Source organism: Choloepus didactylus, chromosome 12, assembly GCF_015220235.1.
Source record: "Choloepus didactylus isolate mChoDid1 chromosome 12, mChoDid1.pri, whole genome shotgun sequence".
Lineage (NCBI taxonomy): Eukaryota > Metazoa > Chordata > Mammalia > Pilosa > Megalonychidae > Choloepus > Choloepus didactylus.
Genome location: NC_051318.1, coordinates 12,388,866 through 12,460,366, shown reverse-complemented (window position 1 = coordinate 12,460,366; position 71,501 = coordinate 12,388,866). Strand labels below are relative to the sequence as shown.

Here is a 71,501-nt window from a genome sequence, read left to right as displayed (position 1 = left end):
AGGACAGACGCCCGCCTGGATGTCCCCCTGCCACCGGGCCGCTGTGGTGGAGGTGAGAGCGGCCCAGCACAGCACATCTGGAAACAGACTCCACGTTCCCAAGATCCACTTTTAAATCCCGACCCCCCAGTGGGGCACATGCTGCATACTTTGGGAGAACCACTGGATTAAAACAGGGGTCCTGAGATGTTAGCTGCCCTACAGACTTGCCCAGAGCCCAAACTCTGTCTGCACACATGATTTCTAATGTATGTGCCCAAACGTTTGGATGCACGGTGAAACTGAAAGATGGCAAGTCTGATTGAGTTTGATCGTTGAAGTTTCTGATTTTATTCCTGTCTCTTGGCCCCGAGACTCCTGAGTGATCTTGGACCCTGCTTCAGATTCTACATCTCGAGTGTGATATATTCATTTGGTTAGTGTTGGTCTTCTCCCAGTAGAAGAGAAACTTCTAGCGAGCAGGGACTCTGTTTTGTCCGTTGCTGTCTCCCACTGCTCAGAACAGGGCCTGATATACAGTAGACACTCACTAAATATTTGCTGAATGAATGAATGAATCCAACATGCCCAGTACTTTTTTCCCACTTGCCTTCATGGCACATGCAGTCTTGCTGGGGAGATGTGGATGCTACTTATGAGGCACACCTGAAACAATTAGACAAAAGGCCAAAGCAAGCAGAACACGTGTTAAGACATGTGCAAGGCCAGCAGCCTTGGCAGGAAGTCGGTGGGCTCAGGGGTCCCGAGGGGCCAAGGACTGGAGCTGGGCAGGTGCCTCCGAGTCTGCTTGGTTGGTGTGGAGTGGGGATGGACAAGTGTGGAGGTGGGGAACATACAAGGCTGGCGAAGGACATGTAGAAATTACCTTTTGAAAAATGAAACTGAATTCTGTTCTAGCAGACTCCAGGGGCACACCCAAAGCCATCCATAGCAGAATACAACCCTGCGCTGGATTTGGGGCTGTCACTTAGGGCCTGGAAATGTCCCCACCAGGCTGAGACTCATCATTACATTGTTTGAGGCCTTGGGTTTGGCTTTCATTAATATAGCCCGGCGAAGGGTTCATTCTTGAGATGCTAGAGGCTGCAGAGACATGGCCCAAATCGGTGGATGCTTCTAGAGGATGCAGATGTGTCTCTAGGCAGAGTGGGGGAAAAACCTTATAAGCCAACACATTTTTGACAAATATCTCTTATAATGAGGGTTCAAAAGGGAAGGTTCTGCTGAGTTTAGGTAGAAGGCGATTTGTTTATCCGAAGGCTGAAGTTCGTATCCAGAAAATCAGTTAAAACTGATGCAGCCCAGCAGCTTTTCATTGCTGCTAAAGCTGTTTATAACAGTCCTGGGTAACACAGGTGACAACAGCACTTGGACTGGCAGACAACCCACGCTAAGGTGGTGGCTCTTTGCAATCATGCTCGGAGAGCCTCTCCTTGAAGCCCTGGTAGTGTGGTTCTACAGGGTCTTTTGGACCTCAGCTACCATAGCTGCCACTTGCAATGTGATAAAAGGCTCAAGTGAAATGACTGATTTTTCTGCAAGAAGCCACATGAATAGTGTAAGTGTGCACGATGCTATCCCAAGCCCTTGCTTTATCTCAATGAATTACTTTTCACCTTGATATACAGAGCATGGCCACACACCAATCGACAATATCTGAGTGCACTCGGGCTCATTTCTTATTATTCTCTGACAATATACAAGCCCAAACCAAATACTTGAGGCAAATAGTAAACCCTTTCCAGATCATGATTATCCAATTTGGCTGTTTACTTTAATCAAGTCAGAGGTTGATGATCAAATTTAGATATGATTACATGCCTATAAAGATAATCGAGAAGCCAATGTCACTGTCAGTCCAAGTATTTTCACACAATAGCTCGCCTTACAACACGCCAATTACATTTTTATCAGGCAGTTAAGTTAATTACCTGTGGTAAATGTGCTAGTGGAACAAGCATAGATTGCTGTAAACATTTGCTGACCACTTTAGAATGCTTCCCTGCCATATGGGAGGAAGCAAGGGTACAAGAGTATGCAGATGTATTTACACCTGCCAGTGATGTCATATAAAATCCAATTTAGGTTGGAAGCTGTGTGTCTTTTTTTCCACCACAAGGTGGCTCTGTGTGGTTGCTTTTCAAATGCAACATGGGCTCCAGGGCAGGTTCACATCTGGGAGGCGGAGCAACCTCGCGCAACGGTGCTGTCAAAACTGGATGGTCGACTTGTAGCAGTGGCTCCAGCCTCCCTGGATATCCGCTGGATATCATTGTGAAATTCCAGAACACCAAGGAGAAGGAGAGGACTCTCAAAGTTCCAGAGAGAGGGAAAACACAATGAATCGAGTCATACAAAGGATCAAGAATAAAATGTCTTCGGACTTTGCAGCAACAATGCTAGAAGCTAGAAGGCAAGGAAGCAGGGTCCTCAAAATCTTGAAGAAGAAAATATTTCAACTTAAGAATTCAATAGTCAGCCAAACAATTACATATGAGGGGAGACAGAAAGCATTTCTGATACAATCCCCCTCCAATTTCCATCCTTTGTTCTCTTTCTCAGAAAGCTACAGAGGATCTGTTCCAGGGAGACAAAAAAGTAACCCAAGAATGGAGAAGATGGGCTCCAGGACACAGGAGAAGGGCCAAGGAAACCCCGTGGGCGAGGATAGGGGAATCCCAGGATGACGTTCCTGTAGCAGGTTCTGGGAAAAGCCTTGCCCAGATTAGAACAGGTCAGAAGTGCCCCGGGAGAAATTTCTCCAAGGAGGTGCAACTGATTGAATACCTGATGTGTTTGAGCACACTGAGAGGAGATTTAGATAATGCCTGTGTGGGGCAGGGGCTGGGCGGGGATGGGGGCCTGTCAGGTTAAAGTAGTATAATCCCAGAAGACAATCACAGTAAACAATTTTTAAGTCTGGGTAAAATAAAAAGTTTTGCAAGAAAGAAGGAGAAACCACAGTTTACCAAACGGATCATCTCTGAATACATTACTGTGGTCTTATTAGTATAATGCTGACGGCTGGTCTACCTAAAATTGTAATTCCAATCCTAAAATGTGGTGATAAAGATCAGGGACTCTGAAACCAGTTTGTCTAGGTTCAAACCTATATCTACTACTAATTAACTGCATGACTGGGCAATTTTCTTAACTACTCTTGACTCGATTTCCTCATCTGTAAAATGGGGATCATAACAAAATCTGTTGCATAGGGGAGTGTGAAATGAATGAATACATGTAAAATGCTTAGGGCAAGGCCTAGCATGTAGTAAGTTCTATATAAGAGTAAGTTCTATATAAGTATTATTTATAACCTTATTAGGAGGGTGGAAGGAGAGAAGTCTGTACAGGTGTGTGTTTGTGTGTGCATGTTTGTATGTGTGTTTGTGAGAGAGTGCTGAATTTTCCTATTGCACAATGGAAAATGAATAGAAAATGCCTAAAACTGAAATATCAGAAGCAGCATTAGAAGAACGTAATTTAGAAATGTAAAGAAAAATACCAAAAGAAATTGGAAGGGGCTGGGAGAGGCAGGGGAATGTTGGTTTTCATAATAAACCTTATTAAATGATTTGACCCTGGATTCTCCAGGAAGAGACTCTGAGACTTGGATTTGTGTGCAGGTGATTTATTAAGGAAGTGCTCCCTGGGGGGTACTGGTCAGGGAGTTGGGGTAGCAGGACAGGGAGAGGGGAGCAAAACTCCAGGCCAGGCTGGGAGGCTCCCCTTCTGCGCCTCTGGCTGAGGTCCACGGGGGAGGCCAACCCACGCCAAGGCCCCCTCACCTGCCCCTGAGGAGGTGCCTGTAGCCCGAGGGGGCACCTCTGGGAGTCACAGGTGCAGGCCACAAAGCCAGGGCACTCAGAAGCTGATAGACCTCAGAAATGTACAGGGGTCTGAGGAGAGCTGGGCCGTGCCTTTAAATATCACCTATAGCTCCAAACTCTCAAATTTGTGTCTCTAACCAGACTCTTCTAGACTGGTACATCGAATGCAGTGGGTAAAAGCCCACCTTGTGCAACCACAGGTGGGCTCCTGGAGGTCTGTGGAAGGAGGGTGCTGGCAATCCTTTCTGGGAATATTTGCCTCCTATCTCCCCAGATACCAACACAGCACCGTGTGAACCTTCCAGCACCCACTGAGGAATCCTTGTGGGGCAGAGTTGTTTCCTGAACCCCTGAAATCATTCCAAGTAGTCAGCCTCTCCTTCCAGGTGGGTCTTGAGACCATGAGTGGGCTACAACCGAAGAAATTTATCCTAATTACCCATTGCCACCCACCCACCCCCATGCAATTTAAGTAAAACAATCGTAAAGCATGTTTTAGTACAACTGTAATATTCGAGGCATACTTTCTGTAAATACAACCAACAACAAAGGATTCTTTACTGCTCAAAAAAAAAAAAAAAGTTCTTTAATTTTCTCCAGAGAACACTGCCCTAAATTTCTCCTAGATTTACAAACTTTCATTTACTGCTAAATAGAAGCTTAATAAAAATTGGTGCATGATGACATGATGAAAGCTTATGCAGAGCCTTTCTTCACTAGTGCTACTGCAAAGGTTGTGTTCACTGGAAGGTTTTTTGTTTGTTTTTTTAAACACTTTATCACTAAGTGGTGCTGGCCAGGGTCCTAGGAAAGCAGGCTCTGTGTCACATACCCCTCGGGGTCACGGCGGACCTGCACAGCTCCTGGCACACAGCTTCTCAATAAAGATTTGCGAGAACCTACATCAAACCATTATCTGCAAGTTCACCCCAGTTACTGCTGATACCACAAATAAACCCCTCTCTGCGGCAGTCATGGAGAGTATCATAAATGGCAAGTCCCTGTGAGAGGCGAAGCAACCAGTGAGCCCCTTGTTTATGCGCGAGCTTTATTGTAAATCAGCCCAGCGGGGAATTCGCTGCCGTCTAAACTGCAGCACTGCTTCTCCTGGGATCCCCCCGAAGCTTTGGGGGTGCTGGCATTGAGGAAGCCTTCAAGCTGGTGACAAGCCCCAGTGGAAACAGTCACTAACTCCAGACCTGAAATGATGACAACGAAGAACAACCCAAAGATCTAAAATTCCAGAACAAATTGCTGGCTCCATTTAGCCTCAGCTGCCCTAGTGTTACTTTGGAAAAACCCTTTTCTCCTCACCTTTTGAATTCTTAAGCTGGGACCCAAACTCCTGGACACCAGGTGCTCTATTTTTTGCTGAAGATGTGTGTGGGTATTTTGGGGGGAGAGGATCCTGGGGTCACCCCCAATTTTAGGGACAAAGGAAAAGCTTTTGATGTGCAGGGTAGTATTTTTCTTCCACATTTGGTAAAGACCCGCAGCAATCTGTTTCTTTAACCATATTTCCATTGGAAAAAAGCATGAGAAAAAGTCCAGAGAAGAGAAAAGCCTACCAGAAACGTTTCATTCCATCCCAGCTGCACGTGGGGGAAGGCACTTTGTCTTCTCAGATCCCTTTCTCCGTCTGGAAGGGGAGGGGGCAGGATGCCTAGGCAGGGGAGCCAGTAGCTGCTTCCCCATCTGCTCAAACCCCCACTCTCAGAGACTAACACCTGAGACCAGCCATGTTCTCCCTCCATGGGTAAGGACCTTTTTTTGAGACCCTGGAGCAAGTTTGTTTCATGACATAAATTAGAACGATGTTTTCCAGGATATGTCCTAGAAGGTCTCGAACCCTGCCCCAAGTGTCACGAGGAGCACAGAGACCCTTCCGCTCCCCGTCCCCTTTCCACACAGCTCTCCACCCTGAAGGGAGGTGGTCCCAAGGACCCTCAGAAATGATGAATGGAATGGACCTTGCATTTCTATCAACTCCTTTGTCTCTATCATCAGATCAACATGGAAGCCGGCAAGCTCCTGAACCTGGGCTTTGGGCTAAGACAAACCCAATACTTGGGAAAGATCCAAGGGGGAAGAGAACCTACCTCAAGTTTAAAACTTTACTCCTTCAGGGGCTGGCGGCTCCAGTCCCCCTTGTAGTCCTGGCTGGGGGCCCGGCCTTTCCCATCGATCCCTGAAACAGGGCTGGTTTGAAAAGACATTCTTGTCATATCATCTCTGTCCCTGAGGGAACCCTGGAGATGCCATATGCTTGCAGATTATGAGCTAGGGCAGGTAAAGCACATCCAGTCAGCTGACTTTGTCCATCTGTCGTCCATCCCTCCTTTCCCCATTAATTAACCCAGTCATTTAGCAGTTATTTATAACAGGCTTATTTACATAGCAGGCCCTGCTCTGAGTTTTTAAGTAATTGGATTACAGAATTTCCCTTTGCCAATGTCTGACCATGTGATAGTTCATTTCATGTATCAACTTGGCCAAGTTATGGTGTCCAGTTGTTTGGTCAAGCAAATACTGGCCTAATTGTGTTTTGTGGATTTAAATCATTAGTCAGTTGATTGCATCAATGGCTGATGACATCTACAATCAACAACAAACCACTTCGATCTATTGCCTAGTGTCCTTTCCTTTCAACCTGAAAACTCCCTTGAGCATTTCTTGTAGGGCTGGTCTAGAGGTGGTGAACTCCCTAGTTTTTGTTTATCTAGGAGTGGCTTAATCCCTCCCTCATTTTTGAAAACAGTTTTGTCAGAGATAGAATTCTTGGGTGGTAATTTTTTCCTTTCAGCACTTTTATATGTCATCACACTGCTTTCTTGCCTCCATGGTTTCTAGTGAGAAGTCAGCACTTAATCTTATTGGAGGCCCCCTTGTATGTGACATATTGCTTCCCTCTCACGACTCTCAGAATTCTCTCTTTATTTGACAGTTTGATTATAATGTGGGTCTATTTGGATTTATCACCTTTGAAGTTCATTGAGCATCTTGGATGTGTATTTTCATGGCTTTTGTTAAATTTGGGAAAAGTTCAGCCATTATTTCTTTGAATATTCTCTCTGCACCTTTCTCTCTTTCTTTTCCTTTTTTTTGGACTCCCACATGGTGTGTATTGCTATGCTTGTTTGTGTCCCACAGGTTCCCCAGGAACCTGTTTTTCTTCATTATTTTTTCTTTTTACTCCTCAGACTGAATGATTTCAATTGCCTTTTCTTCAAGTTCACTGATTCTTTTTTCCAAACAGTCTGCTACTGAACCCCTCTAGAGAATTTTTTATTTCTGTTAGCTGTGGTCTTCAGCTCTGTTTGGTTCCTTTTTGAGATTTCCATCTCTCTGTTGATATTCTCTTTGCGTTCATCTATCATTTTCCTAAAGTCCTTTAGTTCTTTGTCCATGTTTTTCCTTTAGCATATTTAGGACCATTTAAAAAAGTCTGTGTCTGGTATATCCCAGGTGTCCCTCACTGATGGTTTCTGTTGCTTTAATCTTCTCATTATTGCATGGGCAATTGTTTCCTGTTCCTTGGTATGTTTTGTAGTCTTTTGTCAAAACCTGGGCATTTTGATACTTTAATGTGTTATTACTGGAATTTAGACTCCGAGATGTCTGTTCCTTAAGCTTTCACCCAGCTAGTGTTATGACAGAGATTACCTGGAATGCTAGGAGTTGACAAAAACAAAAGAAAATGGGGTGGGGGGTGTGTGAGAATCCCTTTTCCAGTCTTTGCTAAATTGGCCTGTGCGAGTGCTCTCCTTCAGAGCTTAATTATACGGTGAGTTTAGAGAATGGCTCGAGGCAAAAGCACAAGGTCCACCCTGGTCCTATCTGCACAGGCCTCTTGTCCTGGGCATGCACACAGTGTTTTCCTATGGTCCCAGGCACTATACTGTATGTCCCACAGCCAGCAGTCCTTTGCCCCAGGCAGCTGCAATTTGACTGTTGTCCTACTATGTTCTGGAGGGAGCTCTATGAGCTGCCTCTACACACTGGGCAAGTTCTGGAGCAGTGAGCCCATGACAAGTGTGTTGGTTTGGTCCCTCAGGCTGTCACCAAATAGACTGGCCCAGACATCCATGCACCCTAGTAGGTGCACAATTTACTCTGGTGCCTCCAGGACTGGGAGCTGGGACTTGCACTGGGACAGAAGGCTGGCTCCACACCCAGCTAGTGGAAAGATGGGGGTGGGACAGCAAGGGCATCATGAACTCTTACTGCTTTTTTAAGTTGTTTTTCCTTGGTTCAGCCCTCATCTTACTGCAATCCTTTAATTGAGAAAGACATTTCTGCCAATTCTTGGCGGTTGTTCAAAGCTTCTGTGGAGTGATGGACCCCAGGGACATCTCACTCCACCATCTTGATCAGGGTGGTCAGAGCTTCATCCCTTTTAATTAAGGCTGAATAATATTCCATTGTATGGATAGACCACATTTTGTTTATCCATTCATCTGTTGATGGCCACTTGGGTTGTTTCCACCTTTGGCTACTGTGAATAATACTGCTATGAACATTGGTGTTCAAATATCTGTCTGAGTCCCTGTTTTCAATCCTTTGGGCTATCTACCTAGAAGCAGGATTGCTGGGTCATACGATAGTCCCATGTTTAATCTTCTGAGGGATAAATGTTTTTCAAGTGAATGGATGTCATGAAGATTAAGAAAACTGACATGCCCCTGCTCTGTGCTATAAACTAAGCAGTACAGATGATCCTCTAACCTCCAGAAGGGTTGAGATTTCACTCTAAAATGAGATGATGTCATTGAGAAATAAACACCTCCACTCACATCAGTTAGGGAAGCACTAAACAGGACCACATAAAACCCACACATGTGGAGACAGGATGCCATCGGAAGAGCGCTGGGGGCTCGGGGGTGCTGGGCATGCAGTGAGGTCCCTTAGGCAGAGTCAGTAGAAGTACAAGCCCCTGTCCAGACACGAGACAGCAGCCAGCCTGTGGAAGGCTCTGCCTCCTCGTCTGTGAGTAGGGATAGTAATATCCACCTTGTGAACTTTGAGGGAGGACTAAATGAGAGGACATATTTAAAGTACTTAGTTACTTAGTATAGAAATTGGCCAGAAATTGATCAAAATTGATTGGGAAGAAAAGGGGGTTCTTGTACTTCAAGGCTGAGTCACACAATACAGGGGACTTGTGAACCATATGAAAGAAACAAAAAAAGAAAAGAAAAAAAATCCACTGATATGCTAGAAAACAATAAAGTCTTTTGTTGAATTCAAAGATTGATGTTTCATAAAATATGTTATCAGGACCAATAAATGTTTGACCAAGGAAAACGCCCCCAAACTGCCAGCAGCTGCTTCCCAGCAGTGGTGAGAGATTTTATTGATTCAGTCAAGGACCATTTCTTGTCACCATCCACACATGAGGTGCTATGCTAGATGCTGGGGATACAGTGGTGAAGAAGGTACATGGTCCTGCCTTCAGAGTTTGGGTGCTCTCAGGAAAGAGTAAGTCAACCATGGCAGTAAAGTGCCTTTAGGGCTGTGAGGAGAGAAGTGCAGTGTGTCATGGGTGTAGAGCAGGGCACCTGGCCTGCTGGGAGGTGGTGAGGGGCTTCCAGCAAAGGGGAACCCCTGAGCTGTCCCCCTCGGACAGGAGGGGCAAGAAGGAGGGAGTAACACAAACCAAGAGACTCCTACAGATAGTCTGAAGGAAAGTGAGAGGCAGGCCAGGCTGAGTAACTGAAAGAGCTCAGCATGGTCAGACAGAATGGAGTGGGCTTGGCCGGAAACAAGGAGAAATAGAGCAGGAAGTGGTGAGAAATGAGACAGGAAGTGGTGAGAAATGGAGTAGGAAGTGGTGAGAAATGGAGCAGGAATAGGTGAGAAATGGGGCAGGAAGTGGTGAGAAATGGAGCAGGAAGAGGTGAGAAATGGGGCAGGAAGTGGTGAGAAATGGAGCAGGAAGAGGTGAGAAATGGGGCAGGAAGTGGTGAGAAATGGAGCAGGAAGAGGTGAGAAATGGGGCAGGAAGTGGTGAGAAATGGAGCAGGAAGAGGTGAGAAATGGGGCAGGAAGTGGTGAGAAATGGAGCAGGAAGAGGTGAGAAATGAGGCAGGAAGTGGTGAGAAATGGAGCAGGAAGAGGTGAGAAATGGGGCAGGAAGTGGTGAGAAATGGAGCAGGAAGAGGTGAGAAATGGAGCAGGAAGAGGTGAGAAATGAGGCAGGAAGTGGTGAGAAATGGAGCAGGAAGAGGTGAGAAATGGAGTAGGAAGTGGTGAGAAATGGAGCAGGAAGAAGTGAGAAATGGGGCAGGAAGTGGTGAGAAATGGAGCAGGAAGAGGTGAGAAATGGGGCAGGAAGTGGTGAGAAATGGAGCAGGAAGAGGTGAGAAATGGAGTAGGAAGTGGTGAGAAATGGAGCAGGAAGAAGTGAGAAATGGAGCAGGAAGAGGTGAGAAATGGAGCAGGAAGAGGTGAGAAATGAGGCAGGAAGTGGTGAGAAATGGAGCAGGAAGAGGCGAGAAATGGGGCAGGAAGTGGTGAGAAATGGAGCAGGAAGAGGCGAGAAATGGGGCAGGAAGTGGTGAGAAATGGAGCAGGAAGAGGTGAGAAATGGGGCAGGAAGTGGTAAGGAACGAGGCTGGGAGTGATACCGGGTCCTCTGAGACCTTGCACGAGCAAGGAGCTGGGACCCTCTGGGAAAGGCCACGGATGCCAGAAACCACTGACAGTTGGAAAGATCCCTTAGTCGTAATGTGGGGAAGGAATTGGAAGTGAGTGAGCCTGGATGAGCCGCACCAGGCAGACCTGGTAGGATGGCTGACGGGAACGAGACAGTGGCAGCAGAGGGGGAGAGAAATGGATGGATTCTACTGGTAAAGTGAACCAAGACGCCCTTGAGAAACAGGGCAAGGACTCCATAAAGTGTCCCCCTCCCTCTCCCCCCAACCTGGGGAATCTCTCACGGCTTGGTGAGAAAAGCTGGCAGGAGGAAATTAACAAAAAGAAAAATCTTGCTGTTCTGTAGACGGAAACGCTGTGCACATTCCAGCGCCTGACCCTGTGGGTAATCAGAGAGCAATTAGGCCGTGCTTACTAGATGGAATCTGGCGAATCCAGACCGAAATGGACTTGAAGTGGATGGGAGTGATTATGCACAGGCCCCGGGCGGTACCCTGGCCGGGCAATTACAGCTGCAGGGAAATGAGATGATCAGACCCAGTCAGAGCAGGGCTAATTAGAGAATCCAGGCTGGAATTGCATGACAAGCTGCAAACCAAGACGGCAGGTGGTAACCGTGTCTAAACACCGTCCAGATAAGTGAACGTTCAAAGAACAGATGCTGAGAGAGGATGGGGAGTCTGCTGACAAAGTACTGCTAGGAGTGAGGACAGGGACACAGGTGCTAGTCTGGGGACCTGTCCTGCCTGGGTGATCAGTCGGTGACTCCTAGGGCTCCCTGAGAGCCTGGAGGGACACTGAGAATGTGACTCAGCATGAGAATTGAGGGATGCCCCTCTCTCGTGCTCAATCCAGAGGCAAAGTAGAAGGAATGCTTCTTACCCACGGTCTACATTCACTTTTGGCTGACCTTGGTCAGTGAAATGTCCTCATCCATTCATGCTCCTTCCATGTGGGCCAATATTTGAGAACCTATTGTCAGTAATAGTTTACAGACCTAGAGCACTTCCCAGCTGACGAGGGTGCTCACACCATCACAGCAATGATGGCAACGAGAGCTAACTTTTACTGAACACATCCTCTGAGTGGCTATTATTATGCTAGATGTGTTACATGTGTCTCCTGTGAGGTAGGAACTATTATCCTCAATTGACTGATGAGGAAGCCGAGGCCCAGTGAGGTTAAATAACTTGCCAGGTTCTCATCTGGTACCCACAACTCACTGAGGGAGGCAGAGCAGGGGCTCCTCTATGTTACAGATGAGGCAACTCATATTGAGAAGAGTTGCCTCAAGTCATACTCAAGTAGTGGCAATTGGGGCCCAATTAAAAGATCTTTCTACCAAACATGTTGTCTTTAAAAGAAGAAACAGAGTTGGTGGTTCTGTGTCTTTAAGTTGCAGGTGAATTCCAGGCATGATATCCTTGTTTGTGGTCTGACCTGCAAGGACAGTGGTCCCAGGCAACCACCGTGTCTGGGCTGGACCAATCTGGAGGAAGTTAACATTGGAACAGGAGAGCACAATTGGGATAAAAGGGACCATGTGCTGAAGATTTTCCAGGGCAGTCCACGTTTGAGATAGGTTGTCCCCTTATCACTACAACCACACTCATTCTTGTCACACATTGTGTCTGATTTTTGATTAGGGAAAAGCTTGTCAAATGACTGGATTCTTTGTCAGAGCCCCTCACCTCTCCTGCCAGAACCCCCTTTGTTCAGGTGCTCTCTCCTTTGTGTGAGTTCAGGACATCTTGGTCTAAAGTTATGCTATGCAGTGAAAGTCTATGTGTTAGTTATGCTGTGTAACAAATTATTCCAAATCTTAGGAGCTTAAACTAATGCACATTTACTATCTCACAGTTACTGTGGGTCAGGAGTTGGCTGTCTGGGCACAGTTTAACTGGGTTCCCTGCTCCAGGGTCTCACCCAGCCTGCAGTTAAGGTGTCAGCCAGGCTGTGGTCATCTCAGGGCTCAGTGTGGGAATGAGCTGCTCCCAAGGCCCCACGGTTACTGGCAGGATTCAGTTCCCCCACAGGCCAGCAGACTGAGGGCCTCGGTTCCTCACTGGCTGCTGGCCAGAGCTGGTCTCAATTGCTTCCCACATGTACCTTTCCAACATGGCAGTTGCTTTATCAAAGTATGGGAGCCAAGGAGATAATAGAAGAGAGTCTGCTAGCAAACCAGAAGTCCCAATCTTTTGTAACCTAACCGTACCCTGTTGCCTTTGCCTTATCCTATTGGTTAGAAACAATTCACCAGGTCCAGTCCACACTTCAGGGGAGGGGCACTCACACAAGGTCGCAGATACCAGGAAGCAGGGATCATTGGGGGCCATTTTAGAACTCAAGTTCAAGGATGGAAGGCATAAGTTAGCAGGTGGGAAAAAACAAAGGCTGCTATTTTTTGAAAACTCCTATTTTTTGAGTGCTAAGCACCTCGTGAATTAATCCCCTTGTGTAATCCTAATAACAGCTCTTTGCCATCGATGTTAGTATCCTCATTGGGAAAGTAACACAAAGTTCAGAGAGAGGCAATAACTGGTGCAAGGTCAAATAGTAAATGGTAGAGACAGGAGTTATAGTCAGTTCTGCCCACTGCCAAAGCCCATGCTTCTACCCACCGCATTTTCACCTGTGCTCTCAGTGTCTCCTTCCACCCCCTTCTTTGTGGTCCTACGTCACCCCTTGAGTCCTGACCGCCTCCTCTGCTGACAGCAATGGCTACCCCAGACTCCAGGACTCTCCCTTCTAAATCTTCTGCGCACACTTTCTCTTATGTGCCATATTTATCCTGTCAAGCTCTAGGTCTAGCTCAAAAAATTGTCACTATCTCCCTATTTCTTCTCAGAACCAGAACATTAGAGCTGGAAGGGAACTTTGCATTTCATTTTGTGCAACTCCTTTCTGCACTTAATTTTCCCTAAACTATTGGGTGAGGGTGGTTTTCCATATGCTCCACTCCCAATAAAATCCACAGCATCTCACATGGTGTTGGAAGGTCTGAGGCTTTTTGGGGGGAGGTTCGGGGAAGAGTTGCACAACTGTCTCCACGTGGCTGAGGAGTGAATGGACTGGATCCCTGAACGCTCCTTTTCTGATGGAATGACAGCAGACCATGGGAGCTAGAAGAGCAGGGCTTTCTTGGAGTGTAACTGAAGATGGGGAGGTAAAATCAACAGTGACCCCTCATTCACTAAGGGCAAGGGTGACGGGAGGGAAGGAGCCGTGGGTGCAGTCGGGTCTGTGGCTTGGGCAGCTCCACTCATCAGGACAAGACACTGAGGAGTGGGAAGGGTGCTGAGTCTGAGGGTGTGTGGGTACTAAATGATTTAAGGAACTATTCATTTTGTTGGGTATAATGATAGAATTGAAGATATATGTATATACATATGTATATGGTATGTATGTATGTACAGCTATGGATATATTTGTGTACACACAAATATTATGTATTAGAGATAATGTGCAGAACTGCTTTAAAATATTCCAGAAAAAAAAAAAAAAGGGTGGGGAAGTTGGGAATGGAGGCAGCTGGGTGCAACAAGAATGGCAAAATTTTGATGGTTGTTGAAGCTGGGCAACGGGTCCATAGGGGCTCATTATACTATTTGCTCTATTTTTGAGTGTGCTTAAAATTTTTTATAATAGTGCTGCTGCTGATAATAACAATGACAGAGTGTGAACAGCAGAGAGAAGGATAAATGGCACAGGCTCTTCTTTTTAGGAACTTCCTGGGAAGAGAAGGAGTGCAATCAAGCAGTGGATAGGGGAATTGCAGGACCTGAAAAGAGAGTTTTTATTTTGTTTGGTTTTCATATTTCTTAAGATGGGAGCAGCTTGAACATGTTTCTTGACTGTGGGGAAGTACCAGCAAGAAGGGTGTATCAGTCAGCTATTGCCACAAAACTATTCAAAAACTCAATGGCCTAAAATTATTTATGGCCATGGATGTGCAGTTTGGCGGAGGGCCAGCTGATACTCTACTGATGCAGGCTGAGCCCAGCTGGGATGACTCAGCTTTGCTCATCATGTCCCTCCTCCTCTTCCTGGGACAGGTTAATGCAGAACTGTCCTCCTTGTGGCAACGGCAGAGGCACAAGAGAGCCCCAAGGGTCTCTTGCACCGTAGTCCTGGGACTGATACACCGTCACTCCCAACTCATTCTCTTGGCCAAAGCAAATCACGTGGTTGGGCTCAGAGACAAGAGGTGACAAAATATACAACCCCCACCCTTTATGGGAGGAACAAAGTCACAAGGCAAAGGGCGGGTGAAGCACTGAGGCTAGTCAATGCAATTCCCTAGCTAGATGTATACGATCATCTTTTGGCTTGACCTGAGTGACCCACAGTCTTTTCCTCTCCATGCTGAAGCTCTTTGGGCCTAGGGAAGAGCTTGAACCCCAGATGGGCCAAAGATTCCCTTCCAGGGGTCACTAGCTATGGGGAGGGAAGGGGCTAGATTGTGTAAGGTATGGGATGTTTGGGTTGAGCCAAAGCCCTGGGCAAACCACAGTCACAAGGGCAGAAACTCTGTCTTCTAGAAGAAGCTGATCTTCAGAGAAGAGTGGAGAGAGAGCAGAGATGATGGAGAACTGGGATTGTGAAGACTTGAAGCCTGGGAGAAAAAGAGTGAAACACACATGTGCACATGCCCAGAGGTAATGAACAAAATTGCCTCAGAGATGCTGGGAGAGCAAAGGAGGAGGATGGCTAAGGAGGACAGCAGGTGCAAACAGTGATGGACTGAGACGCGTCCTGCCCTGGGTTGTCCTTCCCTGTGGACAAGTCACCGTTCCTCTGGGGCCTTTCTACAATCAGCTCTGAGGTTTCCTCGGATGCTTACAGTGAATCCCTTTGCACTGGGATGTGTCTGACCAGGATTATGCTCCTTGTACAGTGCAGATTCCTTGACAAAGACATTCATGTAAAACTTTTTAAGATTTCACACAATGGATTCATGGTTACGTCCATCTGATCAACAAAGAGTTAAGGTTAGTCCCTAGTGGAGCAGGTCACCTTGCTACTGAGGATTCTTAAAAAAAAAAAAAAAAAAGCAAATCTCAGTTCCTGCCCTTATGGAGATTGAGTCAATAGCAGGGAAATAGGAAATTATATGCTTCAGTAGTTAAAAATAACCCAACAGTTGAGGATGGTCTACTCAAGCCTACAGAGAGGAAAGGCTACAAAAGTTCAAAGGCAGAGAGGATGGCTGGGGGCTGCAATCGTTAGGCAAGGCTGGTCCAGAAGAGGCAGGGCCTATCTGAGCCTGGAATTGTGCCTGGGGTAGGAAGAGCCCTTCCTCTTAGTGTCTTCTGAAATTTCCTGTCCATGTGGAAACTTAGAATGTGACCTTATTTGGAAATAGGTTTTGGCAGATGGAGTTAGTTAAGATGAGGTCCTACAGGATTAGGATGGGCCTATCCAATATGACGTGTCCTTATAAGAGGAGAGGACAGACACAGAGGGAGGAAGGCCATGGGAAGACGGAGGCAGAGATTGGAGGGATCTATGAGCCTGGGAATGCTCAGCACTGCTGGAAACCACCAGAAGCTAGGGGAGAGGCTTCTCTCTCAGAGCCTCCAGAAAGAAGCAATTCTGCCAACACCCTGATTTCAGATTCCGGCCACCTGATTGTGAGAGAATAAATTTCTGCTCGGTCACCCAGTTTGTGGTCATTTGTCACAGCAGCCTGGGGAAACTAAGGCACCGCCTGAGCTCTTATGACGTGAATTGTGGGGGTGAGAGTGGAGCACAATTAAAATACGCTGAAAATACCAGTCTTGCAAACGTAAACCTAGAAAGTGTCAGATGTTTTAGGAGGTGACATTAGCAGCCACGAGCAGGAGAGAGTAAATGTTGGAGAACTTGTGGAGAGGCTGTTTCAGGTGCCAGGGCCTGGCAAAGAAAGCCCAGACCAGAGGGTGGGAGGGGTGTCGAAAGGACAGGTGCAAAAGCTGGCCGGGCCTGGGAAGGGCTGAGGAGGGAGAGGTGATGCTGTCGGTGTCCCTCAACCACTGGGACTCTGAGTTCACAGGGACGGGTGGGAGCCTTGGCATCACTCTCTTCTAAGAGTCCCCGGGGGGCTCTAATGTGCAGCCAGGGTCAAGAACCACTGCTCTAAGTTTCCATGGCTGGTCGACAGAATTCTGTCCCCACTGACATGAGGAAGAAGGAAGAAGGAGGTGTCTCCAGGTGGAGATGGTGAGACTGCTTGACTTATAAATAATGTTGACTTTGAGGTGACTGCTTGATGGTCAAAAAATATCCACTCAGCATTTAGATACACAGGACAATGGAGAAACACACTGGGGAGTAACCTGCAGAGAGGAAAGAGTTGGTGCGCCGTGGGGCATTTCCTAGGAAAGACAGAGAAAGAGGAGAAAGGCCCTGAGTACACGGCATGGTCTGGATCCTAATTTGCTGCTTTACATGGAGAGTTGCTGGGAGAACAGAAGGTTGGTGGCTGGTGTGTCCAGCACAGCGGGTGGCGCGTGATAACTGGTTAACAGAATCTCACTTAATTCAACAGAGACCCTAAAAGGGGGGTTTTATCACTGCCAGTGTAAAAGAGATTCAAAGGACCCCATCGAGGTCCTACAGTGAGTAAATTCAGAGTTAGAATCTAAAGTAGGCGAGCAAGGAGGCTGAGAAGAGGGAGAACCTCAAAGATGGGGTAGCAGCACCCTCACCATGTCTGTCAGCCAGTGGGCGAGGGGAGGATGAGCCAGAATCAGCACGGGGAAACCATCGCAGACGCTGAAGTTGTAGGAAGGTGTGTGGACACCTGGAGGGGCTGGAGCCGCAGAGAGGGGGCGCAACAGGTGGAGGCACATCACAGACACCCTCTCATGACTTGCATGACACCCCTACCCCAGGTGGGACCCTCTTTCCCACTTTGAAGGTGAGGACAGTGAGGCTCCGGGGAAGTGAGGATTCCAGGTTAGGCCCTGGCTTGTTTGCAAAGCTGCACTTCTCTGCAGCGGCTTGCAGTTTCAAGCAGGTGCTTGCTTAATGGTTTATTTGGAATGATGCGGGAATGTGAAAAACACAGCCCTCCTGTCACTCTCCCAAGAACACCTTTTAAATGTGTGGTCCTCATAAAGCAGGATGGCCATATTCATTCCGGCCATAAGAGTGCTTCTCACAGTTCAGTGTGCACCAAACCACCTGAAGATCTCCGGTTCAGGAGGTCTGGGCGGGCCCGAGATTCTGATTTCTAGCAACTCCCATTCTCTGCTGCTGCTGCTGCTGGCCTCACACTCACCGGGGGGTGGTGCCCAAGCTTTTCTGCACAGTGCAATCCCTGGGGAGTTTCAAAAGCTACCGATGCCGGTGTCCCACCCAGAGACTGTGATTCCACGGGCCCGGCGTGTGCACGGGCTTTGCATTTCTGAAACATCTCCCAGTGATCCTAACGTGCAGCCAAGTTCAGGATCCACTGTCCTAGGGCTCACCAAGGGAGCACCCAGAGGGCAGGCCCGGAAACACATCCACAGGGGACAACCCGACGTGGTCAGAGACCAGCCTAATCACGCTGGTGTCCACGCTGTCGCATCTCTCCCGCAGGAAGAACCCCGAGGCGTAGGGCGCCTGGAGGGCACCTTCCGCTTCTCGCCCAAGGAGGGAGGGGCCGGACGGCGAGGGCGCCTCCGAGCATGCGCGGCCAGGCGACAGGGGTACGGGGGCGGGGCCGCCTTCGCGCAGGGCGGCTCCCGGAAGTGTGCGGGCCGCGCGCTCCCGCCTCCCGCACGTGGCTGCGCGCCTGGCCCGGGGCGCGGTAGCAGGCCGCCCTGGAGCCGCCGGCCTCGGTCGCCGCGGCCGTGTCGTCCCTGACCATCGCCGACGCCTTCACTGAGGCCGGCGAGGGCCCAGCTCTGCCCCCGGCGGCCCCCGGGCTCCCGCGGAGGTTCATCTGCTCCTTCCCGGACTGCAGCGCCAACTACAACAAGGCCTGGAAGCTAGACGCGCACCTGTGCAAGCACACCGGGGAGGTAACGGGCCGCGGGCAGGCGGGGCCCCGCGCTCCCCCCCGCCCTTCCCCCCGCCCTCCGGAGCCCGCAGGCTGCGGGGGCGGGGTCTCGGCGGAGTGTGACCTCATCGGGGCGTGGCCTTGTTGGGGCGGGGCCACGGCGGAGTGTGACCTCGTCGGGGCGTGGCCTTATTGGGGCGGGGCCACGGCGGAGTGTGACCTCGTCGGGGCGGGGCGTCGTCGGGCGGGGCCGTGGCGCGCCGGGGTCGGTCGCCTGGGATCGGAGATGCGCTGCGAGCTCGGCTGGGGGCCTCAGGCGCCGCTGTGCCGGGCGGGTTCCGTTTTGGCACCTGGGCCGCTGAAACGAACCGTGTCTGCCTTAGGCTGGGGAGGAGCTGAGTGGCTGAGCAGGCGCGCTCTACACCGCGGGATCCTTGACCTGGGCCTGGGGCTTACCCAACTGTCCTCTTCCCCGGTCATTGATCTCGAGTCTCGGCCGGTCAGCACCTCCCCGTAATCCGTACATAGGTGCACGGTGTGACGTCCCGCCTGCACCGGACACCTTCCCTGCGCTCCGGCCTCCTCCGGCTGGGTGCACAGGGTAACGTCTGTGTACGGGAGGGTGTACCTGCAATGTGCTTTCGGTCTTTCTGCTGGGTCACTCTGAACTGAGTGTTCGCTGTGTGCCAAGTCCCGTCTTCGCCCTGGAGGTAGAACAGAAAACAGAGCAGATGGGGTGGATTAAGTAGGTCCAGATTAGAATTTACACCTCTTTTTATTTTGGATCTTGGCACTACCAGCTTGTAGTCATCGTCGACATCCCGAATCTCACACGTTGATTAACTTGACAAGTATTTATTGAGCCTTCTCCGTGCCAGGTGCTGTGCCGAGTTCTGCAGACGCTTCCCTGGTATGCCGCTGGTCTGTTTTTTCCTGCCCACCTACCTTGCTACTAGTTCTCTCATCCGAGGCCTCTGTTAACCCTGCGCGTTGCTGTGGTGTGCTTTCCCTAGGCGGGGATGCAAAACTGGTTTTGGGGGACATGCTTTGGCTTTTCCTATAGGTTCAGAGGGAGTTCTCTTTCCCAAATCCTGGGTCCCAAGTGGTGGTTGCAGTTGGAGGTGCAGCTGTTTGCTTTGCTTTGCCCTGGCACCGGTGAGCTTTTTCAGGCGTGACACACACTTTCCTGTAGCTCTGCCTGGCATGCTTTTAGCCCAGACACTGGGCTTGTTCAGATTGAGTCAGAGCTTGCAGCTTCCTCTGTCCTTGGCTTTGGACAGAGTAAATCGTGCTGTGGGTGTTGGTCTGTGGAGTCAGGCCGTGTGACAGCAGACAGGTCATTTTTAGGAGGGGCTGGGCCGTTGATACCTGCTGCCAGGCGAGGCAGCCCTGCAGTACGACTGTGAAGGCTGCCCTGCTTCCATCACATGGTGTTCAGAGAACAAAATCCGCTGTCTTGGAATTTACAGCAGGATTTGCCTGCAGTGACTTTGTGAGAAGTTGTGGCATTTATGTTATTGTGTAACTTTCTGCAGGAAAACCTTGCTTGGCATGGTGTAGGGACTTGGCACGCTTACTGGATGGAAACTATGGAGATAGTGGTCCATGGATTTGTCTTCTTGACATTTTAGGCCTTAAATAAAACCAGGTTTACTCACTCAGGGCAGGATTTACATATTTTTCTTTTCTCCCTGCTAGAGGCCGTTTGTCTGTGACTATGGAGGGTGTGGCAAAGCCTTCATCAGGGAGTACCATCTGAGCCGCCACTTCCTCACCCACACTGGGGAGAAGCCATTTGTGTAAGTAGAGCACTGGGTTAGGCCTTTGAAAGGGTCGTGTTTGGCATACAGACCTGGTGAGAAAATGGATGGATGGCTAATTCACTAGATCAAGAATGTAGAGCTGCTTTCATTTTCATCTGATGTAAGATGAGGACAGGTTTTGAATGTGTGGAAGAGAGTGGAGCGTTTGTAGATCATTTGTGTGTGATAACTTCAGGAATGAGTTCCCCTAAGTCCCCTTGAGTTTGCATCCTCTTATCTCCCTTTAAAATACATGCTAAATGGGATACCAGCTTTGAAAAACACAGTTCTGAACAGACGGAAAACAGTTCCCTGGCAAATTCTCGTCTCAGCATCATCAGAGTCTTTATGAACTGATAAGCCACTGGGATAATAGAAAAAGCATGAAGAAGTAGAACTTTTACTAGTTTATCATGTTTTTCTTGGAAATAAGCCTTTGTGCCAGTACCATTCATGTTTTAATTTTCTTCTAGGAGTTGCTGAATATTTCTGAAAGGGTGGAGGTATTGCTTTTCTTTTAAAGCAGCTACTTCTCTAAAATAATGGATCTCAAATTTAGGGTGCATGAGAATCATTTGGAGAGCTCACTGAAACACAGATCGCTAAACCCCAGCCCCAGTTTCTGATTCAGGAGGTCTGGAGTGGGGCCTGAAAATTCACATTTCTAGCATTTGGAGAACCACTGACCAAAACAAACTTAGTAATAGTCTCCTGCAAACAGCTCTGTACATAATCAGGAAATACCCAAAGAGCAGTTTTTCTGGATGTTAAGAGATAATAAGTTTCATCCCATGTACAAAACCATTTTTTTCCTACGATAGTTTTTTGCGTTGGGGGGTTGTAAAGGAAAGTAGTGTTTGATCATGATTTTTGCTTCAGCAACTTTGGGACAAATTAAAAGTCCTAAACTCTGGTGCCAGAAAAAAAAAAAAAAGAGATAATATTTTGTTCTGTAAGACAGTTCCTTGAGCAGTGAAGGTTTCTATGACACAGGTTGATTTCTTTGGTTTTGAGATGATGAATGAAGCAGCTCCTGTCTCATTAGAGGACCAGTCTGAGGAAGGGGGTTTTGACCCAGGACGATGCTCACTGTCCTTGTACATGTATGGAGTGGACTCCACCCCAGCCCCACCTCACCAGCGTGCTAGCAGCAGGAACGAGAGCAGAGGGCTGGGGACAGCAGATGTCTTTACTTCAATCCATCTAAGTGTACAATATGTCATCCAAGTAAATGATCCTAAATGAAGCTTACTTTTTTCAAATGATAGTTCAGCTGGAGTAGCAAAAAGTAAAGTGGCTTGGAAAATAGAGTTGGGGTAACAGTCTTTGACCTGGAGGTTTCAGTTGGAGGAATTTATTCTGCAGATACCCTGTACCTGTATTAAATGCCATGGACAAGGCTATTTGCAACATTGTTCATAGGAGGAAAACACCAGCCAAATGCCCATCAACAGGGACTGGCTAAAGCACACCAACACCATGAAGTACCGTAAGGCAGCTCGAAAACGTTTGCAGACACTCCACATGAAACTGAGAACCCCCCAGGACAGGTCCATTGAAGAGATAGGGTGCAGGAGGGTGTGTACAGTGGGCTGCCTTTCTGTGTATTAAAAAAGGGGAGGGTGTACAACTTTGCAGGTGAACTCACTGCCCTCCCTCCTACGTTGGGATCTGACTCCCAGGGGTATAAATCTCCCTGGCAACTCGGGATATGACTCAGGGGATGAATCTGGACCCGGCATCGTGAGATTGAGAACATCTTGACCAAAAGGAGGATGTGAAATGAAACAAAGTTTCACTGGCTGAGAGATTTCAAATGGAGTAGAGAGGTCACTCTGGTAGACATTGTTACACACTTATATAGATAACCCTTTTTAGGTTTTAATGCATTGGAATATTTAGAAATGAATACCTGAAACTATCAAACTGCAACTCAGTAGTCTTGACTCTTGAAGACGATTATATAACTATGTACCTTACAAGGGGTAACAGTGTGATTGTGAAAGCCTTGTGGATCACACTCCCTTTATCCAGTGTATGGATGGATGAGTAGAAAAATGGGGATAAGAACTAAATGACAAATAGGGTGGGATGGGGGGATGGTTTGGGTGTTCTTTTTTACTTTTATTTTTTCTTATTTTTACGTTTTCTGGTATAAGGAAAATGTTCAAAAACTATATTGGGGTTATGAATGCACAACTATATGATGGTACTGTGAACAGCTGACTGTACACCATGGATGACTGTATGTGAACACATCTCAATAAAACCAAATTAAAAAACAAAAGGTAACATGTTTCCTTACCACAGGGAAAAAAAGGGGGAGGGGTGTAGAACAGAAGGGTCTCTATTTGTATTTGCTTATATTTGCATAAAGAAACCCTAAAACTTCATAAGAAACTCAAAGCAGCTGGTACCTAGATTGGGAGTGGTGGGGAGTCCTGCTGGGTGGGGTCTGGGGTGGGAGGAAACTGCCATCTTAACCTTCATAGGCTTCTTGGTTTCTGAACTGAGTGACTGTAGGTAGAACACTCAAAACGTTAAATCTTAGAGAAAACGAGGCTGGGGACAGGTGCACAGGATGGAAGGGGCAGGGTTATTCCGGCTGGAATGAGACAACCAGGCAATGGTCTCTTCGGCCTCTCTCCTTAGCCCTGGACAGTGGCACTTGGCCATCCCTGCAGCTTCTTAAATCCCATGTGGCCAGAATTACTCATCCTCCAAGCTGAGCTCAGCTCTGTGGTCTCAGTCCTGCTCTGTGCTTCTCTGGGTGGGTGTGTCCCCTTCTAGCCTGAGACCCACCCCAAGGGTAAGGCAGCTCTCCTAGACCACTGACTGCTCCCCCACCCATGCAGCCAGAGCTCATCAGCTCCTTTACTTCTACCTCAAATCCCTCTCCTTGGCTTCTGCCGCCAAGGTCAGCCCTTCTCCCTCACTGGAATTACTGGTTATTCCTCTGCCTCCAGACTGGTCTTTGTCCATGTTATCCTCTAGTCACTTCCCTTCCAACACTGCAGTGGGTTCAAGCACTAATTACATAATAAGTCCAGGTCCTGAGGGACCTTGGTGATTTGGCCTTTTTCTGCTCATCTTGCCACTTCTGCATGACTCACAGACATGAAACTGTGGGCCAGCTCTGCTGATCTGACCAGCAGGCCCCTGCCCCACCTGCCGGGGTCTTGCATGCCCCTGCACCTGCTCTTTGGTTCTTCTGCCCTTCTGCCTGCATTTGTGTTGGGTTTGGTGCCTGGCCCAGAACTGGAATCAAATGACAGGAAACCCAGCACAGTAGAGGCTTGAGCACGATTGTTTCTTACATACCTACAACGCGGACAGGCAGAGGTGGCCCACCTAGGGCTGCTCCACAGCTGATGAAGCCCAGGCTCCTTCCCACTTGTTTCCCTGCCATCCTCCTCTCGGGCTGACAGCACGGTCAGAGATCCTCTCTGGGCCTAACTTCTGTGTGAGCCTCCCGGCCAGCAGGAAGGAGGAAGAAGTGAGATGTGTGTCCTTTGTTTTAGGGATGCTTTGTGGGAGTTGAACCAGAACTTAGCCACACGACAGCCCCATCACACTGGGGGCTGGAAAAGCCATTTCTGTCAGCCCAGTGCCCAGATCACACCAGGGCTCTGTGACAGGGTCCCTTCCCCTGGGCTTCCACGGGGCCCTGGGCCAGCCCCCACTGGCACTGTGGACTTTGTCCCCATCTTTCTCCACTAGGCCCCGTGGCAGCACAGTGCCTGGTGTACGTGTTGGTTAATGTTTATCCATGAGTGATAGTGAAGATCGGGATTCCTAAAGGAAGTCCTCTTTCATCCTCAGGCTTATGAAAAATCATCACAAAAAGAACATATGTTTAAAAAAAAAGCCTCACAAAGGATTTAGACGGTTCAAGGCCCAGATACTCCTCGCTGGTAAGACGCAGCGGTGGCCGTCCTGCACGGAGCAGGTCTTCACCTCTACTGAGGAGCCAAAGCCAGGGTTTTTGAGTCTCTGGAAATGCAGTTTGCAGTGATATGTCAAGCAAAATTAAGGTCATTATATTCTAAACTGAGAGTAACTGAAGTTAAGCCTGACTTCAGCAGGGCGTGTGCGTCGGGCCTAGTGCTCTTCAGTGGGAACGGGGCTGTTCTCGGGCTGGACCTCGGGACAGCTTCATCACAGGACAGTCGCCTCCGTGTCAGCAGGCCCGCATGGCCTGGGCGGACACCATGCGGTTTGTTAGACTGCTTTATACCATACTTCGGAACAACTGGCTTTTATAAAGTAGGAGGATACACACATCTTAAACCTCCCCTTCCCTTGGATTGTTCATATTTCGGTTTATACAATTTCTTACAGTTGTGAAGCTAGTGGCTGTGATCAAAAATTCAACACAAAATCAAACTTGAAGAAACATTTTGAGCGCAAACATGAAAACCAGCAAAAACAGTATGTAGTAAGTACGGATGATTTTATATACTCAAAATTTCTGAATTTATGCCTACATTTCTAAAAATTTTCATGAACTCAACTGTCTCTCAAATATCTGAATTTAGTCTGACATTGGCCATCCTAATGATAATGGTTTCATTTTGGAAGCAAACATTATTGCGCTAATTGTGGAATATTATTGGGAGACCACTCCAACTGAAACATCTTTCCTTTCTCAAATGTTACTTTTTAAAGCTTCTTGACAGAAAGTAGAATTTTACAGCAACTAAATGGGTGAAGGTAGCAAGTAGATAATCTCAAAAACAGTTTTATCTTGAGAGGACTCCAATGTAGACTGTTGATTCTTGGATATTTCTCAAGACTTACAAACCTTTTCTCAACAGTGTGATTTTGAAGGTTGTAAGAAGACCTTTAAGAAACATCAGCAGCTGAAAACCCACCAGTGCCAGCACACCAATGAGCCGCTCTTCAAGTAGGTATTCTAAATGGTTGAAGAGTGCTCAGATTTCACATGCGAATAAGCTTGGGTGCAAAAGCATTCTGAAACAATTTCTTAGTCAACATTTTTCTGTTAATGGGTACAGGGTATACCTATCTATGTATTGGGGCCTTTGTTTTTTTTAAGTTTAGTTTTGCTTTTGTTTCTCTAAGACAAACAATGCCTTTCAGTTTGTGAGATTGGTAGAACTGTGGTTAAGCTTGAAGAGGAAGCGAAGAAATGACTTAACTATTCAAATAGAATGATAGAAATGTTATTATGAAGACATTGATTACTCTTTCTACAGATAAGACAAAACTGGGCTTAAACTGCAGTTGGAAAGGGTTTCCATCAGGAGCATGAAAGGCTGATTATGCACGTTGGGACAGGCTTGCAAAGGGGGGTGGAGAACAGGGACTGGCTGCACTGGGTGTCTTCTGCTCGCAGCAGGAGCTGCCGCCCTGCGTGGCAGTGGCCGGGCGCAGCCTCCCTTCTGGTCACAGGCCCATCTGTGGCTTGGAGCTACTGCTGTCACAGTGCCCGGCCTTGCTCGCAGCTCTGCCTCCTATGCTTGTGTGTTGGCGGCTTTAGCACAGAGGGGGCACGTGCTTTTCGGTGCTCCCTGAGGCCGATGCACCTGCTGCTAGGTTTCCTTGACATTCCATACCTGGGTGGCATTGGTAGAACAACTAGATGGACTATGCAGAATGGCTTAGGTGCTACCCAGGCTACACTAAAAAACCTCCTGAGTAGTTTCCAGTAGCCATAAAAGCAGAGTATATATTCAGAGGTATGAAAATGAAAACTGTTTAATTTGCTCACATAAGCCAAAAAAAAAAAGTGACTTTTTCCTCTCCAGCAGTTAGATTCGACCCAAGGCTGGTCAGGTAACTTGGATTTCACCTATGATTAGGTCTAAATTTTGGCTGGTTTGGGTATGAGAAGAAGGGAGACCCTGGCAGGAGAATTAGGACATGGTAATATTTATCCTTCATTGAGTACTAGGTTAAAATGGATTGGCTAATACTTGATGTCTTGGTAACCCAGGTGTAACCATGAGGGATGCGGAAGACCCTTTGCGTCACCCAGCAGGCTGAAGCGACACGAGAAGGTACACGAGGGTACGTATAGGGGTCCTGTGTGGCACCCACTCTGGGTAAAACACCGGGATAGAGTATATTTGTTTAATTCTTTGAATTCTCAGTGCTTTCTATTCTATTCCATCATCATACACAGAAAACTAAGCTATACAGGTGGAAGAAGATAAAAATTAGCAAAGGGATGGGGCATTTTGCTTAGTCAGATATTTTTCTCCTGACCAGAGGCCCTATATGTTGTGTCCGTCATTCCACTCCGGTGCCATCGTTGTTCAGACTTTCTGTACTGTTTGCGGCAGTTGCCTGGTTATGCTTTATACTTAGGAAAGCGCCAGGGCTCCAGCCATGGCATTCCATCCTTCTTTATAATTGCTTTTAACCTCTTATTTACTACCTGTGCCATTCTCTTCCTTGTGAGCCATATAAAGGGCTTGGATAATAGTTTGATGTTTTCAGAGCATATTGTAACTTTTTTCAAAAGGACTTGATGAAATTACTTGAATTTATTAGCTGTTTCCATGAGAGATTTTTGCTGTGTTCCCAAGCCTTAGAATTTATGGGCTTTATTTAAAAAGAACACAAGAGACTAGTAGCTGAGAGTGAAATGCAGCTCATTCCTTTGAGTCACCGTCCAGTGTTTAGTTAGGTGAAACAGCCTGGCTCCCACATTGACTGATGAACCCAGTTCTAGTTAGCTTTGCATAACTAGCATTTGGAGCCTTTTCAAAGTCCAGTTTTGTTCACAGTGTCTTTCTAATTTATTTTCTTCCTTGGCTGTACCCTACCTACTTCTTGAAACTTAAAAGATGGCAAGATGCGAGGAAGTGAGGTGGTGGGTACTGAAACAACTGAAATTCAGTATTGGTTGTTTGCCAAGACAAAGGACCAGGATAAGAGAAGCACGCAGGAAACAGGCAGGGTGAGGAACAGTGCGATGGGGAGGCAGGTGGGAAACTAAGGCTGGGGAGTCCACAGCTGACTGAGAACAGAGAAGGGGAAGGCGTCTTTTCTTGGGAAGTCTACGGAGGTAAAATCTTCCTGTGAAGCACCTTGCCATGCAGTTGCTGATTTTACCGTAACATAAACTTCTTAGTTTTTATTTCCACCTCTCAAGACCAACAGAATAGAATAGCATTGGGAGGTAGGAGAATCATATAGGCAGGCAGGTTTCCTTGTACGATCAGTTTTACACTGAGTATTCATCATAGGCTGTGCACCAACCTTTTATTTATTTATTTTTTAAATAGGCTATGTATGTCAAAAGGGATGTTCCTTTGTGGCAAAAACATGGACGGAGCTTCTGAAACATGTGAGAGAAGCCCATAAAGGTAAGGCAGATAATGTATGGCATGGTATAAATATCTGCCCCAGAAGAACTGACTTAGTGCTTTTAAAAAGGGTAAAATACTATTTAGATATCCTTAAAAAGGATTCTGTAGTATGTTTTATGAGGTGCTGGGTACTGAAGCTGTCAGGGCCTAAGTCAGTTTGCCTGACTGAGACACTGGCTGGTTGACAAATAAGCAAGAGGGAGCTGCAGTCCCAAGTGCGGGAGGAGCTCTGCCAGGTTCCTTGGAGGCATGAAGCACTCGCATTCTGAAAACTCTCACAAGTAAAGACACTTGCAAGGCGCTAGTGTTCTAAGAAGCGGTTTGGGAAGCAGGGCCATGAGGATTGGAGGGCAAGGAGGGAAACTGGGTTTCCATTCCATTTTCTCCACTTGCCCACCCACACCAGCTGAGAACTCCAGGTCCTTGGCCAAGTGATCACAGTGACTTCATGTTATATAAACCTGGGAGAATCGAGACAACAGACTTTAAAGCAATAAAGACCTGGGTTAAGGTGTCCTCTGCAGTTTCTGATTTGTGTCTGCTCATAAGGTTTTAGGCACAAAAAATGTTACCTCATATGTATTGGATATTCATTTATTTCTACATGGTAAGATTTGGGGAAATTGGTTACATTTGTCTGTCTGCTCTGCTAGAGGAAACAACTTGTGAAGTATGCCAGAAAACATTCAAACGCAAAGATTATCTGAAACAACATATGAAAACTCACGCCCCAGAAAGAGATGTGTGTCGCTGTCCCAGGGAAGGCTGTGGTCGGACCTACACGACTGTGTTCAACCTCCAGAGCCACATTCTCTCCTTCCATGAGGAAGAGCGCCCATTTACGTGTGAACACGCTGGCTGTGGCAGAAGGTTTGCAATGAGAGTAAGTACTCCTCCTCACACATGCAGACCTTCAGGCTGTGCCTTTCCAGCTGGGTTCCTGGGAGCCGTGGATTCCAGGATGGCGTCCCAGGGCTGTGGGTGGGGCGGGCTGGGTGAACAGGGCTTTAGGCCTTCCTTTCTTCCTTCAAATCCCATGGTTCTTCCTAACTGAAGTCTTTAGAACTCCCAAATTTGCCTAGGTCAGTGGTTCTCAAAGTGTGGCCTTGGACCAGTAGCATTGGTACCAGCAGGAACTTATCAGAAATACATATTTACAGGTCGCATCCTAGACTTACTGAATCAGCAACCTGTGTTTTAGCAAGCCCTCCAGGCGATTCGTATGCGTGCTACATTTGAGAACCACTGGCCTATGTATCATATACCTCCTGTTCCTAAGAGTATGCTTTTAGACCATTCCACCTAGGCATGGAGAAGGGAAGTGGGCAACAAGGAGCACAGGGACTACAGAACTGTGGGAACTAGTCTAGGTCTCCGTGTGGTTCAAACAGGTCAGAATAGGACACTGTGGGGAGGGCGTGTGCAGGGTTGCAGACTCTGGCTCTCCGGCAGGTGCTCTTGCAGGTGCCTCAGCACAGTCCAGACCACGAGAAAACAACTTGGGGTGGCAGTGGGTCAGCATCACCATCAAGGACAGCAAGGTTTTGGTAACATTTCCCATTGGTGTTAGGTTTAGGTAGATTCAGTTCAGTAGCCTTCTTGAGCATGGAGTGGTTCATTCAGAACGGTGTTTTCCCCGTTACTTATTAAAGAAATGAGAGGCCACAGGTAGTTGGGATTAGATAAATCCTAATCTGGGTCCTTGGGAATTTTGAGGGATAGTGATTTAAGTCCAAGAAGAATGGTTCTTTCCTTAGCTCTGGTGGAGGAAGAATTTTCAGTTGAGGCCAATCCCTCAATAGCATGTAGCAAAAGACTGACAGTTTATTTAAATAATTCATGGAGTTTTCCTATTAAAAAGCACCAAATGTAGATGTTTTAGAAATAGAGCTTTTTTTCTGTTTCTTTCTTTGTAGCAAAGTCTCATTAGGCATGCTATTGTACATGATCCTGACAAGAAGAAAATGAAGATCAAAGTAAGTTGAAACTACTTAGGCCTTTGCATTCCACTAATACATACATTGCTTGAGGCAGATGCATTCTGTTTAGAATATTCTCAACTCTTTATTGTGTGACTCTACATGGCTACTGAAGGTGATCTTACGGACTTTATTTTCCTACAGAGTACTGTATATCTCTGAGGACATACAACTGAACTGTGAAATAGTTAAATTTTATTTTGAATCCGAATCCCAATTATCTACCATTTTTCCTTCTTCCCAAAGGTAAAAGCAGCCCGTGAAAAACGGAGTTTGGCCTCTCATCTCAGTGGATATATCCCTCCTAAAAAGAAATCAGAACAAGGCTTATCCTTGCCAAAAAATGGAGAGCCACTGAACTGTACTGAAGAAAACATGCTCTCGACAGTTGCAGTACTTACCCTCAGCTGAGTATCAGGCTGCTTTGTTTAGAGGACTACAGATCAGTGAGCTCATTTTCTCTCAGAAGCACATTTTTCTTTATTAAAATTACGGCTGTAGAACAACTGAGTTTCTATCATTTTCATTTCCATTTTCTTTGGTCAAAACATCTCCTTTCTGGGTCCCCTGAGTTTCCCTGTACTCATCCTCTTCCTTTTTGCTCAAATGACGAAGAACACACATTGTGGCTTTTCCTCCTTTAATGGCTTGTGGCCTGGTCGAGAAGGTGGCCATTCCAGGCATGGTCTGGAGGATCTGATTAAATAGCTCTTCCTCAAAAAGGAAAATGGCCAAAAGGTTAATTTAAAAGTCAATGTCTTTTACTGTTCTACCGTTAAAGCTCTAAGACTACTAAAAGAACAACACAGTATTCTTGAATTGCTGCTGTTTAAGTAATTAGCTAATCAATTCATATCTGGTTAAGATGATTGAAACCTGTGCAATAACCAGGTTTATATATAAACTCCACGTAACTAAACAAATGCACTAAAACCATGGAGGTTTCAAATCCTCATTCTGTCATGTCACTGAGCAGGGCTCCATTTTGGTCCCAGACTACTCTCTTGCAAAAACAAATATAAAACAGTGGGTTTTAGACTGCTAAACCCAAGTGCCGCCTCACCCCCCAAACTGCCAATCCAGGGCAGTGTTTCCCAACCCTCACTCTGTGTTAGAATCCCTTGGGATGATTTTAAAAATACAGATACATGGGTTCCAGAGATTCAGAATCAGTTGGGCAGGAATCTAGGCCTAAGTAGTGCTAACATGGAGCTAGAGTTGAAAACTGCTGGCCTAATTGCTACCTTTTAGGTGGAGATAAGTTATCTAACTCTAAAAGCAAAAGGATATTCCATAAACTTATCCCGAGACGGTAAAATGATACACACTTTCTAAAAGACAATATAACTTTATTTAATGCCTCTCACAGGCATTTATAGAAAAGAAAAAAAGATGAATCTAGAGTTTTAAAATTTTCCTATTTAAATGTTAGATGGTCTATAATTTATAAAATAGAATAGTACATAGTCTTCAAATTATGAAGTAGAACGTTTTCACATGAAAAAATACTTTTGCTATAATGAAAAAGTAATGTAAATACAGTATGCATGCATTCTGAAAAACAAATTGGAAAGCTAATATTATCACTGAATAGAATTACCAGTCACTTTTCTTTGCCTTTAAATTTTCCAGATTTTTTACAATTATATTTTTAGATCAGAACAACAAAACAAATAAAAAACAAAAACAAACAAAAAACCCGAGCGGTTATTTACATCTACTTTTACTTACCATTTTGTTTTCTGGCTCTTCTACATACTTCCCTTTCTTTATAGTAATTTGAACTCGATATTTTTTCTCAATCCATTTCTGAATCTGTTTACTCTTTGTGTCCAAATCATGCTGTCCAATATTTGAAGAAAATGTCAGTTCCTTTATCTGCGTCGGTCCTAGTTTGAAATAGAAAGGTTTGGTGCCAGGACTAGTTACTAATCTTCACCACACAGACTGCATAAAACCTTCGTTTGCAGCAGGGACCCCAATGGGCTCTCAGATGACGTTTGGCTTCAGAGGCCAGTAAACACTTTAAACCGGGGAGACACAAAGGTACTGAGTTTTTAACTGCTGGGCAAGGGTATTTAAAAATCTGAAATGTTTCCGTTTATTGTTACCATTATTTGATGAAAGAGTACCCCAGGGCTGGCCCTTTAAAGGGAACAGGTTTGGCTTTATGATAAATGTCCTTATCCTTGCTTCTCTCTGGCACGCCCCGTGTCTGGGAAGTGCCCTCAGGTCAGCGCCTCCTGGAGGCTCACCTGGCTGCGGCAGCGTCCTGGGACTGGGCTACTCAGGGCGACCCAGGGGCACCTGTGCTGGTCTGGCCGCCTCTGGAAATCATATTAGATAATCACTTGACTCATAAAGGCATTGGGACAATGGAGACTTTGCATATGGGGAGAAAAAGATCTTGACTCATATAAGTCTTCCCCAGATGTGAAAAAGACAACTTTAGAACAAAAAGAAAAGAAGGACTATATTTGTGACCTCAGCAGAGGGGAGGGGTTCATTAAAACAAAGATCAATAATCCTCCTATATCAAAACTTAAAACACTATAGACTAATAAAAGAGGGCAAAAACAAAGTGAAAACTCTTAACTGGAATAAAGTTTTTGCATCCTACAGAACAGAATTCTATAAATCAGAAAGAAAATACTATCTAAATGGAAAAATAAAGGGTGAACAGACAACTCACAAAAGACGAAACAAATGGTGAAAGGAAATACAAATTAAAACAGTAAGACAGGACTTCTCACCCATAAGCCTGACAAAACCTAGAGTCTGGCAGTACCTAGCGTGGGTGAGGATGTAGGGAAGATACTTCACCCTGCTTGTGGGAGGCACGGACCGGGCAATTCCTTGCTAAGGGACGCAAGCTCTATAGCGAGCACCAGGAGACGCCGACAGACCCGCTCATTGTTCATAAGGAAAAACCGGAAGCACCAGTGTCCACAGAAAAGGAGAAACCAAGTATGGTATAGTCATACAATGGTAATTATAATTACAGCTATTATGTAACACAGATCTTGAAAACAACTGATAGTATCTTACATTTTTTACACATACAAATATATATTGTATGTATAAAATTTAATTTTAACTGGAATTTAAAAACATGGACTGAATCCACACACTAAATTCATGAGAGTATACAGGGAGAATGGGATTGGAGAAGGGGGCACAGAGGACATCAACTTCTCTGTAATGTTTTGTTTTAAAAATCAGAAGTACGACAATGTTAACTTTGGGTTCTAGGTAACAAGTGTTTGTTATATTGATTTATTTTTCTATGTCTTTTAACTTTCAAAATAAAAGCTTTTTTTTAAAGAGTGCTCTTAATAACACCTTCTCACTTCCTTAGAGCTCCCACCTGTTGGTCCTTGTTCTGCATCACAACAAAGTAATGCCTTTCACTCGTTAGCCCTTCAACTATCTCTGAAAATAGCAGGGTGTTTTCTCTGAGTTTTTCCAGTTGGTTCAACATTGTTTTTTTATGTGTGATAGTCTGATGTCTTGTAACCCTGGTTGGTCTCTTCTGAATATATTTTTTTCCTGTCAACATCCTTCTTAAGTGTGGTGTTACAAAACTGAGCCACAGGTAATGTGTGATTTTTTTCAAGGAACCCAACTGCAAGGTGCCAGTTTTCTGACAGGTTCCAGTGTGCTTTTCACTGAACGATCTTTCATAACAATTGGCATTTATTAGTAACTATGAAAAACAAACATCCTCACCTGATATAGAACTCATGGCCTCTGAAAGGTTTAAGTGACAAGTGCTTTGTAAGGTGATGGTCAAAACCTGTAAATGAGTGTTACTTCCAGTATTTTTAATAAAGTTCTTGGGAGATGCTCTGTGAATCATTTCAGAGTCCAGAGTGAGCTTCTATGTAATTAACCAAACATCTCCACTACAGAGATGAGAAAAAAACAGGTGGGGGTGAAGCGAGCAGCCTGGTGGCCCAGGTGGGAGAGGGAAGCCAAGCCTCGAGTCTCTGGTGTCATTACACTGCACCTGTCGCTGCTCTGCCCACCACGGCCTCGGGAGACAAAGGTAAAGCACAAAGAGGGGGACAGAGTTTAGGTCATTTGACTGTGTTCCCCCTGTTTTCCCTCATTTTACACCAATTCAGAGAAAGAGATGATGGGCACAGGTTATCAAGGAAAAAAGAAGAAACAAAAAAGGAACAGAAGTAAATGAGGGATTAAAGAGGGAAAAAAATGACAATGGAATGGTGGTGGAACCGTGGATTTTCTGAATATTCCAGCTTCTAACTTTTCCACTGTCACAAAGCACCTTGGCAAATGCCAGAATTTACCCTGCTGATGTGTCATCCTAAAAAACTCGGAGGGCAAGCAGCAAGACACCTACCAGTTTTGGGTTTAGCTTTTTCCCTCTCTCGGAGCCTGAGCCGTTCTTCGTGGATCTGGAGCCCCGTCATGAGCTGGTATTCTGGAGGCTCGGAGCTGCTGCTCCTTTTCACCAGCCGCAGGTCTCGCGCGTCCAGGAGCTTAATCACGTTTGCTCTGTGCATACTGCCCAAATCATTGCCATGCTCATCGATTACGCGAATAATTCGCTCACTAATTTTTCTTCCAGTGTTACTAAAAGCTGTTTCAGTCTTTTGTTTCTTCTTTCTTTCATCCTGGCTGTCTTCTACAGTACTATAAAATTTTGCGTGGGTTAGGAAGGACAGTCTGGGGGCAGAAGCAATAATGGACAACGGTGCTGGTGCCGTCTTTTGCACGATGTGTTTACCAAAACATCTTCCAAAGCAGTTCGTTTCAGTCTTTACGGTTTGCAGGATTAACCTCTTTAGAAAAAGTGCAGCCATGCTGAGGAATTAGGGAGAAAAACTTATTAACATCCAATTGTTTGAGGGGTGACAGTGTGATTGTGAAAGCCTTGTGGATCACACTCCCTTTGTCTTGTGTGTGGATGGATGGGTAGAAAAGTGGGGACAAAAACTAAATGACAAATAGGGTGGGATGGGGGGATGGTTTGGGTGTTCCTTTTTTACTTTTTTATTCTTATTCTTTCTGATGTAAGGAAACTGTGGTGATGAATGCATAACTATATGATCGTACTGAGAACAGCTGATTGTGTACCATGGATGACTGTATGGTATGTGAATATATTTCAATAAAACCGAATTAAAAAAAAATAATAAAATCCAATTGTTTGTCCCCGTGGTCTGACATGGGGTATGGCCAGGCATGTGTGTGGCTGCAGGGATGGTACTATGTGTAAATGTTACACAAGTGCTGTTCTCTGGACTACAAGATCCACGCCTGGGAAACCTGTACCAGGGATGTGTAATGTCGGGGGGCCCTGGCCAGGCTAGCTCATGGTGGTCCTGTCCCCATTTATTTGAATAATAAACCATACTCACACAGTGCCTTGGCTTTCCACTCTTTTTTTCCCCACACATTATCTCATTTAATAGTTTTCTATGGATTTTGTAGCGTGCCATTTATGAAGATGCAGTATATAAAATCCTTAGTGATTCATAAACATCAATCCATAAAATTTTAATATAATTAACTGCTAGCAATTTGTCAATATAGCTGATGATTTACAAAAGGTAAGAGCACTATTATGGGAAAGAAGGCTCTCCGGGAAGAAGGCTGACCCACGGGAAGAATGAATTGCAACTACTGGAAAGGAAATCCCTGACATAAACCAAAGTGCTCACCTCATAAACCATAAAAATCACTCACAGGTTAGAAAAGTATTACCGCCCGATGGTAACCCGCGTTGAGCATGTGAGGTGATGCGGGTTTTACTCCACTGTTGTGACGCTACAGTTCTATATGGCACTCGGATGTTTTAACTGCTTCTCTACCGTACGTGTCTCTCTCCTTCCAGGGACCTGTTTAGTAAATCTTAGGAGCACAGGCTGAAGGAGTGGAGACGACCATCCTCTCTCATCTAAGTTGGCTGAGAAACATTAGAGAATCAAGAACTCAGGGGGTGGAATTTGTTAAAGAAGAGCAAGGAAAGGACCAGGGGCCACCTCCATGAGAATCACCTGGGGCATTTGTTAAACATGGAAGTTCCTGGACCTGCCCCAGACTGAGTGACTCAGTGAATCAGAATCTCAAGTCTGGAAACCACTGCCAGTCACCAGGTGGGGATTACAAATGCAATTTTTTTAAAAAATTCAGTTTTATTGAGATATATTCACATACCATACAATCATCCATGGTGTACAATCATTCACAGTACCACCATATAGTTATGCATTCATCACCCCAATCTATTTTTGAACATTTTCCTTAAACCAGAAAGAATCAGAATAAGAATAAAAGTAAAAAAGAACACCCCAACCCCAACCCCCTCCCCCAATCCCACCCTATTTTTCATTTAGTTTTTGTCCCCATTTTCTACACATCCATCCATACACTGGATAAAGGGAGTGCGATCCACAAGGTTTTCACAATTGTACTGTTACCCTTTGTAAGTTACATTGTTTTACAATCGTCTTCAAGAGTCAAGGCTACTGAGTTGCAGTTTGGTAGTTTCAGGTATTTACTTCTAGCTATTCCAATACATTAAAACCTAAAAATTGTTACCTATATAGTGTGTAAGAATGTCCACCAGAGTGACCTCTTGACTCCATACAAATGCAATTTTGAATAGGCTATTTCAAGGGTTCTTGAGTCACGGAAGCACGTGGTATAACGCTTTGGAGTCAGAGCCCCTTGAATGAATCAAAACTCAGCTCCATGGGGTTGGGTAAGTCACTCCACCTCTCTGCTCCTGTTCCCTCATCTGAAAAATGGGGACACAATACACACCCAGCAGTGTTATGAGGTGTAAACATAACAAAGTCAAAGTGCCACCCATTGTGCCTGGTACTTCGTGGGCACTCAAGAAACAGTATTTATTTTTCCTCATGTCAAACAGTTCTTCTGTTCACATGTGAAGCTTCACGATTCTGAGAGACAAGGGGCTGCAAGGAGCAGTGACTAGGAAGGGAATCCTGCACAATGATCCCGTCAATCCTTGTCACAGATGTTTCCAGACCTCTTGGTCACCATCCTGGGAAAATTAAACACCCCACTCCCTGTCTCTCTGGTGCATCTCCCACCAAAATTCCTGGTGATTTCAATATCCCTGCTGAATTACCCTGCCTCAGAGCTTCTTGAGCTCCTTCCTCCAGCAAGCCTGTCCTCCAGCTCTCCTCAGGCACCCACTGCTAAGGTCAAACCCTCTGAGACCCTGTCATTACCAAGAACTGTGTCCCTCCCATACAGAATGCCAATTTCAAGCACTGCCATCTTCTATGTACACTTCCTATCTGTCTAGCTCACTCCCTCTGGCCCCTCACTTTGATCCACTGGGGTCTACAACCCATCGATCCTTCCACTCACAACTGCTCACCCCTAATGTTGATATGTGATATGAAAATAAGAAAAGCACAATATACTGATTAGAAAGTGATGCGATGTGCATGTTCTCGCTTCCCCCTTTACCTAGCTCGGTAACACCTGATTATATACATCTGGCTCCAACCTCTCAACTGAACCCCAAACCTGTGCAGTTAACCACCTACCTAACATCCCTCTTAGGTATCTGAAGACATCCTAGATCTTCTACCCCAAACTTGCTCCTCCCACAGTCTTCCCTCTCTCATTTGATGGCAACACAACCTTCCAGCTGTTCAGGCCCAAAATAACCAAAGTACCCTCTTCTCTATTTTCCTCAGCAATTCATCAGCAAAGCCTATTGTTCAATCTCCAATATATATACAGGATCCAACCTCTCCTCACCTTCTCCAGTGCTATCAGCCTGATCCCCAGACACCGTCATCTCTCCCCTGGATAACAGTAATAGCCTTTTTTCTGACTGGTCTCCCAGCTCCTGCCCTTGCCGCCCTCCCATGCATTACCCACACAGTGAGCAGAGCAATCCTTTTAAAATGTTTAAGTCAGATCACATCCCTCACAACCCTCCTTCGGCTGCCCAACCTGCACTCAGGGAAGAAGCTGGGTAAGGCTTCGATGCCTCTGTGATCTGGCCCCTCCTACCTCTCTGCCCACATGGCCCACTGCACTTCCTCTAGCTCTCTCTTCTACCTGGTGGCCTCCTTGCTGTTCCCGTAAACACTAAATATGCCTCACCTTCTGGGTCTCTGCACCCAGTTGCTCCCTGTCCTTGAACTGCTCTCCCCTCAGCTCTTTGCAGGCCTCCCTTCAGGTCTCTGCTCAAATGTTATCTACTTAGCAAGGCCTTCCCTGACTGTTCTCCGTACCCCATCACTTTCAAACCCATTTACCTTGCCTTTGTAAAAAAGTCACTGCATTTTCCAGGGCCTGACACATTCACTATACATTTATTTATACACATGTTCACAGTCTCTCCTCACTAGAAGGTAAGCTTCAGGTGCAAACAGAAGTGGTACATTATGTTCACTGCTGTGTTCCCCAAGACTAGAGCTTAGAGTCTGGCCAACATATACATGCTGAAGGAACATACGAGCAAAAGAAGCAGCCAAGGATGGCAGTGTCTACTGCTGTCTAAACATAAGGTCTTTAGGTGTGTCAACCCCCCCACCCCCGCTGTGGACACAAATGCTGGGACACTGCACTCGTCCAGTTTCTAGCTGCCACTCTGTGAAGGACCTTCGGCTAGATGTTTCAACCCACAGTGAATGACATGAATTAATTTATAGTAAATAACTGGCTGGGGATTCCAGCTGCAGATGTTTGAAAGGCTCTAAGGTGGGAGAAAAGTTGATTTTTAAATAGCTGAGGTACTGTTTTATAAAAAAAGTCAGATATCTGTTAGTGGAGGAAGCCCCCAAATCAAAAAAGCAGAAAATTCTGAAGAGACTAGAGAATACATTTCCATTTATCACCAAAAAAATAAAAGCAGCATCGAGTCCCACATTTCACTAGATATTCTCTGCATATCAAAATGATACTATACAAAATATAAGTTCCTGCTCTTTTACCTCAGTAAGCTTCATTTCCAAAATACTGTTTCTTTCCAAAGTCCATGTCAACAACAGGGCATAGAAGTTGTCATGTGCGAAGTTATAGTACTAAATAGATAACAAATGTTTAAATATAATGCACCTTATTCCGTTCTTCCTAGCAGTTAGGGAAGAAAGCTAGTGCACCCTGTTTAGTAAATTATCAACAAATTAAAATAAAAAAATATTATTTCAAAACGTAGAATTTTTTTTTCATACAAATAAGCAAGGAAACAAAGTAGGTACAGAAAAAAGATGGCAAGAAATTTATAAAAAGACCTTTTTTGAGGATGAAGACACAGTGTTCCCTCCTTAGTATGATTATTACTATTTTGCAAAATTTTTATAAGTATTAGTCTTTTTATACTAGCAAATACATTTTATAGAAAATAAAAGTTATTTCAAAAAAAATGCTGAACACTTTCTAATATAACCTGTATGGTCAGTTTATTTAAACAACATTGTTGCATGGAACCTAGAATGGAGAATGAGATCTTGTTATTCTGTACAGGTTAATGTTATACCCTGATGCACCCCAGTGTATTCTGGGCAGAAAATAAAAAACCATTTGCAAAGTCCCCTTGAGGGGCTGGGGAAAAATGTGGAAATATTAAACTTCCCCACCTGGGGAATTCTTGATATACCCGTAAGCATTAGGGAATCCCAATTTAGTAAGTCAAGCCCTCAATCTATGGACCTGCCCTTATGCAACTTATTTCTACAAAGGAGAAGTTAAACCTACTTATAATTATGCCTAAGAGTCACCCCCAGAGAACCTCTTTTGTTGTTCAGATATGCTCTTTCTTTCAGCCAACTCTGCAAATAAACTCACTACCCTCCCCCCTACATGGGACATGACTCCCAGGGGTGTACGTCCCCCCAACAACAAGGGACAGGACTCCCAGGGATGAGCCCAGTCCTGGCATCGTGGATGAGAATGCTGTCTTGACCAAAAGGGGGAGAAGAAACAAAACAAAATAAAATTTCAGTGGCTGAGAGATGTCAAACAGAATTGAGAGGTCAATCGGGAGGTTATTCTTACTCATTATATAGATATTCCTTTTTAATTTCTAGTGTATTTGAATCGCTAGAAGGAAATACCTGAATCTGTTGAATGGTAATCCTATAGACTTGATTCTTGATGATAACTGTGTAACAATATAGCCATTATTGTGTGACCAAGTGATAGTGAAAACCTGGTGAATGACATTCCCTTTACCCAGCATATGGGCAGATGAGTAATAAAATAATGACAAAAATATATATAAATTATAGGGGTGGATAAGGGGTATGGGATGGTTTGGGTGTTCTTTTTAATTTTTATTTTTATTCTTCATTTTGGAGTAATGAAAACGTTCTAAAATTGATTGTAGCAATAAATGTACAACTATATGATGATACTGTGAGCCAATGATTGTATGCATTGGATGGATTATATGGTATGTGAGTGTATCTCAAAAAATTGCATTTAAAAAATAGTAATCGTAAGATGATAGAAATAAGTTATTAAGATGTGAATCATAAATAAATCATTAACTATAATGTAAAAAATTAAAATCACTTCTTAAATTTTTAGAATGGTGTGCCAGTTTGAATATATTATGTCTCTCAAAATGCCATTATCTTTGATGTAATCTTGTGTGAGCAGATGTATTATTGTTGATTAGATTGTAATTATTTGAGTGTTTCCATGGAGATGTGGCCCCACCCATTCAGTGTGGGCCTTGATTAGTTTACTAGAGCACTATATAAGCTCAGACAGAAGGAGCAAGCTTGCTTCAGCCAAAAGGGCACTTTGGAGAATGCACAGAAGCTGAGAGAGTAGCTGCTGATGAGAGACAGTTTGAAGACAGCCATTGAAAGTAGACTCCTGCTCCAGAGAAGCTAAGAGAGGACAAATACCCCGAGTGCAACTAAGAGTGACATTTTTGAGGGATTGCAGCCTAGAGAGGAACATCCTGGGAGAAAGCCATTTTGAAGCCAGAACTTTGGAGCAGATGCCAGCCACATGCCTTCCCATCTAATAGAGGTTTTCCAGACACCATTGGCCATCCTCCAGTGAAGGTAACCGATTGCTGATGTGTTACCTTGGACACTTCATGGCCTTAAGACTGTAACTGTGTAACCAAATAAACCCCCTTTTATAAGAGCAAAAAAAAAAGAAAAGAATTTTGTAAAGCTTTAAAAACACTTTCCAAGAAGAGGAAGAGGTAAAGGGAAAAGAATAGGAAAACATTTGTTACTATGTTGTTGTTTTTTTAAGTTCTTTACCATTATTTGAATTGGAGTAAAACTTAAAATCTTTTTGACTTAAACAGCAGACAAAGCAGTTCACTGCAACTATGCTTTAATACTGGCTAAATTTTAGCTTGAGATCAGCAAAACTGAAAATATACATGTTTCTTCAAAATATGCCCTCCATGGAATAAAGCCCCAAGCATCCATCATTTATCTTCAACAACTCACAGAATATGGCCTATCTGGTTTCACTTCTACCCCTCCACCAGTACTTCCCAACCATCCATGAATTATTTCAAAGTAAATCCCATTTCACCAGTAAATACTTCAGCAGGTATCTCTAAGAGGTAAGGACTCTAATCTTTTTAATAACTACTATAACATTACATCAATTAATAATCATCCCTTTGTGTCCCTTTGTGTCATCTTATATCCAGTTTTCAGATTTCTCAGATGGAAGTATAATTTTTTTGGTTTGCTTGATTGTGTGTTTATATTTCATTTACAGTTTGGTAGCTTGAAGAGACTCCCACTGGCCAAACTGGTGATAACTGAAACATTAAGGACTAATGACTGTAATGCATTTCAAGATGCTGAATATGTAAATCTATGAGGAAAAAGATCATTTGCCACCATTGGACATGACTACTATCCTGTCTCCTTACTCTGAAAATTGATACTTAAAGGGAAAGAACTTTGCTTACATCTTACCTTTTTAGGAAGAACTGTAATCATCCCCAGTTGATGAGAAGCTCTTCTTTAGAGGACAATGCCAGCTAATAAATGTAAAAGGAAAGTAAAAGTAACCAAAAAGTAACCATATCGCCATCCCCAACGAAATCAAGACTCGGGTAAGGATGGATGCAGAAATCATCAGGTAGAAAGCTGATGAGGAAACAAGGTATTCACGTGGTGCTTAAGTGTTACCCCACAGATGACTTCCAAACCGAAAAGGGAAAAACAATTTGCCAGGAGAGCCAGTTGTCACCATTACAACTGACAGACCACAGTGAAGACTGTGCCTCTTCTAAATCGTTACCTCCTCTTCCAAATTTCCTCATCTCAGTGGCTTGTGTCACCCCCATCCGAGCCACATGTCCTGTTTGGCACTTCCGCTCTCCCTCACCCCCACAGCAACCCAACGTCAAGCACTATCCAATTTACTCCCTAACTCTCAATTCCACCCACTTCTCTCCATGTCCACCGCCAACATCCCTGTTTAAGACATCACCCATCTCCAGTTTAGAAGTAGGTCCTTACACCCACACCAGAATCTTCCCATCAGTCCTCCTTCTCGCACTGCAGTCACTGCACCCACCGCCTCTCCTGCCTTAAGACTGCCCCTAGGTTCAAGGCCAGCATGTCTAGGGAGGACAGAAGCCTGCTACTTCCTCTCCAGTTCCGTCCCACGAAACGCTCTTCCCCTTGGTCTCGGGAACGCCAGATCTCCTAGCGCCCAGTACTCTGTCTCCGGGGATCCTTCTAAACACCCCCCGAGATGAGCCAGAACTCCCACCCGATTTGTTGAGCCCTTGTGCTCAACGTTAAATGCTCCCACCGCGCAGTTTCCTTTCCCCTTACGGCACTTATCACTATGGTAACTGTAGTTATCTTGTTACCATTTCTCGCCTTCACTAGACAGTAAGCTCTATCACGCAAGGCACAAATTCGACGTGTTCAAAGAGCTGTTGATCTTCCAGATTCTCCCTCCACCCTTGGTGCTTTTCTGAGACTGAGGCCTTTCATAACAACTACTGGGAAATGCGGCTCCTCAGAAAACTTATTTTACTTCTTCAAGTAGCCGTCTGACGCCATGGCGTCCACTGCGCAGTAAATGGGGCTCCACGCCCTCCCCAGCTAAGGCCTCCTCTGGCGGCTACTCAGCCGCTCCTGCCCCAAGGCAGGGGTCTCCGCCTGCCCGCACCCCGGGATTCGGGACCCGGGACCCCACGACCTGGCACATGCCCCAGCAGGTGGCCCAGTCACGTAACGCCTCGCGGCCCCGCCCACTCAACATGGCCGAGCAAGGGACGTGCGTGCGTGCGTGCGTGCGTGCGTGCGTGAGTGCGTAGAGGGCCGGAAAGGCGGGCGGGACGTTGAGGGCGCTGTAAGCCCGGCCCGCTCTGGAAAGCCCAGACAGCAGTTTTACAGCCCGGTTGGACGCCTGAGCCTGCGGCAGAGCCCGCGGGGCCTTTAGCGCTCCGCCTGGAAGGACGAGGGTGACACTGACCTTCCGGGGACAGGTCGACACAGTGCCACTTCCTCCGCAGGCACGACCTCTAAGACCACGTCTTCCCCATGCAGGTCCCCTCATTCGCTCCTTGCTCCTCGCCTTTAGCTTCACCGAACCCGGGCCGGCGTTTGCTAAGGTCTAACGGAAAGAGCCAGCCAACGAGTACGAAGCAAGACCCCTTCACTTTCCGTAGTGGGCAGGGCTTCAGCCCGCGTCTCTTAAAGGAAAGGTGACGTAGGGACGCGCGCTTTTCCGGCTGACGATATGAATTCCTCCGACAAAAAATGCCCAGGGGGAAGTTCTGCGGGAAAATTGCTGCTCAGGTGGTTCCCGCCCCTGCAGGGGTGAGATGAAGATTAACATGCTCTTTTTGCAGCAAACAGAGTAGCCCTTCCGCCAGTTACATTAACGCCAACCTTTTTAAAGGGCTGAACTGACAGCTTTCATGAACGTCTTTTTTATTCTCACAATAATTATTGTGAGTTAAAGAGCATTGTCCCCATTTGCAGGTGAACGGACAGACTCGGGGTGTAAAAGGCAGCCCTGGGTCCGGGGGTGGTACGTGGCAGGTCTCCCGCAGGACTCTCAACTTCCGTGCCGACCGGAGACTAAACAGAGACGGCAGCAGGGCGTGTAGAGTCAAGTAATCGTGTAATTGGGAGAGGTTGTAATCGGCCATAAATACTATGAAGTGGAAACAGGCCCGTGCGGGTGAAGTGGCTTGCCCAGAGTCGGAGGAGAGCCAGTTCTGAACCTGGGGTCCGGTCCCTTTGTTTCTAACCGGCCCAAGGAACAACTGCTAGTGCGTTGGGGTCCCCCTGCCCACCCCCGGGCTGGTGACTGCTGTGCTTCCCGCCCCCTCACCTTTTCTTCTATAGGAAATTCCTCAGCGGCAGAGATAGGGATCTGCAGTTTCATTCATCATATGAAGGGAAACTAAGATTCACTGGATATTTTGTAGTTCACTGGAGCACATTGTTTTACTTAATTCTCATTATGTCACTCTTTGGGTTAGGTATTAACTCCACAGATGAAGAAACTAGTTTGGCTTTAAATAACTCCTGGAGAGTAAAGGACCCAGTGTACAGTTTCCTCCTCAAATCCAGTGTCTGGCACATTAGACACTCGGTGTTTGTTGACACGGTGAAGTGGTCCACATAGAAACAATTCTTGTGTGGCCCAAAGTCCAGGGATAGTATCTCCCTGTTGGCCGTTTTCAAGTTAAAAGAGAAGAATTAGGGATTCATTCTATTCTACCAAAATTATTCCTTTATTTTCTTAATACCAAGATACGTTTGTTTAGTGTAGATGTGGGGATAGGATGACCAGCACAACTCCTTAGGAAATGGTAGGTGCTCAACGCTTATAGTATTTTCCTATGTCCGAGCACTGTTCTAAGTGCTTTATATAAATTAAATCATTTAATCCTCAGGACAACTATTATTATCCCCATTTTACAGATTAGGGAACCAGATCATAAAAAAAGTTAAGTAACTTGCCCAGCGTGGCACAAAGGGCAGCAGAATCAAAAATCAGAACACCTAGGCAGCTTGGTGCCAGAGTTGGTGCCCTTAAGTCTGACTGTTCTTCATGCCGCTGGACTCAAGTAGTGAGTTCAAATATTCAGAATAGTCTTCAACAAATAGTTGTTAATGGAGCATAGTTTATATATCCCCCCTCCTTTCGATTATAAGCTCTTTTAAAGGCAGTTGAAGTCTACGATGTGTGAGATCCTATGTAGAATCAACTAAATGTTGTGAGCAGTTGTCTAAAATGCAGCAACTTTCTCACTACTGTGCATCTTAATAACTGAGAGGCCCCGTGCTCTCCTTAGTGTTTACAAACATGTCATTAAAAACCTCCCAAAGATACTGTAAGCCCTGTAAAATACCATGTTTCTGGTCTCATAAAATATTCAAGCTGGAAGCCTTCTTGGGGAATCTTTACCATTTATCTTAAGACAAGACTGTGATTAATGTATTCTGAACGTGTAAGCATCCACATACTTAAACAAAAACTCCAGGAATTGGTTGAAAGGACTTGGAGTTTCTTTTCCTTAAAGTAACCTAAATCCAACATGTTGCTACTTAAGCCATTTTCCCCAGAAGAGCTGGAGAACATCTGGCAACTGCATCTGTTTTAGAAGCCTCCATATGCTCTCCAAGTATTACTCAATTCTGAATTAATAGCATGTGTAAGATTTTTCATACCATTAGACTCCAGATTAATCATTTCTCATGTCAAAAACAATGGCACCAAAAAGAAGGAGGCAACCCAAGTGTCCATCAACTGATGAATGGATAAATAAAATGTGGTATATACATGCAATGGAATATTATTAAGCCATAAAAAGGAATGAAGCTCTGATACATGTGACAAATGGATGAACCTGGAAGACATCATGTTGATTGAAATAAGCCAGACACAAAGGAAAAATATTGTATGATTACACTGACATGAAATAATTAGTATAAACAAACTCATAGATTCAGAATCTGCAGTATATAGGTTACCAGGGGCCAGGTTGAGGGTAGGGAATGGGGAGTTAATGTTTGAGTTGTCCACTATTTGGAATGATTGTAAAGTTGTGGTAATAGAGAGTGATGGTAGCATAGTATTGTGTATATAATTAACAGCATTGAATTATATATGTGAAAGTATTATAAGGGGAAATTTTAGATTGTATATATGTTACTAGAATAACAATGTTTAAAATGGGGGGGGCATACATGATTTGGTTGAAAACATTTTTAGAAAGCACATTGATTAGTATAATTCCTTTGCAAATAAGTGTGTCCAGATACTTTAGTGATAAACATTTATGATTTTTGTGATTCTGGCCTAGTTTTGCAATCTATACTGCATGTTACAAACACTTCTACTTTTACAAATTTTAGGCTTTATTTGCTAATTCATTTTCAGGTTCTCTGTACCATTTGTAAAGGCAAAGATGATTAAGTCCCTAAATGTCTGATAATATTGAACTGATTAAATAAGTGGTGGTATGTTACAAAAAAAAAAATTGCAAAAAAAATGATGGCAACAATTATTAAAACAGGATGGTGGCTGTGAATGAGCAAGATAAACTTGTGTAAAGAGAGTGATATATTGTAATGAATTTTTAAAAAGCTTTCGTGTCTGCTAAATAAAGAGTATTTGTATATGGAAGTTCTATTTGTGTTCTGCAGAAAGTCCCTTGTGCAACTGAATGAAGCACAAAATAGGTTCAAAAAGTCTTCTTTGGAAATGGAGCCACTTGTTTCCACTTCAAAGGTACTGAAGTTTGGAGGAGTTCAGTTAACTTTGGTCATTTTGAAACATTTTTAATGAAAATAATTCCCATTACCATCGTCAGACATCATGCTGAAAAAGAGATAGTCCATGAAACTTTTCAAACCATTCTGATGATTACTACTATGTAAACCAAAACAAAACATGGCCAAGTTATGAGACAGCATCTTACATTTTAAATAAAACTCCTCCATACCAGTTTTAGACACCCAGATGTAATGTTCGAGTTACAAAGTTCAGGCTATTTAAGGAAGGCAAGACTGGTGGCAAGTTAATGTTAATATCAGCAATAAAACAAGTTTGTGCTCTCATTGTCTTCCATCTTCGAGGGAAAAATTGCTCAAAGATGGAGTTTCACATGTGTGCTGTAGGGGGAAGACGTCCCACTACTCCCCATTCCCTACATTGTTCTTCTCTCCCCCTCCGAAAATTGGTAGGTCCCGCTGCAAAGATTTTAAAGCCTGTGTTGTTGGCAGCCTAGGACACATCCGTGACCTTACAAAAGTGGAAGTGAAAGCTCTCAGTTTTTCTTCTTTTTTTCTTTCTTTTTTTTTTGCAACAGTAAATCTACTAATTTTACAGTCAGTTGAACAGCAATAGATTAATTTGTTTAAAGTCTGCATCCACAAAGAAAACCTGAACTTCAGTGGCTTGAATGCCTGACACAGCAGCGTGACATTTGAAGAGTAGACACTCACAACTTGCCCTCGAAGGAGGAAGGCAGGCCGCTGTCACCTGCTTCTCGGCACAGGTGCTGACCCCGCCGTCTATTCTGGGCCTCCTGACGGGGTAGCAGGAAGGCTGGGCCTTTGTGTGCTACAGAGGACGTGTTTCCAATGACGGGGCCAATCGACTCCAGTAGCCACAGGAAACAGAAGAAAGAAAAGGTTAAGGGCTACCACGAGGGTCAGGATGGGTTAAATTTAGTTAACATCAGAGGTTATAGCTTTTAACAAGAGCCTCAAGAAAACTTACTCAAAGATGCAATTTGTTTCTTCTTTGTCAACTTTTTTTTTTTAAACTCTATTGATAGTGACAGCTTAACAAAGTTTTTATATGCTAGAGGTTTTTGTGTTCCTAAAAAGAGATGCAGGTGGAGGACATTATAAAGCATCCATGATTTTCAAATTGGGAACTTAAAATAGGCCCCCTGCTTGGCTAAGTCGAAAAATAATCTGTGAGGGATGTTAAAAAGAATCCACATTAGAATTAGGAAGCACTTTAGCAGTAGGATGCAGAGGCTCAGAGGCCTAGAAGTTTCTTGGGTGTTTTAGCCATCATAGGATAGTTTTTCCAAGTTGTTCAGGATTACCAAAGAGCCCCCTCTTAAGTTTCCAGAGGTGTCTTTCTTTGAATTCAAAGGATTATACTGGACAGAACTAGTTGTTTGTTTTATTTCTAGTTCTATTTCTATATAAGCAGAAAGATGGTCACAGGTTTCTCTGTATGTCCTGTGTGCTCTATCACCCTGTTGCTTCACATTTTCTCTTCAAGGACCGAACTGTTATGGAAATTGGCCATTCAAAGGAGGGTCGTGTAAGCTCCACCTTTCAATTGGAAATGGTTGATTGTCAAGGGCTGATGTTGAGTGTCCTGCATCATTCTGAGGCCGTGGATGTTATTTACCCGCATTTCTGTGATAAATAAGAGGCTTGACTTTTCTGAATGAGTTTTATACCTTCATTAAGCTGAACCTCAGTTTCCAGAGCCATGTTTATGACCTGCCAGTCAGGCAGATAAACATAATGCTCAGCTCTAAGCACTGTACCAGAATATCCATTTGAAAACATGTTTATTCCAGGTATGGTGATGAATCATTTAATGATTGTTTGGAAAATAAGAACAGAAGTTTGTATTTTCCAGATTCTTCAGCTTTCGTCTCTAATAAACACAAAACTTGTTTATTCTAACCATTTTGAATAAAAATATTTTATATGGTGTATTACAAATTTTACTGCTTTCTGCAATGTGGTAACGATGAATATTTTTTAAGAAGGGGGATATCATTATGACTAGACATTATTCTGTGGTGGTATAGAATGCCGTGGCACCTGTATTAAATGCTGTACACTCATGGTCCCAACTGCCATGGCCTTTGAATTCATAATTCTACTTTCTAAGGAGTCTCCGAGTCCCCCTTCGCCATTATACTGTCGGTTGTTCCTTCTTGCTCTTACAGTTGCCTATCTAGCTTTAATGGTTTTCCTCCTCTTCTAAAGTTCTGCCCAGAGTCAAGTTGTTTCCCCTGGCCTGATGTGGGGGTGGCCTGAGAGGTCTTCTACCTGTGTGTCGTGCCCTACTCCAAATCAGCCACACCCTGCTGCCAGGATAACCTCATTTTGGCAAAGCTTCATTCAGGCCTTTTCCTTGCTGAAAATCTTTTGTTGACTTTCCACTGCCTGCCTGCTGAATTGGATTGTGATTTTCCACACTAGCACTTATCACCCTTTGCACACTCCCCATAGTCTCTTTCTCAGAGTCTCTGCCTCTGTTCACAGCCCCTGAGAGGGGTCCCCTATTGCCCAAAGGCCCAGTCTCCCCATTTTTCCTTCCTATTCCCAGCTGATTGGCCCAGGGGAGAAGCGAGACCTACAGGGAGCCAATCCATAGACTGTGACGACCTGAGAATTTGAGGCAGGAGCCCATGTCAGTGACAACGGGTATTGGATATCCATCGTCCTCTTCTTTGTCAAGTTTGAGCTGTGTACGTGGCTGCCCAGAATAAAGACAGTATGTTCAGCCTCCACTACAAAAAGCTCTGGTCAAGGGGAAATAGGAAGCAAGATAAACATAAGTCCTGGGACAATCCTGGTTTGTGCCTGTTATCCTGGTATAATTATTAACACCATCCCCTTTTACTCTCATAAGGGTTACAGGTTACATGGCATATTGTATGGTCATCCTAAATAGGCAGATATGGTACATGCAGATTCCGAGAAGTGCTCGTAAAAGGAGAGTGTGCTTTTCTTCCCTTCCGCTTTTCTACTGGCTGAAAGGTGGGCATGATGGCTGGAGCTTTGATGGTGCCTTGGAGCATGAGGGGATCATGGAATGGAAGCAATGCACGGTAGAGCAATGAGATACAAGGAACTGGCGTCCTGCCACTGTTACCTCTGGATTTCTTGAATGTGTGAGAGAAATAAGCTTTTATTTTGCAGCTAAACATACTCCTCACCATCACAGTACTTGAATGAAAAAGTCCTATAAAGGTGTTTCTTCCATGATGCAAGCCAAGGCCATGTCCATGCTGGAGTTATTCAAGACGATGAAGGTGATGTGCAAAGAGAAGTAAGAGAATGAAATAGACATTTGTAAAGAACCATGCGGAAAACAAGAGATTGGGGGCCCTAGCAGAGAGGGAGGATGTAGCCTTCATTCCTAACTTTTTAATTCGAGGCCCCACAAGGTCCACTGGTCTTCACCCACTCGCTGCTGTCAGGTAACTCTTAGGTGGCTGTTTTTTAGGGTGGCTTTCCATTCGTTGCAACCAGACATCCTTACAGCTTTAATTCTTGCCACCCACCAATGCCCAGCAGCCAAACTGCACTTCTTGTTGTTTCCTCGCCGTGCCTGGTGATTTTCTGCCTCTGCACCTTGGTTCACGCCGTGTCTTCTACTCAGAACACAGAGCTGCCTTTCAAGCCCCATCCCAAGTACCACCTCTTTCATGATGCCTTCCCTTAGCCCAACTGGACGCATTTCTCTCTTCTTCACACCCTTTCCTGTGGCATTTATTTTTCTTTCTCTTTTAATATAGTTATCTGTATACTTGGCATATCCCACCTTCTACATTGTCAGCTCCTTCAAGGCAGGGACTGCCCCGTACTAGTTTTTGGGTTGTCTTTATGGAAACCAGCCTATGAACCGAAGCATCTTTAATGTATGGTAAGTATTCATTGAACAGCTGCAGTCAGGAAAATACACAACTAAGCCTTTTCAGATGGGCTCTGAAATAAGAGAACTAAGAGAAGACAGGCTGTCTTTTGAGTAAAGTGTATGAGCTTTGGTGCAGGATTTGGTGCTTTTTAGAGGTTTCCCCTTCTTTTTCCTCCTTTGAATTTTGTTCCAGATAACACAGGGTACTTAGCAGGGGACCACAATGTATTTCATTACAGTTTGAGGAAGAACTTTTCTAAATCGCTGTGGATAGGCATCTTGTGTTGAGACAAATTTCTATAGCAGGCAGCATGTTTATTTTACTCTTATAGTAATTTACAATTACTGAATTAGAAACACAGTTTATGAGAAGTCCCAGAGAGTCCGTATCTCATAGAGGAGTAAGGACTAGATCTTTGGATTTCCTTGCATCAGTTACTACATTATGGGCTCTATAATCTGTAACCGACATTCAATATAATCAATGCCATAATTGTCAAAAGGGTTGTTAAATACTCATTTTTTTTAACAATGGTTGAGCTTGCTACACCCAAGTCAGACAGATAAGGTCTGGTTCACGATGAAGGGGAACATCCTGTCTAGCCACTTCTTTAATTTTCTGAACATAGTTGGCAGATTTTACAACTGACCTGATTAAAAGTTTTGATATTAACACTCTCTGTCAAAAACAGACATCACATTGTGCCTGAGTCTCCCCCTGAGTGCCTCGTTGTTGCTCAGATGTGGCCTCTCTAGCTAAGCCAACTTGGCGGCGGGTGAACTCACTGCCTTCACCCCTACGTGGGACCCGACTCCCAGGGGTACAAATCTCCCTTGTGATGCAGGATATGATTCCCGGGGTTGAGCCTGGACCCAGCATCTCGGGATTGAGAAAATCTTGACCAAAAGGGGGAAGCGAAATGAAACAAAATAAAGTTTCAGCGGCTCAGAGTGTTCAAATGGAGTCGAGAGGTCACTCTGGTGAGGATTCTTACACACTGTATAGATATCCCTTTTTAGGTTTTAGTGTATTGGAATAGCTAGAAGGAAATGCCTGAAACTATCAAACTGCAATGATTATATAACTATGTAGCTTACAAGGGGTGACAGTGTGATTGTGAAAGGCTTGTGGATTGCACTCCCTTTATCCAGTGTATGGATGGATGAATAGAAAAATGGGGACAAAAAACTAAATGAAAAATAGGGTGGGATGGGGGGGATGATTTGGGTGTTCTTTTTTACTTTTATTTTTAATACTTATTCTGATTCATTCTGATGTAAGGAAAATGTTCAAAAATAGATTGAGGTGATGAATGCACAACTATATGATGATACTGTGAACAGTTGATTGTACACCATGGATGATTGTATGGTATGTGAATATATCTCAATAAAACTGAATTTTTAAAAAAAACAGACATCATAAGATAGATATATGTGTCACTGTAGCTGCAACTTGAAAATATTACTATGAGAAAATGCACCAGAATAATGTGGGCTATTGGGGAAAAAATTAAAACATGCTTACCTTCCATTTATTAAGCATCTTTTCTCAGCTCTAATTGAGAGCCACAGGCAATTCATAGTACTCCCTTTTCATGGTCAGCCATTGTGCCATGTCCCTCTGGCCTGTATAATTCATTCATATTAATAACACATTTGTATTAATAATAGTGTGTCATAGAAGGTACAGCTGATTTTACTTATTAAATTTTTTTTTTACAAATTAGAATGGATTTGAAGTTATTCCTTGTGTAATCGTCCTGTAGCTCACTTGCATACCAACAAGCCTCGTGGAATGGGAGAGTAAACTGTGGAGTTACGGTTGGAATGGCCTCTTATGTTTAATTGTTGCCCAGCCAACTTCCATGACACCTTTGGGTGTGGCAGGAGACCTCGCATGACTTTGCCACATGCTGGGGGTGGGGTGCTGATCCCAAAGGGTGAGAACTGCTTTTTCAGGCAAAGGGAATGGCATTCAGGAAAGGACCAAGCCGGGACTGAGAAACACATCATTACTGTTTAAGTAACAAATTCAAAGAAGGAAATGCAGGACATTGAAGAATTCTCTAGTACAGCGAGGTCTAAAGAGCCATACGTAGCCTGGAAGTTGCAAGCGTGGCTCTGTGATCTCGAGGGCAGCTGAGCCACGTGACTTAGGCTCAGGGGACAGCTGCTTTGGCTGCTGTGCCTCTTGGGCAAGTTACTTAATCTCTGTACACCTCTGGTTCATCATCTCTTATGAGGGGAAAACAGAAAAATTTTCCACATAAAGACTTGTTGTGGACATTTATAGTATATATACCTGTAATATATTATTGATATTATAGATATTATATATTGCATATATAACATTTATATTTTATACATATCATATATATAAATGCTATCTATATATCATTTAACAATTCTTGCTACATAAAATGCTCAATACATGTTAGGTATTAAAGGAATCAACAGAAAACTTGACTATGAAAGGTAAAAGTGTGTCATTCACAGAACAGACTATGACAAATCTTTCGGGAATAACAGATTGTACTGGTTCAATTTTCCCTGATCAGAAACCAGTCCTTTTTTTTTAAATTTCAGTTTTATTGAGATATATTCACATACACAATCATCCATGGTGTACAATCAACTATTCATAGTACCATCATATCATTGTACATTCATCACCCAAATCTATTTTTTGAAAATTTTCCTTATACCAGAACAAGTAAAAATAAAAACAAAAAATAAAAGTAAAAAAGAACACCCAAATCATCCCCACCATCCCACCCTATTCTTCATTTAGCTTTTGTCCCCATTTTTCTACTTATCCATCCATACACTGGATAAAGGAAGTGTGATCCACAAGGCTTTCACAATCACACTGTCACCCCTTGTAAGTTACATTGTTATACAATCATCTTCAAGAGTCAAGGCTACTGGGGTGCAGTTTGATAGTTTCAGGTATTTATTTCTAGCTATTCCAATACCTTAAAACCTAAAAAGTAATATCTATATAGTGCACAAGAATGTCCACCAGAGTGACCTCTCGACTCCATTTGAAATCTCTCAGCCACTGAAACTTTATTTCATTTCATTTCTCATCCCCCTTATGGTCAAGAAGATGTTCTCAATCCCACGATGCTGGGTCCAGATTCATCCCGGGAGTCATATCCTGCGTTGCCAGGGAGATTTACACCCCTGGGAGTCAGGTCCCATGTAGGAGGGAGGGTAGTGAGTTCACCTGCTGAGGTGGCTTAGCTAGAGAGAGAGACCACATCTGAGCAACAAAAAGGCACTTATGGGGAGACTCTTAGGCATAATTATAAGCACCAAACCAGTCCTTTTCCCATCACCTTTTCATTCCTTCTTAAAGTGATTTAAAACTGGGTTGTCCACTTGGACCAGGGCTGTGGCAGGGAGAAGATGCCTCAGTCTGACTCCTGGAAGACCACGATCCTGGGCTGCCAGCTTCCAGATGTAAGGGGAAGTCTTACCTACCAGATCTTCTGGTTGCTAGCGTTGTGACTGGTTCCTACTTGGAGCTTTTTCTGCCTTGCTCCGGACAGTGCACAGTGTCATAGATCAGACTCCAGCACATTGTCATGAAATTATTCTCGTGGATGGTGATAGTGACTTTGATGATTTGAAAGGAGAACTACATGAATATATCAAAAATGCCTCCCTGGGAAAACTAGAGTAATAAGAAATAAGAAGCATGAGGGATTGATTTGAGGAAGAATGGTTGAAGCAGCACATGCTACAGGAAAAATTCTTGTATTCCTAGGTGGCCACTGTGAAGTGAATGAGATGTGACTACAGCTCTTGCTGGCTGTTATTCAGGAAGACCATAAAACCATGGTGGCCCAGTGATTGATATCACCAGTGCTGATACGCTCGTGTACAGCTCATCTCCTAGTGTACATGGAGGAAGATTCCATCAGGGACTACATGGTAAAGAGGGATCTTGTTCCACCTTCTGAGTTAGGAGGACCAGAAGGAGCTACTGCACCAGTGAGGTCATATACAATGGCTGGAGGATTTCTTGCCATGAACAGACACAATTTCAATGAACTTGGACAGTATGACAGTGGTCTGGATATCTGGGGAGGAGAAAATTTGGAAATATCATTTTGGATCTGGATGTGCAGAGGTAAGCTCTTCATCACCCCTTGCTCTAGCATAGGACACATTTTCTGGAAAAGGTGGCCATATGGATCTCTTGAAGTCCAGGACACCATGACACACACTCTTTGAAACTGGCACGTGTATGGTTGGATGAACATAAGGAACAGCATTTTTCCTTAAGACCTGATCTAAAGACCAAAACTATGGAAATATTAGTGAGCTTGTTGAATTGAGAAAGAAGTTGTAAATCATTTCAAAGGTATTTGGATAATATTTACCCAGAGATGCAGATATCTGGGCCCAATGCCAAACCACAGCAACCCATTTTATTAACAGAGGGCCAAAACACCCCAAAGTCCTTGAACATGGAAAGCCCTATCACCTCCAAGCCAATGAATGTCTTGTGGCACAAGGCTGTCCGAGTCAGAAGGGAGTCCTCATAGTGCTTAGGTATGTGACTACAGTGACCCAAATCAGATCTGGGTTTATAATGAAGAGCACAGATTGGTTTTAAATCATCTCCTTTGCCTGGGTCTGTCAGAAACTCACTCATCAGACCCACTATGAATTGGGAAGTGCCGTGGGTCAGGGGTATCCCAACCTGGACCTCTGGGAAGACTGATGGGCTCTATCAGGTATCAGTTGGGCAGTGCCTGAAAGCTGCTGACCCTCTGAGTCAGAAATGCTATGTTGAGATGGCGATTTGTGATAACTCCTCCTCACGACACTGGGTGTATGGAAGGTTAAGGTGGAGACCTCAGACTGGAAGGTGTGGTTCACTAGGCTTTGGCTCCTCTGTAAAATGTGGTACTTTACAGAGAATATTGATGGTACAAGAAAAAACGCTGAACTGATTTCCTATTTGGATAGAGCCATCTTTGAGAATACAAGTGTTTTCTTGTCCTAGAGAGATGCTTGGGAAGATTAGCAGGGGTGAGACAGCAAATATATCTGAGATTGGAGTATCTCGTGACCATCATTAGATGCAGAAGTACGTTTCACCTAGATATTAATGTTGCTTCTGAGCTGCTGTTAAGGAATGTCTTGCTTACAGAGGGGAATGAGAATGTAATTTCAATTCCAAATACCTAGTTTTGTACAAAGAACAAAATGTAGGAGATTGGCATTTTTGTTTAAATTCATTTATGTTTCTTTTTAATCCCTTTTAATGATGGAATGGCATATAGCAGATCAGGAAAATTGTTATGATTTCCTTTCTTAGAAGATTTCACAGAAAACAAGTTTTTTTTTTTACTTCTATCATCATTGGTTTAATATGTATTACATAGACAATTTTAAAAGACTTATAGAATTCATGTTACTTTTAACTTCAGAAAGCATCATTTATAAGACAATATTTAAGAAGAAATGAACTATTATAAACTATTTTGATGATTATGGTATGATCTACATTTAAAATAAAGTGTCCTTTTGATTATTTAAAAGAAAGCAAAAAAGCTTATTTATAAAAATCATCTTCCTCATTTTCTTTTCTTTTAATTTATTTTTTTGAATATTTTTAACAGGTTATAGCATAGCTTAATTTTCATAAGATTCTTTCATTGAGCAAACATTTTAATTAAAAGTAGCTTATGCATTTGTATTTTTTCCAAGAAAACAGAATAGATGAATTTAAAGTGGAAGTGTGATCAGAAAATTAAAACTGATTTTTAAAAGCATTAATAAAGAGTTTTAAACATTAGCAATGGACAGATTTAAGGATATTAAATACCAAGGGAGAAATGCAAATCAAATCCACATGGAGATACCACCATATCCCCGTATGATCAAAAAGACAACATCGCTGTTGGAATGTAACATGGCACAGTCACTTTGAAAAACAGTTTGGCAGTTTCTTAAAAAGTTGTACATAAACTTATCATATGACCCAGGAATTCCATTCCTAAGTATTTACCCAAAAGAAATGAATATACATGTCCACATAAAAATGTATACGCAAATATTCATAGCAGCATTATTCATAATAGTCAAAAAGTGAAAACAACCCAGATGTACATCAACTAATGAACAGATAAACAAAATGTGGTACATTCATATAATGGAATAGTATTCAGCAATTAAAAATGAACAAAGTACTGATACATGCTACAACATGGCTGGCCCTCAAAAACATGGCCATTGAAAGAAGAAAAGAATACCTATTATGATGCTATTTATATGAAATGTCCAAAATAGGCAAATCTATACAGACTGAAAGTAGATCAGTGGTTGTGTATGGGGTGGGGGTAACTGTAAAGGAAAAAGAGGTTTCTTCCTGGGGTGATGGAAATGTTTTAAAATTATATTGTGGTGATGGTTGCACAACTCTATTAATCTATTAAAATTTATTGAATCATGTACTTACAGCAGACTGATAGTATGGTTTGTAAATTATACCTCAATAAAGCTGTTTAAAAAAAAACAGAGGGAACATTATTTTAATAATAAACTAATAAAAACACTCTTAGGAAAATCTTATGCATAATAAGGATCTTTATTTTACCAAAATTCTATTCTTAATATTGCATCTATTTTATTTCAAAGAACTTGAAATGCTCATTGGGATATTTAAATATGAGCAACATTTTTATTTTTCTAGAATGATGATGATGGTGATACAAAATAAGCAGTTTGTGTTCCTTTCCATTGATGTGGTATTAAGTAGAAATAGATTTATTTTCCTTAGTGAGCCATAATATCCTGCAAGATTTGAGGGTTCTCAGACTTACATTTTTGCCCTAGCAATTAAAAAAAAATAGTTGTTGCAGAACTTTCATGAAGTTTCAGAGATTTCATAACTTTAAAGTATAATTTTGGTTATGATTGATAGAATACTTTATTATTTAAAACAGCTAAATTTTGCATTGGATTGTGTATGACTCCAATTTCAGTGAGAAGCATTTTATAAATTTAGCCTCTATATAAATGGGACTTCTTTTAAAAATTAGTCTGTAGAAATGGCAAAGCTTATTATTTCACAAGAATAATGATTCTTTGTTCTTAGCAACAATGGCCTAAATATTTCTATTCTTTCATTAGCCTCTTCAGAGAAAGTCTTGTCTCGTTCGTCTAAGAGTTTCCCTAACACTGTGATAATTGGATCATTTTTACATGCCCTGAAAATACTTGTTTTAGTTTCCCACCTGCTAAAACAAATACCTTACAATGGGTTGACTTGACAGGAATTTAGAGGCTTTCAGGATCACTATCATCTGGCTGGCGGGCAAGCCCAATCTTTGGGGATTCTGGCTTTTCCATCACACACGAATGCACATGGCAGCTCTTCTCTCTCCTCTGGGTTCTGATGACTTCTGGCTTCTGGTGGCTCCCCAGGGCTTCTCTCCCTGTGGCCTTCTCTATAAGGCCTCCAGTGATAGGATCTGGACCCATCCTGACTTAGCTGAACCACACCCTAACTGATGTGACCTCATCAAAAGGTCCTATTTGCAACCAGTTCACACCCACAGGGATGGACTAAGATTAGGAACAGCAGCCCAATTTTCAGCTTCAGTGCCTTCTCGGAAATGCCGCTGCAAGTAAGCCATCACCCCTGAGGATCCGGTGACTACACATCAGGGAGGGGCGGGAGGGACAGCAAATTGCGGGGCGTGCCCCATCCCTGGCATCCTGGGCTAGCCCAGATCTGCTTCTCCAATGTGGCTTTTGGACTTTTTCTCACCTCCCAGACAAGGTCTGGGTTGGAGACGCTGGGCTACTCTTCTCTGACAGTCCTTCTACAAGGACGTTTCCTAGCTGAGCTTTCCAATGGAGGACGTCTACCTTGTTTGTTTTAACTATTTATTGCAGCAACATATACATAACTCAAAGGTTCCCATGTTAACCACCTTCAAGTGTGCAGTTGTGCAAGTGTGCAATTGAGTGGTATTAATTCTATTCACCACTATCCAGTACCCCAACTTGTTTGTCAACACCTCAAACCAAAACTCTGTTCCTCTTAAGCAGTGACCCTTCCTTCCCCTCACACTCCCAACCTGTAACCTACTCTCAGTCTCTATGAAACTTGCTTATTCTAAGTATTTCACATAAGAGAAAACACAATATTTGTCCTTTTGTGTCTGGCTTATCTCACTCAGCATGATGTCGTCAAGGCTCCCCAGTGTTGTCTCATGTGTCAGAAATTCATTCCCTTTACTCCTGAATGAGATTCAGCTGTGGTTGTACCCCACATTCTGTTTATCCTTTCTTCTGCTGAGGGACACTTGGGTTGCTTTCCCCTTTTGGCTATTGTGAATAATGCTGCTATGAGCATGGGTGTACAAGTATCTATTCGGGTCCCTGCTTTCAATTCTTTTGGGTAGATAGCTGACCCCTTTTTGTGAAAGAGAATTCTGGGTCAGAAAACTGAGCCTCGACAACTGGAGTCATGCCCTGAATCAAGGCCTCTCGATGATCCTGCTTGACCCTCCCCAAAGGCTAAATAGCTTCAGGGCACATATTAATAATAGTGGCTGCTATTAATGCTAAATAATGCTTAATAATGCTATGTATGTGTATGTGTATATGTATAGCTTACTATGTGTCTGGAGCACTCTTCTAAGCACTTTACATATGTTGACTCATTTAGCTCTCATAAAAACTCTGTGATTAGGTACTATTATTGCCCTTATTTTATATCCTTTTATAGAAGTAAACTGGAGCAAGAGGAATTAAGTAACTTGTCCAAAGTCACACAGCTAACAAGAGGCAGAGCTGGGATTAGAACCCAGGAAGTCTATCTCCAGAGTCCAAGCTTTTAGCTACTGTCCTATAAATGCTAGCTAAAATAATACTGTACTATGTTATTTCTGTAATAATTAATACTATTTTTAATATTTAACTGAGTATATACCGGGTTCTTTCTTAAAACGAATTATATTTCCAGAACTCCCTTGACTTCTCAGAAATTCTGTTAAGAAAGTGATACTGAAAATCACCTACTTTGAAGAAATAGTTATATTAGTCATTTCCTTTATTCCCCAAATCCCCTGTGTTCAATGTAGACGCAAAAGGTCCACACTGGCTGTCAGAGGCACTGGATTTGTTTCCCAGCTTCGGATTTTATCTGCTATAGTCCTTGAGCAAGTAATTTTTACTCTGCAGACTCCTACTTCTTCATCTATAAAATGGGGTGATAACATCATAGAATCTCAAGGAATAAATAAGATACAGTATTTTTGAAACTATAAAGCAATATGCAAATGTAAGATAAGATTAATCTCCAGTTCTCCTTAGACTACTTATCTCCGAGTGTTTTCTAACTTCCGTGCATTAACTGAAGAGGAGATCTGCTATGGAGACCCAGGCTACTCAAAGTGGGGTCCACAGACCAGCAACATGGCATCATCTGGGAGCTTGTTAGAAATGCAAATCCACCACGGGCCCTTCCTCAGACCCACTGACTCAGAAACTGTGGGCCTGGAGCCCACCAGTCTTATTTTAACCAGTTCTCCATGTGGTCTTGATGTCAAGTTTGAGAGACCCTGATGTGGACCAGTCTTCCATTTGTTCATTAAATATTTAGGAACATGTCTAAAGGGGCCGTCACAGGATGCAGTCGCTGTCCTCAGGGAGAGTGTATGTCCTTCTTCACATGATGAGCTCCTTCCCATTATTCAAGATCCTGTTCAAATGCTTCTCCCGCACCCACGGCCCACAGAATGTAGTCCAGCTCCTGAAATTGTGAGGCTGGTGCTAACTCACCCTTTGAGCTCGCCTCCCGAGCCACGCGTCGTCCAGCTCCACCAAACCACTCTTGCCAAATGTCCCACATTCTCTCTGGCCTTCGTGCTTTTGTGTCCGTGAGCCCTGCTCTCTTTTCTCCATTCAGCCTTGAAAACCCGACTCACGTGGACCTTCTCCCACTCCTCCATACGGCGAGTTGCTTCTCTGGGTTCCCTCAGTATTTTGTGTGTACCTCCAAATGCACCTCTCAGGTTGTTCCGTGAAATTCCTCATGTCTGGTTTTCCACCTAAAGTCGAGCCCTACATTTTTTATTTTTACATCTTCAATTCATGATGCTTTAGTAGGGGCTCCTAAATATTCACTGATGGAGACAGGAATGAAGTAATGGGGAGAGGGAGAGAGAGAGAGGAAGGGAGTGGGTGCAGGGGTCTCATGAAGTGTTATGATGTGCTAACATTAGCATCTTTTTCCTCTTTAAGCCATCAGCTATATTCTATAGAGGTGCAAACTGGGTGATTTTATCTTTTGGGTGGAAGAGACTTTTCAAAGCACGTCTGTTGAAATGAATAATTTACTTCAGTAAATATTTATTTAGCACCTTCAGCACATAAAGCACTGTATTAGAGGCAGTGAACCAGACTCCACGCTGCCCTGAAACAACTCCTAATCTAGAAGAGAAGAAGACATAAGCGCCAACTGGCTGTGACTATGTTGACCCGAGTTGCAAGACTCCAGATAGATGAGCAGGGTCAGGAGGAGGGACCCAGAAGAGGGTCAACAGAACTTGGATGCTGAAGGAAGAGGAAGCGACAAACCCAAAAGGAGCCATTCCCTGAGTCTATGTAGCTAAGGGTTTTCTCCAGGAGAAGAGAAGTGAAAGTGAATATTAGAACTCCCTTCACCATAATTTTTCAATAAAATTATATTTAAGACGACTTTTTAGTAAATGGTATAAAATTCTCCAACTGTAGTAAATATTCAATCATGTTCAACTAACCCTCCCGTAATGCTAGCAAGGACAAGGGTTAAGAGCCCCTGCCAAGTATTGTTAATAGTTGATAATGGAAATGGATGTCCCTATTCTGGTGATGACTGTCCAGGATCTGGAGCACAAGGGAGGAAGATGAGATCAACAACATGGCTTTTAGAATATTGCCTCGAGAAACTCAACTTTGACTGAGTGTGCTGATGTGATACCTGCTCAGGACACAAAGTGCCCACAGTCTCTGCTGCTCTCCCCTGGGGACGAACAAACAAGAGCCTGTGGTCATGTCCTTCTTAGAAGGGCAGATACGTTGACCTAGTCTCATGGAACTATAGGTTCTCCTGTTCTGTGTCTCCTGAGCAGAGGCTGCCTGGCAAAGTGTGCCAAAGCTTGGCTTCATCTTTGAATTAAACTGGGCTTAGATCTTACTTTGGCCATTTGTGGTTGTGAACATTGGGGCAAATTACTTAGCTTCTCTGTCTTTGCTTACTCCTCTGCCAAATGACGATGATGATTTTAATCTATAGCTGGAACGTATCATAGATACTAGATACAATACTATTATTGCTTTTATTGTTTTATGTTACAAATACGGCCTTAAGTGTTGTGGGAAGGGTAGGTTCAGGGTTTGTATAAACTGGTGCTGCCAGAACCACTACACACAGACCGTAACCTTGGATCCAGCCAATAAGAAAGCCTTCAGGAGGACCACGGACAGGGCCAGACTGGACGAAGCTGAGAAGTCGGGGGAGTTTACAGCTGATGGCCCAGAAACTGCCTCACCACCAGGGGCTATCATGACTTCCCTTATCTAACGCTGTCTTTCCACCCATAAGTTGATTCCATCTTCTCTTCTCTTCTACACCTGGTAAGAACTTCAGGCCCATATGGGGGGTTGTGATGGTTAGTTTGCTGTGTCAACTTGGCTAGCCTGCTGTACCCAGTTATTCAAACACCAATCTAGGTGTCGCCGTGAAGGTATTTTGTAGAAGTAATGAATATCTATAATTGGTTGACTTTAAGTGAAGGAAATTATCTTCAAAAATCTGAGTGAGCCTCATCAAATCAGCTGAAAGGCCTTCAGAGCAAAACCGAGGTTCCCCTGGCAAAGAAGAAATTTCACCTGTTGGATTGCAGCTTCAGCTCCAGTCTGAGAGTTTTCAGTTTGTTGCCCTGCACCACAGATTCTGGACTTGCCAACCCCTACACTGTGTAAACCAGTTCTTTTTAATACATCTCTTTTTATATATACATATTTATGAACTTATCTTATCATATATCCTAGGAGCTCTGTTTCTTTGCTAGCTCCCTGGCTGATACAGGGGGAGGTGGTTTTCTGATTGGTTGATCATTTGGAACTCTTCCAATTACATTCCTAAGCTATTACCGACTTCCCAAATGCAGGGCAGAGACCACCCTCCTCTGCTAAGTCCCATATTCTTTCCTGAAGTTCTCAGCTGAGAGCCATGACCTTATTCAATTGTATTTGAGGCTCTCTGTGCCTCTCTTTTTTGAGAGGTGGGAAGAGGGGAGGAATCTTGAAGAGGATGTGTGGAGCGTGGAGGGAGCAGTGAGGCGGAGGAGGGAGACAGGGCTGGGTGATAAGATAGAATTATGTTCCCTGAGCACCAAGTCTCATTTAAAATATTGATTCTTCTGTGGAGATTGCAACCCAGCCTTTGTTGTGCTTTCAGAGGGGCTATTTATACATTTTGGTTTTCATTTCAGAGTTGTTGCCTATATTGGTGACACTTCAGCTTTGCTGAAGTAGTGTTTAAAAAAGAAAGTAGTAATTATTAACTGCACACCCACATGTGGGGATCAGAATTAATTCAGAACAAAAGCGTTCACACAAGCGTCTTACTCCCACTGCTTCAGGGGGAATCTGAGATCATTTTCATTTCTAGCTGAAGAAGGACCTTCTTGGAATAAAATAAATAAGGACATTCGTGACCTTGAAATCCATCTATATCTTAGGTTTGGAGGTGCATATTTTGATGTTTGCACTGTGAAGCATTTATTCCTCATCCTTCACACAGAGTTGGGTGAAAGGGGAGAAGATGTAGGTTCAAATATTCGATCTGAAAAGAAATCTTTCCTTCTCACACTCCCGAACGTTCTGCCTCCTTCCCCGTTCCTAGCTTGGCAATTTATTTGCCTAGTGTAGATTTCATACCAAATTCTCAGGACATGCCCAGCTGCTCTCTGACTGATTGAGAAAACCATCCAGAAAAGCTCTGATCAACCCTCAGAGCCATGAGAAATGCAATGGTGCTCATGTTAAGCCATTAAGTTGTGGGGTGGTTTGTTATGTGGTAATATATAAGCAACCATAGTCCATTAGACTAGTATTAAGGAAATGGAAATATTGCTCTTTCAAAAAGCAAAAAGGTAATACTTTTTATTAGCAAAATCTAGAAATGTATTTCTATCCTCTGAAGCAGAAAGCCTACTCTTCTAATATTATCCTAAAGAAATCTTCAACAGGCAAAATCCATTTGCATGAAAAGTGTCATTGTAGTGTTATTTTGAAAAAGCCTGCAAATAATCTAATGGAGCAAAAATTAATAACAGGCATACTAAATTATGATACATCAACAAATTAGAATGTTAATCTGCTTTTTAAAATGATATGGTATAATGGCTCTTATGCAACTCAGTTAGAACCAGTGATTGAAAAAACCCATATTTGAAATGCTTATCTTTTCAAAGCATCCACATTTGTACGGATTTACCTACCTTTTGATGTACAGTCAGAGCCTTTTATTGGGTATCATCTGCTAACCATGAGTCCTTATTGTCTTGTGCATAGTCACACCCTTACTACATTGTGGCATGAGAAATTAAAGGCATTTAGGAAACAATATGGGTGCAGAATCATCTAGATTCTCATGTTTTGTTTTGTTTGGTTTTGTTTACAGTTATCGCATTACATCTATTTCAATAGCATTCATTTTTAGTGACTCCCTTTTATTGAGATTTTCAACTTGGTTTTCATAGTAAACACTTTTTCTTTCTGCACTGGTATGGCGATGGCTCATGTACTACTTAATCAAATTGTGTAATTATAATATCAGACATGACTGGCAAGGACAGATTTGAGAACAAACACAACTGAGTTTTAGTGAAAGGCCAACTCAAGAGGGAGAGCAGTATTCAGGTGTATAACCCCAGGACAGCCTGCCGACCTCGAGTTTTCCATGAGCTGGAGACTGCAGCCAGTCTGCCCAGCAGACCAAGGAGAGTGACACATCCCACATTGCGAGCACTATGTAAAAATAAAGAAAAATGATTTTTAATGCTAGGTGAAGAAATACAAAATGGCATGTATACATTGGCAAAAATAAGTAAGAGATGTAGCCATATGGACAAAGACTCTGATGGTATATCTCAACAGACCTATTCCAGTAATTGACAAAGTAAGAACTGTTTCTGATAACAGTGTAAATAAATGCTCAAACCTAAACTATATCACCTGTCTGCATTAAAGTCATGTTATGGTCAAGGCCATCGAGGACTTCACCAAGACTGTTAGAAACATTTAAATAAATGTCATGAAGTTCGTGGAAATTATTTCCTTAATGAATCTTTATTTTGGGGAACCATTAGTGTGGTGGGATTTACTTAAAAAATGAGTCTAAGGGATGAGCTAAATTTTTTTTTCTACATTTGTAAAATGGGAATGGGTCTGCCTTCCCTGCACAAAATTTACGTCTCATTCTGACATTTAATCAATCACAGCAATTGTTCTTGGTGATGCACTTTTACCTATCTTTTTGGTAGAAGTTGACAGAAATTAGAGTCTAAATTATCAGTGCAATAGAAGAAGAATTGTCATGACAAAATTTATAGTTGGGCTTCGGCAGGTATGTTTATGTTTCAATAGGAATTTTTTTAATGTTTGGATAAATTGCTACCATTAAACAAATAACGAAAACAAAATTCATTCAACACTCAATTCACAAGCACCTGCTGTGTTCCAAGTCCTGTTCTAGAAGCTGGTACACAGTAGAGAACGTCACTGGCCCAGCCTTAAAGGGTCTCGTAGACTCTAACTTACACAAACTTGCAGTGCTGGGGAAACTCTGAATTGAGCAGTCCCACCCTATTGCCTTCTAGAAATGAGAAAACTGAAGCATGGAGAGGATGAGAACTTGAATTACCGTCAGCCCCAGCTTGGATCCCGCCATGTCATTTTGATTCCTGACTTACACCAGCAAGGGAAGTTAGTTAGCAAAGCAGTGTGGAGTTCAGCTGTAATTAACTAGTTCTATTTTAATGATTGGTTGGAATCTTCTGTTTATTATCTGTGTATTCAAACACATATATTACAGATGAAGTGTTCAATCAAACCACATAATCAACAAAAGGGGAATCACTTCAGAAAAGATGAGATGGGCGGGTGTAGAAGGAAGGCAATTCACTTTAGGGAGTCACATAGACCTGAATTCAGCTAACTACCCACTGCTGCCGCCGACAAAGAGATGGAGAGGCTGGCGTCTGTCTGGAAAGAAAGAGCTAATGACCCAGAATGTGAGAGGACTACCACAGGGCACCTCTGGAGTGGGCAAGATTCTCAGCTCTCAGTTCCTTCTTCCAAAAAAGAATAAGAAAGACCAGAAATGGATGGAATTCTGGTTTTCTTATAGTTGAGTGGATCCCTTCCACAAATGCTTTGGAGGTAAAACTTCCTCCCAAAGAGCTTCATTTTATCCTTACCTGAAATCCACTGGGGCTCCTTTTGCTTTTCTCAATTCAGAATTCTCAATGTCTGGTACTGACGTCCCAACCCCATGGTCTCTGCAGGTCACTCAGGGGACCCCCTCTGCTTGGATTGTCTTGAATCTTTTCAGATGTGTCAAGGAAGAGCAAGTCACCCATAGAGGGAGAGGGTTAGAACGCAGATCCCAGGCTCTACCCCACCCCTCCTGAGTCAGAATCTGCAGTCGAGGGTGAGAGGCAGCCCTGCTGGGGTCTCCCTTGGGGGGCTGGGCCCCCAGCCCTGTGGAGCCACACCATGGGAGAGGCACCCAGTCTTCATGCTGCCTTGTGGATTCGAAACAATATATACTCCCTGTGAAGGGGCTGTCCTGAGAGTTGACCTGGGAGACTGGTTTTGTGGACGTGGTCCCCAAGAGCTGAAGCAGTTCTGTCATTGAATTTAGAGGGCACTGACGTGAATGGGTGGGAAGGGACATTTTGATCTTCGGAGGAAAGCTCACCTTGTGAAGTTGCTCCTGTTGTGACCTCTGCTCCTTTAAGTTCCCTGGGCCCTATTTTTGCCCCTCAGAGTGCTGTAGTGTAGTGTGATGTGTAACTGCTCTCCTCCAAACCCACTCCAAGGCAGGAGCCTCTCAACCTCCACACAAAGCGGGAATCCCGCCCCCGCCGAAGCACCTGTGGGTGGTGAAAACAACAGCCAATAACAATAATGTCTTATTTCCTGCTTGCCAACCTTCTTACAGCTGGACGTGATGGCACTGGATTCAAATCCACATGTCTGAGCCAAGAGTCTGAGCTTTTAATCGCCGTGCTCTCAGGCTGCTATTTCTGAGTATCTGGCACTGAGATGTGTGGGTTCCATGTTATTTCACATCCTTACAATGGCTCTGCAAGACAGACTTCTGTCCCCATTTTACAGATGGGGAATCAGGGCTCAGAGCTGTTCGATAGCTTGCCGAATGTCACAAAGCTAACATGTGATGGGCTCAGAGTTCTTAACGCAGCTCTGTGTGGCTCCAGAGTCAGGCCCTTCCTGCTACCCCACACTGCCCTTCTGGCAAAGGCAGCATCATGGTGCCAGTTCTTCCTTGCCTGAAACATGGAATAAATGAAGTCATTTTGGAGACAGACTCAGGAGACCAGAGCAGGAGAAATTATGGAGGTGAGGGACTTCCAGGGGCAGGGCTGGCTCTGGGTGGGCAGTGCATGATGCCCTGGATTGGGATACAGATAGAGAAACAGAGGCCCAGAGAGGTGATGTAGCTTTCCTGGGCTGCAGCACCAGTTTGTGGGGGACTTGAGCCCTCAGCTCTCCCCCAAACTTGTCTCCATCAGCAATATGACTGTCTGACTTTAGCAGGAGGTGGTGGTGGAGACCTTCCCTGGAATTTGGTAACTTGGTTGTTGAACTTCTCCCACCAACGGGAGGGCTCAATGTGATGGCCGTAAAATAAATAGCCAGTGGTTCGGAATGTCGATTTCTTTTCTCCTCTGCGCTGTCCTGAGCTGGCTGACCCCAGAGCCCAAGGTAGCAGCACAGTTCGGCAGCGTGCCCCTTTGCGGGTGTCCTCGGGAGAACAGGCGGGGGTGGGAGGTGTGCCTGGGCACCGAGGACAGCAAACCTTGGAATAAACCCACAGACGACTGCAGAATGGCTGCTCTGGTTGGAAGCACTGCTAGGGACCTTGGCAAGCCTTGCTGGGTGAGAAAGAAACCGTGAACTTGTTTTCCTAGACTAAGACTTTTTCAGATTCAGGGCAGTTTTGGTTTGCTAAAGCTGCTGGAAGGCAGTTTACCAGAAACGGATTAGCTTTTTCAATGGAGATTTATTAGGTTACAAATTTACAGTTCTAAGGCCATGAAAGTGTCTAAATTAAGGCCTCAAGAGGAAGATACCTTCTCTGAGGAAAGGCTGCTGGCATCTGGGGTTCCTCTGTCACGTGGGAAAGCACATGGCGATATCTGCTGGCCTTTCTCTCCTGGGCTCTGGTTTCAAAATGGCTCTCTCTCTCCAAAATGTCTATGGGTGTTTCCTTCTGAGCATCTGTGGGTCCTCTCTTAGCTTCTCTGGGGCAAACTCTGGATTTCATCTCTTAGCTTCTCTGAGCCCTCTGAGTCTCATCTGTCTTTTATCCTCTCATAGAGGACTTCAGCAAGGGGACTAAGACCCACCTTGAATGGGTGGGGTCACATCTCCATGGAAACAACCTAATCAAAAGGTCCCACTCACAATAGGTCTGCCCCCACAGGGATAGATTAAAAGAACATGGCTTTTCCTGGGGTACATGACAGCTTCAAACCAGCACAAGGGCTGACAGAGGACGCCCCATTATAGGGGGCACCTCCACAGGGACTGCCTTTTCAATGTCAGCTGAGTCAGGCTCCTTCTATGCAAATCATTCTGAGCAGTTCTCCTGCTTTTCATTAACATAATATCTGTCACCCCAGCCTCTCTCATCTGAAACATCTCCCCAGCCGGGAGGGGAAACACCTACATCTCTGTTAAGGAGGGATGGTCTGTACTCGCATTTCCTCTACCTGCTATGTGTTATTGTATGCAACACTCACATCCAAAATGCATCCTTCATTTCAATGAAGAACAAAATAAAGCTGAAATTAACTCTTGGATTGAGAAGCCCCAGAAACTCGAGCGAGTTCTGAATTCTACCTGTGTGCACACTCTCCACAATTCTCAATTGTACTCTACATGAGACGGGCCAGACACTAGGTGAGAACACAACAGTAAATTGTGCAGGGGATGCACTCATTGCAAAAGACACTTACTAACTGAGGACTTCTCTCCCCATGGATGGCAGATCCCTGCTATTTCGGAGAGGAAAAGAGGAGAGAGTTCTGCCACCATCTTCTCCTCTGGGGGAGCATCTTTTTTTCTCTACCAAGTAAGGTTGAGGTGGATAGATTGTGGGGGGTGCCTCAACACTCCATTCTGTTGCTGCCCACTTCCCCGAAATGCCACACTTTCACAGCTTGTCACCTTTATTTGCACGAACTCATAGGAACACTCTTGAACCCTGTGTGTGGTACTTGCCAGACCATCCCCAGTCCCGTTCTTTCTTCTACAAATACAGACCCAGCACTTGGTAGAAACACATGGTAGGAGATTCCATCAACATTTGTTAAATTGTTTATGCTTTGTGATGCGAGGTAGAGGTTTTCTGGTTTTGAAGGGCCTTGATTTCTTAACTGATAAAAGCAGGGATACACAACCATATGCAAGACATATCTCAGCTATAACCACCCCCACAAGCTTGTATGCACATGCATTAAAATAAAAGACCATACACCAGTACACCGTAATGTTTAATGTTATAAGAAGCTATCTGGGTGGTTGGAATTATAACTGTGTTTTAGTTTTTTTTTTATATTTTTTCAAAATGTCTGTAGGAACCTATGTTACTTTTGTAATCAGAAAAAGAAATTTTTTAATGTCCTTTATAAAAATACCCTTGAGAGGGGTTAATTCTTAAGCAGCCATCAGGTGACATTTTCAGAGGAATTAATTAGCAGCTGGGCCTTGGAGAAAGAGGACAGGACTTCATAGCTGAGGCTGGGGAGTGGCCGAGTGGTGGCCATGGGTCTCGGAGGACAATGTCACCAGGGCCATCACTTTGTGACTGACGTGCCCCGGGGTCTCGGCACTCACACACAGCCCCCTCCTCCCCACGTCCTGGCTCTGACACTGGAACTCTGAGCAGCCCCCACCCAGGAGTTGGAATGCCCCTACTCTCCAGCGTTAAGGTGACCGTTAAAGTGGTATTATCAGCCAAGGCGCATCCAGAAACGCTGCAACCTCTCTGAGCTTTTAAAACATGGGGAAGTCAGTATTGGAAATTGCTTTTCCAGCTGAAGGAGGAGCCAACGGAGGACCGAGGGCAGCCAGGGGCTAGCACTAGCGGGAAGCCACCCCCACTCAGGACAGGGGGACAAAGTGCATGGGCAGGCGGTGACCCTGTGGGAGGTTAAGTCTATATAACCCGCCATATTGCAAAGACGGCAATGTAAATTGGTTTAGAGGGAGCTCCTAGGTGTTTTTCTGAATGAGGGCACTGTGGTTTCAGGAAGCCATCACTCCCGTCCCCACGAGAGATCCCCCCAACCAAGAATCACCACAGAGTTTCAGGATCAGAGTAACAGCTCCATAGTCACGAGGCTGGTTTGGAAGCAGACCACCTACACACAATGGGGGCTTTCTCCTCCCTTTCCGAGTACCCAGCTGACCTTACCCACTTAGCAGCAGGCAGAGAAGCAGGGGACGGTGGTCCTTGGCCTGGGAGGGAGGGTATGGGGTCAGGGAACCCAGAAAGAAAGGCACACAGACCCCAGGAACACGAGAGGAAGGCAGGGCCTGGGTTTTGCTTTTGCATCACACTGACCTTCCCCCAGACTCCTGTGGTCCAGTAGAGGAAGGGTCTCATCAGTTGGATTAGCCACTTCTCCCTTAGGGGTAAACTGGGGGAAGCTCCCTCTGGAGCACTTTCCTGAGCACTGAAAACATCAGGAGAAGATCCTATTTTACTAGCCAAGGAAGGAAGGGAGGGTAGGTGGGGATGAGGGGTGGGGTGAGAGAGAGTGAGAGAAAGAGAGGGAGAAATGGAAGATTCTTCCTTACATCCCTCCCCCCACCTGTGGTAGGTTGAATTATATGTCTCAATTTAGTCATGTTCTTAATCTTAATCCCTTTCCTGTGGGTGTAAACCCACTGTAAATAGGACCTCTTGAAGATTTGTTTTAGTTAAGGTGTTTCCCAACTGAATGAGGCTGGGCCCTAATCCGGATTATGGAATCCTTCATAAGCAGAAGAAATTCAAACATAGTCAGAGAAAGCCACAGGGAGGAGCCAGGAGCCTGAAGTCTTCTGAACCCAGAAGAGAAAGGGGAGGACATGGCCATGTGATGCGAGGCAGAGAGAAAGCCAAGGAACCCCAAGGACTGCCAACAGCCAGTACCAGAATGTTACAGACTTCGGGGAGAAAGCATTGCCTTGCTCATGTCTCAATTTTGGATTTCATCTAGCTTCAAAACCATGAGCCAATAAATTCCAATTCTTTAAGCCAACCCATTGTGTGGTATTTTTCATAGCAGATAAGGCAGAATTAAGTCACCATCCTAAGCCATACTTTAGGGTATTTGGGGGCTGCCTTAGCATTGACATTAAAGTCATGGGAGAAAAAAGTCAGTGTATCTAACTTGAAATACTGAATAAGAGAAAATAAAACTATCCATATCCCTATAACTGAGAAATCGCCTCCAATTAACCTCTTGTTTACATTTATTTCTAGTTCTACAAATGACCCTATATTGATAGGATCATATAATAAAAATGGGTCATACATATGTATAGTTTTATATTCTTTTAAAATTAACATTATATTATAAATATTTTCCATCTTTAAGTATTCTTCTAAAACTTTATATTAACAAGTTTATAGTAGTCCATCTTTTGGTTGTTCAAAAATTTAAATGTAAACCATAAGACTTGTGGGCTGGTTGGAATCTATTATGTACCCCATAAAAGTCATGTTCTTTTAATCCAATCTTGTGGTCACAGACTTATTGTGGGTGGGATCTTTTGATTAGAATATTCCCATGGAGATGTGACCCCGCCCATTCAAGGTGGGTCTTAATTAGTTTACTGGAGTCCTTAAGAAGCTGAGAGAGAGAGAGAGAGAGAGAGAGAGCTCAGAGCTGACACAGACCCAGACACCTGGAGATGCAGACAGAAAGACATTTGGAGATGCTAAGTTAAGAGATGAAGTCTAGCGTTTGCCCCAGAGAAGCTAAGTGAGA

At 44.2% G+C, this 71,501-nt stretch overlaps 2 protein-coding genes and 1 pseudogene across 5 annotated transcripts; 2 read left to right on the top strand and 1 right to left on the bottom strand.

Moving 5' to 3' along the window:
• The first annotated feature begins 17,810 nt into the window (after positions 1–17,810).
• GTF3A (general transcription factor IIIA) lies at positions 17,811–30,080 on the top strand. The gene is made up of 10 exons (XM_037799890.1): positions 17,811–18,206; positions 18,266–18,475; positions 20,152–20,252; positions 24,597–24,693; positions 25,073–25,161; positions 26,215–26,288; positions 27,512–27,592; positions 28,249–28,478; positions 29,512–29,571; positions 29,821–30,080. Exons 1-10 carry the CDS (start codon positions 17,811–17,813, stop codon positions 29,983–29,985), a joined length of 1,503 nt encoding a protein of 500 aa, XP_037655818.1. The 3' UTR covers positions 29,986–30,080.
• Positions 26,019–43,222, bottom strand: MTIF3 (mitochondrial translational initiation factor 3). 4 transcript variants are annotated; one of them, XM_037799969.1, is made up of 6 exons: positions 43,018–43,222; positions 41,499–41,563; positions 36,145–36,343; positions 33,941–34,404; positions 31,306–31,463; positions 26,019–30,288 (listed from the first exon to the last, which is right to left on the bottom strand). In XM_037799969.1, exons 3-6 carry the CDS (start codon positions 36,189–36,191, stop codon positions 30,064–30,066), a joined length of 894 nt encoding a protein of 297 aa, XP_037655897.1. In that variant the 5' UTR covers positions 36,192–36,343; positions 41,499–41,563; positions 43,018–43,222; the 3' UTR covers positions 26,019–30,063. The 4 variants fall into 4 exon arrangements, with proteins under 4 accessions (XP_037655897.1, XP_037655898.1, XP_037655899.1 ...); XM_037799970.1 differs by lacking the exon at positions 43,018–43,222 and adding an exon at positions 42,407–42,903; XM_037799971.1 differs by lacking the exon at positions 36,145–36,343.
• Positions 43,223–53,660: 10,438 nt separating this feature from the next.
• On the top strand, positions 53,661–55,157 carry LOC119506765 (annotated as a pseudogene).
• Positions 55,158–71,501: the final 16,344 nt, after the last annotated feature.

Bases quoted from the DNA above. Each gene is read 5' to 3' on its own strand.
- GTF3A (XM_037799890.1), top strand. From the start codon at position 17,811: ATGCCGGTGTCCCACCCAGAGACTGTGATTCCACGGGCCCGGCGTGTG. The intron at 26,289-27,511 runs GTACGTATAGGG...TTTTTTAAATAG, and splicing joins ACACGAGAAGGTACACGAGG to GCTATGTATGTCAAAAGGGA. The intron at 27,593-28,248 runs GTAAGGCAGATA...CTGCTCTGCTAG, and splicing joins TGTGAGAGAAGCCCATAAAG to AGGAAACAACTTGTGAAGTA.
- MTIF3 (XM_037799969.1), bottom strand. From the start codon at position 36,191: ATGGAGTCAAGAGGTCACTCTGGTGGACATTCTTACACACTATATAG. The intron at 34,405-36,144 runs GTAACAATTTTT...CTAATTCCTCAG, and splicing joins CATTCTTACACACTATATAG to CATGGCTGCACTTTTTCTAA. The intron at 31,464-33,940 runs GTAGGTGTCTTG...ATTTCAAACTAG, and splicing joins AAAAGCTAAACCCAAAACTG to GACCGACGCAGATAAAGGAA.